The sequence below is a fragment of the Cryptomeria japonica genome, chromosome 11 (assembly GCF_030272615.1).
Source record: "Cryptomeria japonica chromosome 11, Sugi_1.0, whole genome shotgun sequence".
Classification (NCBI taxonomy): Eukaryota; Viridiplantae; Streptophyta; class Pinopsida; order Cupressales; family Cupressaceae; genus Cryptomeria; species Cryptomeria japonica.
The window spans coordinates 592696457-592763334 of record NC_081415.1 but is presented as its reverse complement, the minus strand read 5'-3'; the positions used below and the strand labels follow the sequence as shown (position 1 = coordinate 592763334).

The window sequence follows — 66878 nt, the reverse complement described above, 5'->3', positions numbered from 1 at the left end:
TCAATTAATAATTTGTCATTTATTAATTAATTCACAAAAAGAGGAATAATTAGTTAGCCAATTAAATAAACATTTAATTGTGACACGAAGACTTAGGATAAATAAATAATTTATTAATCCTAGAGGGGGAAATGACAAACAGGGTTAAATGAATAAAATCATGAAACCCTAAAAGATGAATTAGAAATGCAAGGATGACAATTAGGTCCTGACAAAAGATAATTGACATCGATTCGATTTGATCATGATTCTGACTTGATAAATAACCAATGCTGATAAGTGATTTGATTGATAAATGCGCCAATTGACGAGGAACAATGACTAATTGATCCAAATTGACATAATTGAGAAAGACAATGATCGATGACAAATCGATCGCAAAATGACAAAATTGACAAGAAGACAAGGATCGATGATAAATTAGATTGAAAAACAACAAGATTGAAAATGTCAACGATCGATGACAAATCGATCACAAGACAACAAGATTGATGACAAATTGATCAAAAGACAAGGATCGATGACAAATCGATCGCAACATAATAAGATTGAAAACGACAACGATCGATGACAAATCGATCGCATGATGACAAGATTGATAAGAGGACAAAACCCTAATTAGGATTGACGATGTCCAAAATGATGACAAATGAATACGCACATTGATGCGACAGGATAAGATTGACCAAAATCATGACAAATATTGTTATCAACAAGACCAAATTCGAAAGCGAGAAAAATGAGGAATACAGAAGAAGGACTCGATGCTCGCAAATGATAAAGACCAAGTGCGAATCATAGGAGAAATGTTAATGTGACGCAAAAACCCTAAAATAAGGCAATGCGCAAATGTTAAAGTATGATTCCGCAAGCATTGACCATTTTTAGACGTCTATAGTATGTGTGTATGTATGCATATGTATATATATATGTAGTATGTATATATGTATATATATGTGTGTGTATATGCATATATATGTATATATTTGTATGTGTGTGTGTGTGTGTCTATATATATATAATATTATTTATGAATCATTCATAAGGGATGAGAGATTGATCACCAACAATAATTAATTTTTACCATCAAGGTTTTCTTGGTATGTGTTGGTAAACAGATTTGTCACTGTGGTCGTTTACCTGAAACTGACCCTGTTTGCCCGATAAGCAGTTACAAACGTTCCAACAGTTGGAGAGATCGTTCTGTGAAACACGATCTTCCTCTGCATTTGAGAGGGGCATCTCCCTCGTATGATAGGGGTATTTAGGATTTTTATGTACTTTTAACTTGAAAGTACATAAAGGAGAAAACATAAAACTAAAAAGAAATAAAGATAGAAACCCCAACAATATACATACGACCATCAACTGAGATTTCTCAACATTAGCAACAAATTACAAGGGGAATTTATAAGTTAATATGCTTAGCCATGAGATGATGATAAAGAAGAATGACAAATCTCAACATATGGAGAGATAAGATACTTCAACACATTCAAATTGAGATACCAAAGGTTGCTTGTGAATCATCACATCAATTGTACAAATCACATATGCATAAAAAGACTACCAATTTGACATACGAGAAATCAGCAATGATAACACATGAATACATTTAGAACACATGAACTAAGATGTATTATTCATTATCCTTTTGGAAATATACAAGTCCAAAATCCTTTCTATACATAGTGCAAATCAAAATGTCATTAGAAGTTTCTCCTAGATTCCAGTAGAGTTTTCCCCTCTGTAAAAAGTCCCTCTCCTTACATTACAAATAGCCTTGTATTTATAGGCTTCCCAGAATAACCACCTTAGTAACTAACTTTAATCTTGGGTTAATAACTAACTCTTTTTTGCATGAATTTCAATGAGTTAATAACTTACCCACTTATGCATAGAAGAAGTCAATTTCCTAACCTTTGGTTACAATAAGCGACATAAGTCACTTTTTACAAAAAGAACAACTTGAAACTTTATAATTTTGATGAAAAACAAAGTAATAAGTTATGTTGGGGTACTTCTTTGTCTTCATCCACTTCATTTGGACTTTCAATATGCCTTTCCATTTGAAAGGAAAAGACAACCTTGAGGTTCTCTATAATAATTTAAGGGATTGATTGTTGCAATATGCCCATGCATTGATAAAATGATCATTGACACGAATAAATATTTGTCCACCAATAAATTGTCTTTGAGGAGATGCTCTCCAACCACCTCTACATCTACTAAGTATCTTCACTTGAATTTATTCAAATCCTCGCGAGTTGGTGTTTTCCATCATTGGAAGTCTTAAGTCTTATTTGGAACAAGTTTGATGTTCTTCACAATATAGAAAGTAGTGTTTCTTTAATGAATCCCTTTTCAAAGCATCCCACTTTGCCATTAAAGCTCAATTCTAATATATAAGCAATTCTGCCTGGGTTTTCTATCAAACAAACCAGGTACGTTGTCTATGCATTCATAGTCTACATTTCTACATACAGTTCACAACATCATCTTTGTCTCACGATTTGCAGTTTGCAAACACGGCATGAGTATTGTCTACTAGAGCCGCTGCAACTTCAACATCTAGCGAAATTCCTTTATTCTTTATGCTCTGCTAAATGTTCGTGATAGGTTCAAAAGCTTCGACATGGGTTTGCAAGAAGAGATAATACAATGCTAAGGTTCTAAAATATGGCTTTACACCTTCCAATTGCATTAGAATCCATTTTGTGTGTATCCTGCAATCATCGCATTTCTTGAGACCACATTTCTTTAAATCATTCTATCAAACACAACGCATGCCATGTCTGAGATTTCCACGTTTTACAATTTACAAACACGATGTGTTTTGCTTTGTTGTGGAATTCAGTCTTACACCTGTCGTTTACATCTCTTTGGAGCATTTTGTCAAACAGTTCACGTGCCATGTGAATGCTTCCACTATTGTATTTTGCCAAACAGTTCACATGCATTGATTTTTGATGGATGTAATACCCCATTCCATTTTGTGGATAGCCTGCAACCATCGCATTTCCTAAGACCACATTGTTGGGATTGACGCCTGCCAAATAGACATTTCTTTGAGAGATTATGTCAAATAGTTTACATGCATGTTTTAAATTTCAACTTATGGCATTCTACGTGGTATTATATCAAACACTTTGCATGCATTGTTTATGCATTCAACTCCCTGCACTTTACATGGTGTGAAATGTGACTAGTCGGTGGGGAGAATGGAGGTTACAGCAGAGTTATTTGGCGTTAATTCTACAGTGTCTGCATCACGTGGCAAGGTGATATCTCCTTATGGCATTTCATTGGACAATTCATAATATATGTTCTATGTAGGACTGGAACGAGTGGAACCACACTGCAAGAGTGGGCTTGTTGTGTGGGAAGTGTGTAGAATTTGACAACACTATACAAAAATTGATAGAGCACTCAACATCCATGTTGTTTGAGGTGGACACAACGTTGGTAGTGATTGCCCTCCCTTTACGCTTTGATAAGTGACTGAGACAAAGTGGTACACATCCTAAAATCATTTCAATTGTCACTCCTCCATTTGCTCTGCGATGTATGGCTTGTTTACACTTACCATATTCTTCACTGTGTGCAAACAATTCATGCAACCTGACTACACCTCTCACACTTTGTCATTCATATCCAAAATTCGCGACATGTTTGTGCTTCCATTCTGCAATTATAAGAGGTTAAGAATGCTCAAAAAGTGAGCATTTCTAACCTTCTTGACAAAGTGGGGCCCGCGAGGTTAAGAAATGAGGTTAGGAATGCTCACTTTTTGAGAATTCTTAACCTTTATTTTTTTGTGTTGTGAGAGGTTATACATATGGGTTAGAAATGCTCAAAAAGTGAGCATTTCTAACCTTCTTGACAAAAGGTTAAGAAATGAGGTTAGGAATGCTCAAAAAGTGAGCATTTCTAACCTCCTGCTTCACGAATTATCCTTTAGACCTTAGAAACCATTGGTCACAGAGAGGAAACAAGGAAGAGTGCAACCGATGCTTTTGAACAAATTTTTAATCGCAAACGACTAGGCATATTAAAATAATTTAAAATATTAAATTATTATTTAAGAAACAATTTAAATATTTTAAATATATTGCTTTGGTTGGAGAAAAATGGCATAACTTTCAAACGGTAGGGAGTTAGGTATTGAAATTAGAAACACGCGTCAATGAAAGGGAAAAAAGTCCACACAATTATTTACACCTCATGACAAATCCTTAAATGAGATATTTTAATCATTTGAGAGCAACAGACACCGAAAATTGAAAGTTTAAAATATGACAAAGTATGAACCTGGAAGTTAGACATGTGATACAAAATGATGTTTAGATCCTGACTATCAAGTGATTTCCCTCAATTTGTGATAATTTTCAAAATTCTTCCACCTTTCATATTTTGACTAGTAATGACCTTGGATGGCGTGTTCACTATTTATGCAAAAACACCTATTGGATCTTCATTCAACATTGAGATCGATTTGAAATTAAAATTTTAGGTATGCCAAATATGGGGGCAATAGTATGTTAATTAATTATTACTGGGTTGATAATTTAATATAAATGAACTATTATTTATTGAGTATGCATCTTGAAGGTTATGGTGGCGAGGTTGTTTTATCACCTTGTATGCTTATTATTAAAGTGAAAGAATCACGTGGTTAAAAATAATAACCATCTTGAAACTAACAACAAACCAGGTGCCCAATTTTGTTAGGTGAAAAAATTGGTATCAATGTGTTGGTAAACAAATTTTGTCACTGCGGTCATTGAAACCGACCCTGTTTGCCCGATGAGTAGTGACAAACGTCCCAACAGTTGGAGAGATTGGATTAAACCCACAATCTTCCTCTATGTTTGAGAGGGGAAGCTCCCTCGTATGATAAGGGTGTTTAGGATTTTCGTGTACTTTTAACCTAAAAGTACATAAAGGAGAAAACATAGAACTTAAACAAGATTAATAACAAAAACCGTACTAGAAGACATATGAACAACAAGTAGGATTCCATAAATGATAACAGTCACAAAAGGAATTACCACCAAAAAGGTTAGTCATGCAACAATGATGAAAGAAGTATAATAAACCTCGACACATGAAGAGATAGGATGTACTAGCACATGCAAGTCAAGATACCATGAAATGATGTGTTTCATCAATGGATTTCACCAATACATAAAGGGATTACTAATTCAACATACACAAAATTAGCAACAATAACTCATGAATACATTCAAGACACACAAACTCAATGCATTCTTCATTAGTCTTTTTGAAAATATACAAGGTCAAAAACCCCTTAGTCAAAGGTATGAATATCAAAAGATCTCACTTAGTTTCTCTACAAAATTCTGCAGAGTTTTCCCCCTCTGTCAGAGTCCCCCCCCCAACTTACATTACAAATAGCCTTCTCTTTATAGGCTTGTAGGATAACTACCTTATAACTAACTTCAATTCTGGGTTGATAACTAACTCTTTTCTGCGTAAATTTCAAAGAGTTAATAACTTACACACTTATGCGCAGAAAAAGTCAACTTCCTAACCTTTAGTTACAATGAGTAACATAAGTCACTTTTACAAAAATACAAATTCAAACTTGTGATATTGAAGAAGAACCAAGTCATAAGCTATGTTGAGGCACTTCTCCATCTTTATCTACTTCATCTGAAGTTGTCATCATCTAGCCATCTAACCATTTGAGATCACAACATGTCCATACATTAGTGCATTGCTTGTCGAAATAAAGTAGTCATTTGCCCTTAAAAACACACATTCCAACTACATTAGCTAGATATCCTTCATGGTCAACACCTACACTTCCTTGGGGTCACAGAGCCTAGCATTCCTAAACATAACATCTTTTCGATTCATTTTGTCTAAGATAACTTATTATTTCACTTCTATATGTGTGTCAACTAGCACATTCCCCAAGTATAATATCTGACCTTGATTTGACTTTGCTATGTTACAGCCAACATTGATCCATAAACCTTTATATTATGCACATTTTGTAATCATTACATCTCATCCTTCGAGATGACATCTCTTCAAGACATTTTATCAATGTCCATGATTCCACTTCTGGTGTGTGTGACCAGAGTACTTCTAAACAAACAAAATGATTTTGAGGTCGAGTATATACAAACTTCATCTAGGAAATTCATTTGTGCTCATTTTGCAATCATAAATAACTTGATCTTCAAGGAAAATCACTCCAACTCCAACTTGGAAAGTTGCTCCTTTGCATGCAATTAAATATCCATCTTTTGTAATTAAATGCATATCAGCACTATGGAAATTGAAAAATGTACATAAATCCATTCAAATTCTCATCATAATTCTCAAATCCATCATCCCAAAAGGATTTACAAGAGATGAGTCTTTAATAGAGGCTATTTTAAATTACTCCTCAAATTGAGATTTTAAATATCATCTCCCAAACACTTACTGGATGTCACATTTTCAATGTTTTAACCCGAGCACATGCATTGTCGATTTGTTTCAATTTTTTAATTTTAGGAACAATTGCATAAAAGTCGATATCAAGCCACTTGATGCAAAGTCTCTTGACACATCAAAATACGATCGAACATCCCTCCATGCATTGCAATCATCAGCAATAATATCTAAGAGAACCTTCTACATGAATAAAACCAGCCTACTGCCTTATTTTGCCAAGTCCACAATGCATGCATGTTTACTAAAGCAGTTGCGACTACAACATTTGACGCAATCCCTCTATCTTCTGTGCTTAAATGACTATCACCTTGGTTTGCTGACAACCTCTGATGAAATCACTCTATATCACGGTTTAATCTTCTGTATATCTTGTGATCATTGCATGAAATGAGACCATCTTCCTTAACGCATTTAGTCAGACAATTCCATTATTGCATGTTATGTGGTATACTGTCAAATACTCCACTTTTTGCCGAGTATTCTGTCAAACAAATCACGTGCAATGTCAAAAATTTCCATGATTTGCATTCAACGTGTTCCATATCTCCTTGAGGCAGTTTGTCAAACAGTTAAACACCTTGTCTATACATTTTAATATGCATCCATGAGTACCAGAGTGGCTGCAATTATAATCACATTTTAACAAATCATCATTCACTAATCGTGGAATTCGGGTTTACACCTGCCAATACATCTCTTTGGAGCATTTTGTCAAATAGTTCGCATGTTGTCTATGCCTTCACGATCTGCATATGGACTGGCAAAATTCCTTTATCCTCTGTGCCTTACTAAAAATCGTGACTAGCTTGATGGCTTCCTTGTTGGCTTGCGGTAGAAAGATTGCCATTTTTGGATTGTAATGCGTAGTTTTATCAGACCTTTTCAACTACAAATTCCTTATCTTTTTCTCTACGGACTCTCTTCTAAACCATACCACATTTCTTTCAAGGCATTCAGTCAAACAACTCACATGTCATTAGTATGTTTTCCTCATTGCATATTCAAACTTTAAACACAGTATCATCATGGTGTTGGATGACATAAGCCAATGAAGGAGAAGGGAGATTGCTTGTGAAGTTAATTGGGCGTTAATTCTGCAGTCTCTGCTCACCATGATGAGGTGACATCTCGTGAAGGCATTTTATTAGACAATTCACGTGCCATTAGTATGTTCCTCATTCTGCATACAAAGCTCCTAAAACATCATGTGGTGTACTTCTTTTTGCTCCCACGGTTTACATGCATATCAAATTCCAATATTTGACAGAAACAATTGTATCTTCAATCTGGTTCGAAGCTCCCATTGGCGAAGATGTGGATGAGTCTTCACTGAATATTTTCCACTTGCATCTGTTGTAATGTTTTAAAAAATGCTTCAACAAACTATCTTCTATGTTGTGATGAGTGTCCATGTCGTGTTCCAAAATTCCCTTTTTGCACAGGCTGGGATGATGGAGTCAAAAACCCGACCAATTACAAACATCTGCAAATTTCCAAAATCTAGTGAAATACATTATGTGTATATTCTTTCATCACTACAACCACCAGGCGAAAATCACTTTCTTTTCATTACATCCAAGCACATTCATAACCTAGAATTTGAAGCTCTTTCCTTTTTTCTATTCTTTCTTTTGTTAAAATTCATGAAAGAGGTTAAGAATGCTCTAGAATGGAGCATTTCTAACATTCTTGACAAAGTGGGGCCCGCGAGGTTAAGAAATGAGGTTAGAAATGCTCAATTTTGGAGCATTCCTAACCTTTTTGGGAGAGGTTAGAAATATGGGTTAAGAATGCTAAAAAACTAAGCATTTCTAACCTTTTTGGCAAAAGGTTAAGAAATGAGGTTAAGAATGCTAAAAAAGTGAGCATTTCTAACCTTCTGCTTCAAAGGTTGTGATTTTGACCTCAGAAACCATTAATCACAGAGAGGAATCAAGGAGGAATGCAATTGATGTTTTTAGAAAACTTTTTATCGCAAATGACCAGACATATTAAAATAATTTAAAATATTAAACTATTATTTGAGAAATAATTTAAATATTCTAAATTTATTGCTCTGGCTGGAGAAAAAAGACATAACTTTCAAACGGTAGGGAGTTAGGTCTTGAAATTTGAAACACGCATCAATAGAAGGGAAAAAGGTCCACACAATTATTTACACCTCATGATGAATCCTAGGATGAGATATTTTAATCATTTTGGGGCAACAAACACCAAAAATTAAAAGTTTAAAATATGATAAAGTATGAACTGGGTTCAGGTGACAGTTGGCCATGCGATACAAAATGACGCTTAGATCTTGATTGTCAATTGATCTCCCTCAATTCATGGTAATTCTAAAAAATATTCTATTTTTCATATTTTGACTAGTAATGACCTTGGACAACACACTCATTACTTACGCATAACTCCCATTGGACCTTCATTCAACCTTGGGATCAATTTGAAGTTCAAATTTTAGGTAGGCCAAATATGGGGGCAACACAATGTAATGCCCATTTCTTACCCAAGTGAACACCACTAAAAAGTAACAACAATTTTGTTTTAAACAACATATTGCAACATTACTAAAAAGGAATATGATCGTACACATTGTAACATTATGAATTCTAATTTAAACAACACACAACTAGTAAACCTATCACCTCATACCTAAGATTTCTCTTTCCGGTACAGTACATGACTTGACTCGCCGCACATTCCTACACACAAACCTACATCACTAGATGCACACATTAGATCTATCAAATGTTAGATATATGTTCAACATGATAAATCATACAATGACTTTAAATGGGTCAAACATCCACCATTGATCTCACAAGGGTAAACATATAACATAGGAAGAGTGACAAGACCAGACAATAAAAAAGAGCTAGACCTAAGGGCTAGCCCTACAGTCTCAGGGGCTCATCGCAGATGGCCTTGCCTACGTGAATGCGCAGAGACTTCATAATTCGACTTAAAAAAATTATAACAAAAGCGGGTACGCAACCCTTTCTAGGGTCTCCTACCCCAGACAATTCTCTTGTCGGTTGCCACCCACTAGGTGAAATAGAGACGAAGTCCTAGATAACGTTGATAAAAAATTCATTTGTACAAAAGTTCCCCTACAAATCTACACCAAGGCCACAAAACACACTAATGTAAACCAATAAGATACCAAGGAGCATTAAGAAAATATAAAGTGCTAGATATAATTTATATCTTACAATTTGAACTTAGATTAATACCAAGGAAATACATCACTAAAGCACTCACACCTAATTCTACCAAAAAATGAATCTTAATTTCAATCTAATATCTTCATGGAAGAGTTTATTGGTGATAGCTAATGCTTCTAAGGGATAGCCTCTAACATAAAGAATTAGTACTCTTCCTCTTCGTTCTTATCCACCCTTTGCCTCTTAAGTGTTGGCATTATGTGAACCGGTATGAGGACATAATGACATTGTGTGTTGTCATTGATGTCAATATGATGAAAAAAGAGAACCGGTATAACACCACTGATATAACACTGTGAACCGACATTTGTGCCAAAGTGAAGCGGTGTGCTTGTTCAAGGTGAACCGACATATGGTTATGGGAACCGGCACATGGAAGCACTATATGAATACCAGTTGCTAGTCTTAACTTAAGGGTTTCTGGTTGAAGTGCTTCAAGCCTGTGTGGCTCAATCGGTGACTTTGTGTGATGAGTTAGCATGATAACGAAGAACAGATCATGTTGCCACGTAAGCCTTGTGTGCGTGAAGTATCTTGCATGAAGGAGATTGTTCCTATCTACCTCGAGAATGTGCAAAGTCTGTAAACAGTGATAACATGTGATGAGTTATCAGTTGCTATGAAATCGGTGGAAAACGAACGATGGAGATTAATGCAATGTGCTCAATGGTCATGATTGAACCATTTAAATTCCTTAACCTAATAGGTTTAGGGTTTAGGGTTTATGCTACCGACCTATTTGTTTTCCTATAAGGTCGATGTTGTGACTCTTTCTAGGGTTGTTGGAAAAAGTTGTGTGTGTGTATCCAAGAGAAGAGATACGTGATTCTTGCCAGACCAAAGGAAAGAAGTGATACCTACAGAGTGTAAGTGCAGAAGGTGAAGAGGAGCTTAAGCGGATCTACATTGGTATTGAGTGCTATTACCAGATCATTGAAATACTTGTTAATCTCTAATCACTTCAACAGTTGAGAAATCCCTTAACAAGGTAGCTTTAATAGGCTTGCTGTAAATCCTTTAACAGGGTGACTCAAAACCATTGAGTTCTTGAAATCCTCTAAGAAGGTAACCTTTAACAGGGTTTAACCCTTAACTGGGTATTCTAGCCATCCCTTAACCGGGTGATCCCTAACAGGATCGGTTCCTAACAGAACCTATTGTATCAGTCTTTAACCGGACAAGGCTCCTAACCGAGCAGACTTGCAAAGAGTTCAAAAATAAGCTTGTGGGTATTCATCCCCACCGTGGTTTTTCCCAATTGGGTTTCCACGTGAAAAATATGTGTGTCATGTGTGATGTCTTTTTCATGTGATGCTATATTGTTTTTTAGTCTAGTAGTGAATCATGTTGATCTAGTTGCTTATATGTATATCTTTGATGGTAGATTACCTGTTCATGAATTAGGGTGAAATGGAAATGAAGTGTTAGATTGTATGAGAAGATAAGTATCAACCGATTTATGCTTGTCTCAGTTATTCTGGGTTTTGCTGGTTGTACTCTGTTTAAGGACCGGTGTCACTATTTGTCTATCAATGCATAGTGTCTACAGACAAACTAGTTAAAGAGTGTGTTTTTGTTTGTATTGATTCACCCCCTTCTCAGTACCGGTTGGGTACTATTCATTCATCATTGTGTTATCAATTGGTATCAGAGTGTCCTCCAGGTCCTCTGTGTTATAAGCTTAACCGCTTGAGGTAAAGATCCCAGTCTAATGATGAAGAGGGAAGGTCCAAAGTTTAACAGAGAAAATTTTAGTATATGGAAAGACAGAATGAAGATATTCATCAGAAGCATGGGTGCTCAACACTAGAGCTATGTTGAGAATGCCTATATTGCCCCTACCGGTACTCTCACCGATGACCAGAAGAGAGAGATGCAGGAGAATGGGCAAGTCATGGAAGCCCTAATTAGTAGTTTATCTGACATTGAGTTTATTGATGTCCAAGATAAGGTAAATCCCAAAGAGGTATGGGATACTCTTGAAAATATCTATGGCGGTGATGAGCATGTAAAACAAGCTAAGGAAGAAAGCCTTAGAGGGAAGTTTGAAGACATGCAGATGGTTGAAGGTGAGACCATTCAATAGTATGGAATAAGAATCAAAACCGTTGTTGGAGATATCAAGAGTGTAGGTGGTAAAATGGAAGATTCCACTGTGGTAAGAAAAGTCCTGAGATCCCTATTGCCGGTCTATGCAATAAGGGTTGCTGCTATTCAGGAGTTGAGATCAATAGACAAGACTAAGGTGTCCCTAGACTCCATCATTGCAAAATTGATAGCCTATGAGCTAAATAGCTTTGATGGTAGTGTTTCAAAGACTGAATGAACTTTTAAAGCTTCTATTGTACCATCCAGAAAAGGAAAAGAAGCTAGCACTAGTGGTGAACCAAGACAGAGTAGAGAAATGGATGATGAGGAGATTCTGATGGCATTTGAAGCTCTCCTTGCTAAGAAACTTCCTAAAGGAACCGACAAATATAGAGGTAAGCTTCCTTTGAAATGCTTTTCTTGTAACTAGATAGGACATATTGCTATAAATTCTCCTAATGGCGACAACAAGGACAAACCGGAAAGGTTCAAGAAATTCAAAGGAGGAAATTGGAGAAATTGTTTTGTGGCAGTTGATGAAGGTGTCACAGATGAGGAATCAGAGGATGAAGAAAATGAAGATATTGTGTTTGTTGATGTCAAGGAAGACGTCTCAGACAAGAAGGCTCTTGTCTCCTAGTTTGATAATTCCAATGAGTGGATCATTGACAGTGGCTATTCTTATCATATGACTGGTGACCGGAGCAAGTTTCTATCCTTGGAAGAATATGATGGTGGTGTGGTTTGCTTTGGTAATGATGCACCATGCATGGTCAAAGGAAGAGGGTCCATCTCTCTGAATGGAAAGAGTAGTGCTGACAATGTGTACTGGGTTGATGGTCTCAGACACAACCTTCTGAGTGTTGCCCAGCTGAATGATAGTGGTCTCACTCTGGAATTCAAGAATGTAGTGTGCAGAATCAAAGGAAAGAATAGAGAATTGGTGGCCACTGGCATGCAAACCAAAGGTAATCTATTTCAGCTGAATGCAAATATAAGTACATGTCTCATGGCTAAATTTGATGATAGCTAGATATGGCATAGGAGACTCTGCCATGTAAACTTTGATAACATTGTGAAGGCTAGTAAGATCAAGGCAGTTAGAGGATTGCTAGTGCTAAGCAAACCAGATAATACCTTGTGCAGAGAATGTCAATTGGGGAAAATGTCTTCCTCAACCTTTAAAGGTAAATCTTTCACTGCTGACAATCTGCTTGATCTTGTGCATACTGATTTGTGTGGTCCTATGAAAACTAGGAGTGTGCAGGGTGATAGGTATTTCATGATTCTCACTGATGACTTCTCAAGAATGATGTGGGTCACATTCTTGAAAGATAAGTCTGAAGCTTTTGTAAAGTTCAAACCTTTCAGAGCATTAGTGGAGAAGGAAAGTGGCAAAAGGATCAAGTGCCTGAGAACTGATCAAGGAGGGGAATTCACTTCCTATGAATTCAACAAGTACTGTGAAGAACATGGCATCAAGAGGCAACTGTCTGCTCCCCGAACTCCACAACAGAATTGCCTAGCAGAGAGGAATAAACAGACTATGGTTGAAGCAGCTAGAACCATGTTGATTCAAGGAAAGGTAGCTCACACATTTTGGAGAGAAGCGGTGAGCATTGCAGTCTATAAAATGAACCGGGTACTCATCAAGAAAGGTAAGGATAAAACTCCTTATTAGTATTGGACCGGCAAGACAACTGTGGTTAGCTACTTTAGAGTGTTTAGTAGCAAATGTTACATTAAGAGGAGTGAACACCAGAGCAAATTTGATGCTAAATGTGATGAGGAAATATGCTTAGGGTATTCCACCAAGAGTAAAGCTCTCAAGTGTTTCAACAATAGGACTCAGAGAATTATGGAAAGCATCAATGTAAGAGTTGATGAGACCTCTGAGAAAACTAAGAAAACCGGCTATGAGCAAGCGGTAAATGAACCGGTTGCAACCTTCTGGGAACCAGTTGCAACCTTCTGGGAATTGGTTGTTAGTCAACCAAGTACCAATAACAATGTTCCTACACCGGTAGACACAGATGCTGATACTGACGGAGATGAGGATGAAGAAGAAAAGCAAGAGGAATCTATCAAGACCATTCCTCGGTATGTCAAGCTGAATCATGATCCTAAGCAGATCATAGGAGATAAGGATGAATGAATCCTTACAAGAAGAAAGGTTAGAGAAAACTCATGTATGATCTCTGAATTTGAGCCTAAAACATTCAAAGAGGCACATAAAGATGAAGACTGGATCAAGGCAATGGAAGAGGAACTTGACCAGATAGAGAAAAATGGTACATGGTCTTTGGTACCCAGACCAGGGCATAAAAATGTCATTGGTACCAAATGGGTCTTCAGAAATAAGCTGAATGAGGATGGCATAGTGATTAGGAACAAAGCCAGATTGGTGTGCAAAGGATATGCTCAAAAAGAAGGAGAAGACTATGGAGAAACCTTTGCTCCTATAGCCAGATTGGAAGGAGTTCGTATGCTTCTTGCATATGCAACTTTTAAAAGTTTCAAAGTATATCAAATGGATGTAAAATCTGCATTCCTAAATGGTGTACTTGAAGAGGAGGTGTATATAGAGCAACCAGATGGGTTTGCCCTATCTGAAGACAGTGACATGGTATGTAGGCTACATAAAGTCGTATATGGTCTAAAGCAGGCATCTAGAGCATGGTATGAATGTTTACATTCCCACCTTGTGAAGATTGGATTTGAGAGAACACGTGAATATAGCAATATCTACTTGAAGTCTGAAGGAGATTAGATCCTGATCTGTGAGGTATTTGTTGATGACATTATCTTTGGTGGAGATGACAAGATGAGTCATGAGTTTGCAGATGAGATGAAGAAAGAGTTTGAGATGTCACTCATAGGGGAGATTAAGTTCTTCATTGGACTGCAGATCCAACAGATGAAAGATGGAATCTTTATCACTCAGTCCAAGTATGTCAAAGAGGTGTTGAAGACCTTTGGCATGGAAGATAGCAAACCAGTTGGTACACCGATGGTGACTAGTTGTAAACTATCCAAAGAGGATGACTCAACATTAGTTGATGAGAAGGAATACTGGTGAATGATTGGTAAATTGCATTATGTAGTGCATAGCAGACCGGATATTGCACATGCAGTATGCATTACGACAAGGTTCCAGAAAAGCCCAAGAGAATCCCACTTGGTTTCAGTCAAGTGGATTCTTAGGTATTTGAAGTGAACTGTTGACTATGGATTGTGGTATCCATATAGCAAGGATTTCAACTTGAAAGTATACATAGATGTTGATTGGGCAGGTAATGTGGAAGACCAGAAAAGCACAACCGGTGATGCATTCTTTCTCGGTGGTAGACTGGTCTCATGGATGAGTAAGAAGCAGAGTTGTATTTCTCAGTCTACAACGGAAGCAGAGTATGTTGTAACTTTCATGAACTGCACTCAGACAATTTGGATGAAGCATGTATTAAATGGCTTCAAAGTTCCTGTATTTGAACCGGTAAGTATATTTTGTGACAATACAAGTGCAATTAATATATCCAAGAATCCAGTTTTACATTCTAGAACCAAGCACTTTGAGCTTAAGTATTATTTATTGAGGGAAAAGGTTCAAAACAAAGAGATGGCACTAGAGCATGTTTCTAGTAAGGAGCAGTTAGCAGACATATTCACCAAGCCTCTCCCAAAGGCTACATTTATGTACTTAAGAGGTGAATTAGGGGTGTTGCACCTTCAGGAGGTAAACTAAAGGCATCTGCTCCACATTAGTCAGGTATTGCATAGTCAAATTTATTTTGGATTGATGTGATGAAGGATGCTACTCCTCAGGGGGAGCAACATAATGGAACAGGGAATCTTGTGCCTCCACTTTGACATTGTTGTCAAAGGGGGAGAAGATGTGAAGCGGAGAAGATATCTACAGAAATTGGGGGAGAAGATGTGAAGCAGAAAGATATCTTTGTATATTGCCATCAATGCCAAAGGGGGAGATTGTTGGCATTATGTGAACCGGTATGAGGACATAATGATATTGTGTGTTGTCATTGATGTCAATATGATGAAAAAAGAGAACCGGTATAACATTGTGAACCGACATTTGTGCCAAAGTGAAGCGGTGTGCTTGTTCAAGGTGAACCAACATATGGTTATGGGAACCGGCACATGGAAGCGCTGTATGACTACCGGTTACTAGTCTCAACTTTAGGGTTTTCAATTGAAGTGCTTCAAGCCTGTGTGGCTCAACCAGTGACTTTGTGTGATGAGTTAGCATGATAACAAAGAACAGATCTTGTTGCCATGTAAGCCTTATGTGCGTGAAGGATCTTGCATGAAGGAGATTGTTCCTATCTACCTCGGGAATGTGTGAAGTCTATAAACGGTGATAACGTGTGATGGGTTATCAGCTGCCATGAAATCGGTGGAAAACGAACGATGGAGATTAATGCAATGTGCTCAACGGTTAGGATTGAACCGTTTGAATTCCTTAACCTAATAGGTTTAGGGTTTAGGGTTTATGCTACCGACCTATCTATTTTCCTATAAGGTCGTTGTTGTGACTCTTTCTAGGGTTGTTGGCAAAAGTTGTGTGTGTATCCAAGAGAAGAGATACATGATTCTTGCTAGACCAAAGGAAAGAAGTGATACCTGCAGAGTGTAAGTGCAGAAGGTGAAGAGGAGCTTAAGCAAACCTGCATTGGCATTGAGTGCTGTTACCAGATCATTGAAATACCTGTTGATCTCTAACCACTTCAACAATTGAGAAATCCCTTAACAGGGTAGCTTTAACAGGCTTGCTATAAATCCTTTAACAGGGTGACTCAAAACCATTGAGTTCTTGAAATCCTCTAACAAGGTAACCTTTAACAGGGTTTAACCCTTAACCAAGTATTCTAGCCATCCCTTAACCGAGTGATCCCTAACAGGACCGGTTCCTTACAGAACCTATTGTATCAGTCTTTAACCAAACAAGGCTCCTAACAGAGCAGACTTCCAAAGAGTTCAAAAACAAGCTTGTGGGTATTCATTTCCACCGTGGTTTTTCCCAGTTGGGTTTCCACGTGAAAAATATGTGTGTCATGTGTGATGTCTTTTTCATGTGATGCTATATTATTTTATGTCTAGCATGTCTAGCAGTGAATCATGTTGATCTAGTTGCTTATATGTATATCTTTGATGGTAGATTACCTGTTCATGCATTAGGGTGAAATGGAAATGAAGTGTTAGATTGTATGAGAAGATAAGTGTCAACCGATTTATGCTTGTCTCAGTTATTCTGGGTTTTGCCGATTGTACTCTGTTTAAGGATCGATGTCACTGTTTGTCTGTCAATGCACAGTGTCTGCAGACAAACCGGTTCAAGAGTGTGTTTTTGTTTGTATTGATTCACCCCCCCTCTTAGTACCGGTTGGGTACTATTCATTCATCATTGTGTTATCATTAAGAACAAGTATAACTTAATGCTAAATTAAAGGTAACAAGACTATAATTAAAAGGTTTGCATACTCAACTAACTACCTCAACCAATTGAAATTCAAGTACAAGATTCACCTAAAATACAAAACACATTTCCATACTGGTCTCAGTTGGAAGAAGAAATAAATTCTAATTATTAAATCAAGCACCATAATCTAAAATTATGAATTATGCATCACCAATGTACTCCTCAAACATTAAATTTCATTTATAATTTCATAACACCTGCGATTTATATTCAATTATTTGAATCTATTATAATTCATAAAATTATATTTCATAACTAAAGAACTTAACCACATGATTAATTAATTATATGAGATAACATTTATACTAATCTAAATACATACATACATACATACATACATACATACATACATGCATACACATACATACATACATACATACATACATACATACATACATACATACATACATACATACATACATACATACATACATACATACATACACCATGAAATAAACTATATTTTAAGCATAAAATTCACACTTTCCCTATAAACATTATTCCCATAGTTTCCCCAAAACAGATTATATAACCAAATAATTCAATCATCTCTAACTTGCAAATTACACCCTTATTTCACAAATTACACTTTCAATAATGTTGTAATTTAAATACTTTTATTTTAATCATACATAATCTCATTTGTCAAAATATAACTATATTTATCCGAATACATCGGAAAACACCAAATCATAGCTATATTTATAAATACAATTATATATATATATATATATACAAAAAAAACCCATTGCAATCATGCTCTGTGGTAGTCTCACCACAACTGTAGGAGACTCCATGATTGTGGGTTTCCCAATACTTTAAGAAAATACAAAAAAAATGCCATTGCAATCACGCTTTGTGGTAGTCTCACCATAGCTGTGGGAGACTCCATGACCGTGGGTTTCCCACAACTGTGTTTGCCACGGTCTATGGTTCCCACAACCATGGACTTCCATGCCCTCTAAAATATATTTAATATATTTTTAAAAATAAAACAGAATGCAACATTAATTTAATAAATGAATTTCATTAACCTAGACAAATTAATAATTACAATATGATTTAAGATTCCAGTAATAAAATAATTTCCAGCCAAAACACAAACCAATAAATTAATAAATAAGAATTTTCTATTTGGTATCATGAATCAAAATTTACCAGGCACAAACATATTAATTTTGTAACTTTTAAAACTTAGCTGTTAAAATAACCTAGAAACACAGAAAACCCAAAACCTTGGTTGACTCCAGAATAATTTCTGGATTAAAATAACGAATCCTAAATTCCACAGACACAGACAAATCTCACCAATAATAATAGAAATTAATAACTTGAAATCTTGACAACAAATTTTAAATAAAGTATTAAAAATTTAAACCCCCGATTAAAACACCGAGAGATTTACCAATTACCAACCAAGATATTTCAATCAAATATTCCAGAAACCAAATACATAGGTTTGAAACAATCTTTCACAAACAACAACTAATTTTCCTTACAAAGTATACAAAGGAAAGACACAATCAACAAGGGATTTAAATCCCTATCTTAAATCGCCTTCTTGGTAATGAACCTACGACGAAGCTTCCAGATCCAGCTCTCAACAATGCACAACCCCATAAAACAAAACCCCCAAACTTCCATCTCTGCAAAAATCTTCCTTCTCGAGAACTTCCTCCAAATTCCAGAAAGAAACAACAAACAACCCACCCCTCATTCAGTATTTTTTTTTCCAAAATATAAAGGGTTTCCCTAAAAACACACGCACACAAGATCCAAAAAAAACAACCCCTTTTAAAAAACTCAATTAAAATAAAATTTAATTAAAAATCTTTAATTACTAATGCTCATGAAATTAATATTTTTAATTTATTAAATATTAAATAATAAAAGAAAGCTTTTATTTACTTTAATAAAACAAGACACATTTACTAAATAATTAATTCCAACTATGGTATTACTACTTTAGTACCTTATATATATATATATATATATATATATATATATATATATATATATATATCAATTATTTATTACCAATAAGTGATAATAATTAATTTAATTAACTTAAATATGCTCAACACTTAAAAACAAATTCATAATTAATTCTACCAGCACATTAAAACAATGAATAACTAGCATAAACCTGACATTACCATAGAAAATCAATAATATAAAATTTCCAAGCCAATAGTATAACTTCGGTCGCTGCAACGTGGGTCAGTACATAAATATCCCTTATAAAAATAATCATTTTTCATCCTATGAAAAACATTACAAAACCATAATCATTATAAGCATAAAGTCCTAAGCCAACCACACATCCTCAATTACCCATTTTTCTAATTATATTGATTAGCATTTAATATCGAATATATCTACTGATAACATTATAACAAAGGTTTAATGTCACAATACCTTCTTATTTGTAGCCGGCCTAGAGGGGCATTACATGCAGCTTACATTATCCTATGTCATAAATTCTTGATTTTTTTAAAGACGGTCATTAGCTTTTGATAATCGATTTGGATGCCCTATTTAGGGGGTGAAAATATTATATATGTAGTGCTTAAGGTGGTATAAAGGTAATGCAATTAGCAAGGGTGAAAAACTATATTTGCAAGTGTTGAAGGATTGGAGATAGAAGAGGAGGAAGGAAGGATTCCATGTAATCTCTAGTTGATATATATTTGGTCCTCTCTTCTTCATGAATTGTTTTCCCTAAAAAAGGTTTTCTCTATGTAAACATTGTATTATGCATTTTTTTCTTCTATTTCATATTTCTTTATGTTGCTAATTTATCTTATAATTTTAATTTGGTTTATTATTGGTTAAATAAGTTTAATAATTGAAATCAGATTTCTATTTTATAGTTGTTCATCTCCATTTCTAAAATTTAATGAGATTCTAGCCAACTTTACTTCTTGGATAGAAGTCCGAAAGTTTTTTGAGTTGTAATGAGAGTTCTAATTGAATTTATCTTACAAATTTTTATGTAGAAGCCACAACTATATCCTCATCTAGGTAGGAAATTGAAAATTTCAATGGAACCAACTATAAGATGTGGAAGAAGCATTGTAGCAACAAACGTTTACCAATATGTGATCGGTAAAAAGATGGCGACAGGGAGAGGATGGCCGCAGGGAGCAGTAGGGTTTCAAAGTAGGGATTCAGGAAATGGAAGATGGCAGCAAGGCTACAATGATTTTCAGCAAGCTCATCCAGGACAGACTAAAGGTGCCCATCAACTCGCTCAACATTCAGATTTTGATTTTAATCCCTTTACCAAAATCTTCAGAAATAAACCTTTTATCAAACCGGTTTCAGACTTAACTTCAGGGAAACAATGGTTGAATCATTTTGCATGTCTTGATAACATAAACAAGGAAACTAATCAAAGATTCCAAGATCATTCAGATATCCCTGACATTTTCTATAGTCGACCAATTGTTCAACCGGCTCACTCATTTCATAAAATATCTCGCAAAGAACAAGGAAATCTGCACAATTATTTGAATTCCAACAACTATGATAGGGGAGAAAACAACTATGATCGGGGAGCATCATACAAACAAGGGGCTCGAAATGATTTCAGAGGACACAAAGGTCATCGCCTGTTTATTCAAAAAAAATTGGGCGGGAATTTTTTTTTCAAAATCCTGTCAAACAGTTTCAACCCTTGAAAGCGTATCAGCCAAAGCAAAAAGAAGAACAACCTATTTTTGATATTGGTAAAGAAACTCCATCTACATCCCAACAATCCTTGCATAAGGGATGTTTAGTCGAAGGGGATAATGAAACAGATCTTTAGGGTGATCATGGAGGTCCCTTCAATCCAAAATTTGTGCACCTTGTGTGGAGAAGAAAACAGGCCAATCTCAAGGAGGTGGAAACTCCTTTTCCCAAACTGGCTCCGGTAGAGAACGCTTATGTCATCAAGATCACTTTTCCTGAGCATGTTCTCTCTCGGTCTATTTCATTTCTCAAAAAGTTGGCTCTCATTGGTAAGTTTAGTTCATTGATCCCCTTTCAAATTTTACTTTTATGGGCTAATAGTCAATGGTCGGGTTTTCGTGATTTTTTCTATATTGATGGCCATTCGGGGTTTTTTGTTGCTCTGTTTTCTTCACCCAAAGATAGAGACATAGTTCATAAATTCAAAGGCTGGTTTTGTCAAGGGGTTGGTCTTTTTACCTTGCCCTGGATTCCAAACTTTAAACCAGATGCTAATTTATGAGATTTTACCCATACTGGATTTCTTTCCCGAGCTTGCCTTTGGAATATAGAGATCCAGAAATTGTTGAGATCATGGCTAATCAACTAGGTATTTTTGTTTCTCATGATCTTATACCCTTTGAAGTAATTGAAAGAGATGTTAGAGTTTACCTACTTCTTGACTCAAATAAAATCCTTCCAAGGCAAATCTCTATCACATCAAAATTGGGTTTATGGTATCAAGACATTGTTATGGATAATGCAGAGGTCATTTGCAAATATCAGCATAAACTAGGGCATTTTACTAATGCCTGTAGTGGTCTCGAGTGTTTAGAGATTCTAGTTTGTAAAAATCATTGCTCAGACCCTTTACTGTGCACCATCCATCAACATGAGGTAGTTTTGCCCTCTAATTTTGTACAACCATGTAGTGTCACCTCTATGCCTCATGGAGACTTAAATTTTTAGTTATCTTATGTTCATTGGATTATTCAGTTGGCCAATTTCTTTAACATATATAGTTGGATTCTCTATAGCTATAAATCTTTCATCACACCCACAACGATTCTCCAAATATGTGACAAACCATCTGATGACAAAGAATTCATAGTTCGGGACCTAATGTTTAATGAATCTCCAATTGATATTTAGAGTTTAGTGCAAAATTTTTCAGATTTAGGGGTAGTTGTTTCAAGAAATGAAGGTCATATTCAGGGATTAGCAGATGATATTCTGTCTACATTAGCTACCACTATGATTGAGGAAATTGCCGAATTGGAAGGGGTTAGCATGACAAACGTAATGTGTCCTTTACGAAAGGCAATGTGTTGTTGCTCAACAATTGACTTTTCAGTGAAAGGGAAACTTCCCATGGTGAAAGAATCTCCTGTTTTGAGTAAACTTGTTGAATTAAGTCCTACAAATAAGATTCAACAAAATTTCTCTCTGATCTCTCCACACTCAGATATCCATTCGCACGAAATTATGCAGAAAGAAATGGAAGCCCCTCAACATGATGGTTAGTCAAAGATAAGTAATTTTGACTATTCACAGTCGCTATCGGTTGAGAAAAGTCCCAATATCAAATCAGATCTATTTAGAACTCCTAAAAAGAGAGGTAGAAAACCAAACTCAGTTAAGATTCAAGAAGAAATAGAGGCAGGTGTTCAGAGTACTTTAGATGAAAAAATTAAGGTATCAAAAAGAGTTACAAGGAGTGTGAAAGGCACTCCTTGTTCGCAATGAAAATGATTTCATGGAATGTTAGGGGCATTAATGCTCCTGACAAAAGAGGTAGAATCAAGTCTCATCTTGATTCTACAAAGGATGGCATCTACATACTTCAAGAAAAAAAGTTATCAGAGGAAATGTATCACAAAGCAGTGGCTAAATGGACACAATTTGGATCTGCTCATATGCAAGGTGTTGGGGCCTCAGGAGGATTGCTCACATTATGGAATCCTAAAAAAGTTCAAGTTCACCTATTAGATCAAGAACATAATTGGCAAATGTTGAAAGTAGTATGTTATGACATGACCTTTATGTTATTCAATGTGTATGGTCCTACCCCCTCTTAGGAAAAGAAATATTTATGGGATAAACTGACTCAATTGCTCCAACAAGACGAAGAACATAATTTTATCATAGGGGGAGATTTTAATGCAATTTTGTCTCACAAGGAGAAGCAAGGAGGAATCTACCTAGCCCCACAAACTATGCAGGATTTTCTAAACTTTACCACACAAAACAACTTATTGGATGTAATTCCCAATAATGGTCTCTTCACTTGGACTAATAGGAGGTCAGGCTTTCTTCAGATCGCGGAGAGACTTGATAGGTTTTTTATACCTTTGGAATGACGACTCAATCAGTTCAGTTATTGCTTAGAAGTTCTTCCTATTTCAAAATGAGGCTATTTTCCAGTTCAAATTGCACTTGAATGACAAAATCAGAATCCGATGTCATGTTTTGGTTTTTCTTTTAAATTCAAGCATACGTGGTTTAGACATCCACACTTTCAAGCTTTATCAAGGTAGTGGTGGGTATCTTCCCTTGCATGTAGTGGAACAAAGATGCACCAATTCTTTAAGAAACTTCAGTTTATTAAGGTTAAGGCAAAAGACGAAGGGAAAGGTCTTCAAGAACGTATTTGCACAAAAAAAAATCATTGAACAACAATTGGAAGAAGTCAACAAAAATATAATTTCCAAGGGATTGGATCGGCTTCTGCATTCTACACAGAAGGGTCTTCAAAGTGAGTGGGAAGAGGTTTGTAAGAGAGAAGAAGAATATTGGAGACAAAAATCAAGAGAGCTTTGGCTGAAGCAGGGAGATAAGAACACAAAAAAATTTCATGCATCCACAAAACAAAGAAAAGCATCAAATGTTATATTCTCAATCAAGCATGCAGACATAGGGGTATTGCTTAAAAAATTGGCAGGCATTCAAAATGAAGGAGTAAGATTTTTTAAGAATCTTTTAGCCCCTGTACCTTTTGTTGTAGAGCCTTCTTGGAATGATAAAGTTGAGCTCTTACTGCAGTCTATCCCTCCTCTAATCACTGATCATGATAATAGAGTCTTATTGGCCCCTTTCACTTTAGAGGAAATCCACAAGGTGGTGTAGCTAGGAAATCGAAAATCATCAAAGCAAATCAATATTAAACATTAATCATTAGCTCAATCACAAAAGCAAATTGCCATGATCAATCCTAACACACTCAATAGAGACATGAAAATTGAAACATTTAAAACTAAAGATTATGCAAACCAGATGTAAATCTAAATGCTTCCTTCATGCAGCTCCATTATCCTTCTTTCTTCTCCAAATAGTTTTGTTGTGGATCTCACCTACTAGTGCATGATCATGATATGAAAGCAAGTAAATAAGATGATTGCTCAAGAGTAATCGAAGTGTGATTTGACAAAGTGATTATAAATTCGATAATCTGATTAGGGATTAGATTGAAGGATTTCATCCAATTTATAGACAAATTGGATAGATTGATCAAATTAGCATGATTCAATTCAAATAGAAATTGCAAATCAAAAATGTCAATTATGACAAATTATGACAAATTATGCACCTTCTATGCAAAATTTGATTGATTGATAATTCATGACAATTTATGACAAATTTCTATGTCAAGAATTGATTGATTGTCAATTATGACAAATTATGATAAATTTCTATGCCATTCCCATGAAATTAGGAGAAAAATAGGAGAGAAATGAAATTAGGAATTTAGAAAATAGAAAATTGGAAAATTAGGAATTAGGAAATTAGAAAAAGAGGAAATTGATGAAAATTAGGAAATTAAGATAAATTAGGTGAATTAATTAATAATTTGTCATTTATTAATTAATTCACAAAAAGAGGAATAATTAGCCAATTAAATGAACATTTAATTGTGATGAGAAGACTTAGGATAAATAATTAATTTATTAATCCTAGAGAGAGAAATGACAAACAAGGCTAAATGATTAAATCACGAAACCCTAGAAGATGAATTAGCAATGCAAAGATGACAATTAGGTCTTGATGAAAGATAATTGACTCGATCATGATTCTGATTAACAAATTGGTCAATGTGATAAATGATTTGATTGATAAATGTGCCAATTGACGAGGAACAATGACTAATTGATCCAAATTGACATAATTGAGACAAACAACGATCGATGACAAATCGATCTCAAAATGACAAAATTGACAAGAGGACAAGAATCGATGACAAAATAGATTGCAAAACAACAATATTGAAAATGACCACGATCGATGACAAATCGATCGCAAAATGACAAGATCAAACATGACAACGATCGATGACAAATCGATTGTTAAAATGACAAGATTGAAAATGATAAGGATTGATGATAAATCGATCGCCAGATGATAAGATTGAAAAGAGGACAAAACCCTAATTAGGATTGACGATGTCCAAAATAATGACAAATGAGCACGTACATTGATGTGATAGGATAAAATCGATCAAAATCATGACTAGATAGTGTTGTCAACAAGACCAAATTTAAGAGCGAGACGAATGAAGAATACAGAAGAAGGACTCAATGATCGCAAATGATAAAGACCAAGTGCATAACATAGGAGAAAATGTTAATGCGACGCAAAAACCTAAAATGAGGCAATGCGCAAATGTTAAAGTATGATCCCGCAAGCGTTGACCATTTTTAGGTGTCTACAGGTGGTATTCTCTCTTTCCCCGGATAAAGCTCCAGGTCCTGATGGGTTCACTGCTATGTTTTTCCAAAAGTGTTGGGATGTGATAGGGATTGACCTTTTGGCAGTAATGGAAGAATCAAGGAAAAGGGGCACAATGCTAAAAAGTTTCAATGCAACAAATATTACTCTTATCCCAAAAACATCCTCTCCATCATCATTTGCAGAGTTTAGACCTATTTCACTCTATAACGCGATCTATAAGATAGTAACTAAGGCCATTTACCTCAGACTACATTATCTCATACCTAATATCATCTCACAAGAACAAGGGGGTTTTGGTCCAGGAAGGGAGACTATGGAAGGAGCTTTAGTAGCACATGAGGTTTTACATTCTATCCATGAAAATCAGCAAGAAAATTTTGTTGTCAAACTTGATATGATGAAATAATATGACAGGGTTAAGTGGGATTTTCTCTTCAAGGTAATATGACAGGGTTAAGTGGGATTTTCTCTTCAAGGTATGTTTCGTGGGAAGTCAATAATGGTTTCAATGATAACTTTTGGACAAACTCATGGTGTGGGCATCCTCCAATTGCTCGAATGGATAATATAGAAGATATTATGAATATAGCTATAGCTCATTGGGGTACAAAATTTAGTGACTATGTGTCCGTTGTAGAAATATTTTCAGGTAAAATAATTTGGAAAGACCCAGCGCTTCTCCCAATATCCACTCAACAATCTTCTTCCTTGGCAGATATCTTATTGAATAGGATAGTTCTCATGTCTAATAGGGAAGATGTGTTAATTTGGGAAGCTTCTAAATCAGGGCAATATTCAATTAAAGAAGGTTACAAAGCCATACAACAGGGTTGTAGCAGTAAGGTGAGTAGTCGGGCATACTCATTCTGTTGGAATGATATTGTTTTGCCAAAAGCAGGTTGTTTTGCATGGTTAACGTTGAACAAAAGAATCCTAACAACAGATAGACTAGTAAAATTGGGAATTTCACAAGCTTTTAATTGTGTGCTTTGTGGCTTGGAGGAAGAATCAGTTGATCACTTATTTTTACATTGCACTTTTGCCTCCCAATGTTGGTTCTTCATTATGAATAAACTCCAAGTTATGATGCCCTTCTCGAAATCACTTTGGGATATGTTTAACTCTTGGCCTCTTTTATTTTTATCATAATCTTTCTCAGGCATTTGGAAATGTGCTCCTGCTCTCATCATTTGGGCCATTTGGTGGGAGAGGAATAAAAGAATTTTCAGAAAAGCATCCTCTTCTCTGGATCGAGTTCTGGCCAAGTTGGAAAATTTGATTGCAGAAATTATAAATTATTCTCTCACTATTTCCAAGGACATTCAGTCATTCACCTAGTGGGACAAGGTAATTGTAAAATCATGGAATGGTATTATTATACCAATAGGGATTCCTCTGAATTGGTCTTCAACTCATGTTAGAGATAGGTCTTCCATAAAATGGTTACCCCTTGCACCTAATTTCTTTAAGATCAACTTCGATGGCTCTTCCCGTGGAAACCCAGGGAAGTCGGGATTTGGAGTTTGCATTCGAGATCATTTCGGCAAAATGTGTGCTTTCCAAGCATCTCCTATCCCTTCAGGTACCAATAACTTGGCAAAGGCAAATGCCTTACTAGCTCACCTGGTGTTAGCAAGGAAATGTGGTCTCTCCAACATACATTTAGAAGGGGATTCATTAGTTCTCATCAATGCAATTACTTCGAAAAGATCTAAGACTTGGCACCTATCGTATGTTTTGAAGCATATTTGGGATTTACTTGACACATTTCCAGATTACATTGTCAACCACACATTAAGGGAAGGCGATTCCGTAGATGAAAAATTAGAAAATATGGGTTGTGATGGCATTTCAGTTGAATCTGTTGCATCTCCCATCAAACTGTCTTCATACCCTGAATTGCTTGAATTGGTACAAAAGGAAAGTACAACATTTTAATTACAAATTATATCTCAATAAGTACTCGCATGTATGCACTTAGCCTAAAGCCTACGGATAGGATGACTGACAAGACACTCGCATATGTGAATTTAAATGTAGCTTGCGGATGGTATGAATGAAAGATAAGTGTGGGTACTCTGAGATTTTGATGATGTCATTTCACACGGGGTAAGCAAATTTTGGCCTCTCACATATCCTCTCGGTTGCATTACTATCACATGTTAATGCAAGAAATCTCGAGCTTAATTTTTAAAGACTGACTAATTATTGAATTAGGAAGATTGCCTTAATGCAATTTTTCCGGAACCTATTTTTGCATAGCAAACTAGGTTTTGTTTATAAAAGGAAACTTGCCTGCTTTAATTCACAATTTTCAGCGGAAGTTTTTGAAGTTTGAAGCATCTCAGTGTGTAGAAAAATGGAGAATGTCTCTTATGAAGGGTGCAGGCAAATGCATTGGGAGTACATGCCATGGAACGATCGAGTTCCAGTGCGTATTACAGAGCCCTTGACGACATTCCATGGGCACATTGCTGATGGGGACCTCGATCAACTGTTCCATCTGCAAAACCCACAACTAAGGAGAGCAGTCAAAGATTTCATTTGTGAGGAGATTTTGTCCCCTCAAGCCAAAAGAATTTTATTTCCCTATCAACCTCTCAGTTCTTTTTTGTCCAACACTCTTGATTTGTTGCAATCAATCCCTCTGCTCGGAATAGTGTTTTTTAAGTTGGTAAGGCAGAATGTGCTTGAGCCTGCCACGTTTCATGAAGCTTTGGCCAATTATAATCTATAGCAGGGGTCGACTCTCTTAGGGGGTCTGTTTCCATGAAATTTAATCCAATCCAATCATGCATACATGGTGCTTTATGACCGAATCAAGCATGCCCTCGAAAGGCAAAACTTTTGTCATGTACAGAATGGTCTACAACAATTTGGTAGACAATTGGATGAGCATATTGTGCACAGAGTCAGGATCAAATTTGGGGCTCTCATGGTGATTTTGGAACTAGAAAATGTTGATCCCAGATTGGCAATTTTGCAACTGGAGGAAAGGGGATGGACTTCAGATAGGGTGCTAGGCCTTAATGCATCTGTGTAGGATGGGGCCTCAGGATGGACTAATAGCTTCTCATAGCTCGAAGTGGCAGAGGAGTGGGAAAATATAACATCGACTCCTTCGAGGGAAGCAAGACTGCAACAACCCACAGAGGTCAATATCTAGGAGGTCATTCGTCGCCCTCAAGAAGAAGCAGAGCCAATGCGATGGGAGGAAGATATTTCAGCCTTCAATGCCCCCAAAAATAAAATCCTGGGTGACATAGCCATGGAAGAGTAAAAAGATAGCTCTGGCTCTCTGTTTTCTGCTCCTTAGAATAAGTTCTAGTTTTGATGTATAAGGAAATCCATTGGCAGCCGATATGGCTTATAATTTTTTACTATTTTTTGATAATTTTGTTATGTTGATAAACTATATCGAATTCTACACATCATAAACATGTATATTTTGATGAATCCTTTTTTGTAAGATTGGGTGATTTGTCCCCATATAGCGTAGATTTAGTTTTTTGTAATTGAGCCAGGATTCGGAGTTTTCTTCCTAGTTCTTTCTCTGATGAGCTCTCGAACTAGGTAGCACAAATCTGCCCTAGTCCTCCAAATTTTCTGTCATCGAAAGCTGACCTGTTCATCATTGTTGACTTTGCCAGATTTCTTGAGTACAACTTTGCACCGATTTCCTACACACAAAAGGAAAGGGAAAGATGTAAGGGATAGGGGTTTGCCTTAGGTCAAACTCCAGTTTTGGAATTAACCATGAATGATATAATGCAAATACTGAAATAAATATTAAGGATCTATATACATCATATATGTAATTATTGATGATGATGCAATGATATTTGAATGTAATCACAAATATTGAATGTAATAGCATGACAAACACATGGACGTAAAAATCCCTAATGACACACAAATGCTTGCATGAAGATTGATGTAACTTTGGTCCTCAATGCTTGAATGATGAATACGTAGCCTTGAATCTCTGAATATGCTTGATGATGAATGCTTCATGGATGCACAAATGCTAGGGATGGAGAATTAGATCTAAAATGAATTGATATGATGTCTTTATATAGGGTTCGCTAAGTAAATTACCGATTAGGCCGACCTCTAATGGTCATGTGTAGCTTGAAGAATCAAATGTTATTGGGGAGAAATAGATCCTAACCCATTTCAAATTGGGGCCCATTTGAGAGGGACCGATGCATTTTGGGACACCTTGGTCTAGACCAGGGCATTCCACTCCCTAGTCCTTCTACAAATAGGACCAAAATAAACAACCAGAGGGGAGGTTATCTGATTCATCCATAACTAGTGAAACCCTCAAAAGAGAATTGACCGGCTTATGTAGCAAGAGTAACACAACGAAAGCAACAAGAAAACATAGCAAGATTACATAAATAGATCATATTATTACCTTATAACTCTCGGCAACCATCTAGTTATCATCATATAATCATCATAGAATATTTGGTAGTTAACCGGTTACATGTAGGCTTCAAGTTAGATACAATCCAACCGGGACTCTAAGAATCAACTGGATCACTAAATGTGAATCTAAAATCCTTATTTTGATTTCTACTTCCTCTACCCTACAAATGATTACATATGCCATATATATACCCTCCAGAACATATTCAGGTCGGCCATAAAAGATTACATTTACCAATGCAGGAAAATGAAATGTGTAACTAAGTTGACCCTAAGAATGAAAGAAATCCTTCCGAAAAATAACAACCAAGAGGTGTGGTTTAGCAAGAAGGTCAGCCACATGCCAAAGAACATTGGAAAAGACCCAAAATAGATCCACATGCCAAGAAACACTCTAGTAATGAAGGAAAACCAATCGGTAAGCACAATAATTGTCCCAGAACCCAAAAACAGTCAACCAGAAGCAATAACTAGCTTGGAAACTAAAAATAAGATCTATAATGAAAAGCAAGCAACTACCAGTACCAACCGGTAAGAACACAGAGAACTGCACACTGAACTAAACAAGAACTAAACTAAAAGCAAATATTTTTGGTTGATGCAAGATTTCTCTTAGACCAGGGATGCTCTTGCATCATACACCCCAAGTAGAAAGAGATGTTCCATGAGAGTCAAATCATGAACATCTAAAAGGATTCAGAATAAAAACCCATGCTTGTTTCTGATCCAAACATCTTCCTTATCTACCAACCTCTTCTTTAGCTCCTCTGGAATCTCAACCTACTTCTCTAACCCCTGACTCTCTTTGTTTTTCTTCCTTTGCTTCAGATTTGCACATTGTCTCTGTTTATTGCTCTCTTTCTTCTGCAACTCAGATTTGTTTCTGCCACAAGAATTCATCTGGTTTGTCACCATAAGCTTCCTATCATGAAGTTCTATCTGTCCATCAGACTTATCTATCAGATCTTTCTGCAAACTCAGGTCACCTTCCGGTATAACCTTTGCAACCAATTTCTCAGTACAACAACTTTTCTCAAGACTTAGATTCTTCACCTCCTTCAAAGAAATCAATGTGAACTTTTGCCCATCTTTCTCAATAGTGATTAGGTTTCTTCCACAGTCATAAATAGCTCCTCTATCAAACTGCCAAGGTCTTCCCAACAAGACATGAAAAACACTCATAGATACAACATCACACAAAACCTCATCCCTAAAAGACCCAATATTAAAATTCACCAAACACTACTCCTTTACTTCTATCTTTTGATCATCTTGTAATCAACTTACCTCATAAGGACAAGGATGATAAGGCCTCTTCAATCCAAGCTTCACAACCATCTCCTAGATGCCAAATTGTCAGTACTTCCACTATCCACAATAACCTTGCAACACTTACCACCTGATTTACACATAGTTCAGAAAAGACTCCTTCTCTGAGTAGATCTGGTATCCTCACTGCTCCACTCCATCATGATTCTTCTGAATATAAGGGATTCTCCTTGCTTCGGTATACAATCAACTCTGGTAACTACACCTTCTGGTTCCTCATTTTCTACACAACTTCTTGCCATCCCCTTCTTACATTTATAAAATCTATGCTTGGTTTCCCCACACTTGAAACATTTGCCAGGAAATTCTCTACCAGTGCTGCCACTACCTTTCCTCTGTGTTTTATGTTCTGGTTCTTTACTCCACTTAGGTTTTGAATCTTCCTCAATATTATGCTTCTATGTACTCATCTACCTCTTGAATCTCTCCTTCCCTCTAGGGTTATTCAGTTGTCTTCTTCTCACCTTCTCTTTAGCCTTCAAAGCATACCGGTAAGCTTCTTCAACTATGGAAACCCTCAACATACTCATCTCATCCTGAATGTTAAATGTACCTCACCACCTTTTCTCTATCCACCTCTCTATGTCTAGATGTAATCATCACCTTGTAGAATTCCTCAGTATATTCTTTCACAGTCATGTTTCTATATTTCAGGTTCTGTAACTTCTTAAACAATACCAACTCATAGTCTCCTGGTATGAACTTGGCCTTCAATCTTGCAACCATCTGTCTCCACTGGGTGATCTTCATTTCACCATTCTCCACTCTGTCTTTCTACAATTCAATCCACCATAAGGCAACATGCCTTTTCAACTTAGTTTGTGCCAATCGAACTCTTTGCGGGTTCTTGACATCCTCAAACTCAAAGTAATCCTCCAACTCTATGATCCAATCAATCAAATCCTCTGGGTTTAGCGTTATGGTAAAGTTTGAAACTTCTACTTTATGAACTTTACTCGCTTGCGTCACTACTCTCAGAAATCTCTCCTCTCTTCCATCTTCCAGTTCTTCAGCCTCTTCTACTTCAAGTTCTTCACCGACTTCTTCATTCTCATCATCAGATTCAGGGTTCCTCCGCAAACCAGCCAAAGCATTTTGGATTTCGTTCCTCACCTCATTCTTGTAGTCCTCCATCATCTGCTCTATAGGATTTGAGAAATACAACCCCACAGTAGCCTGAAGATCTTTTGCAAGCCGAATAACATGTTACAAGGAGAAGCAATGAAGCAATAATATGAAGAACACACAAAACATAGGAAAAATATTCTCAAAATATGAGAGCTCCAATTCACCAAAAAAGTATTGTGGAAAGATAATACAATGAAAAGAAAAAATAACCTCTAATAGGTCAAGAAACCCTAAAAAAGGAAAACCCTAGGCTTGCACATAATAATTAATTAAAATAATTAATTATATGCACCTAATGTTAGCTTAAGTGTAAAAAGATAATTGGGAGCTTAAAGAATTAAACAAATATTGTTTAATTAATCAAGTAAAGACCCAATTACTCTAACACCCCCCCTTAAGCTAGACTTAGGGAGAAGCTAAAACCTAGAACAACTACAGAAAGCATGAAAGATGGGTCTTGGCAACAAGGCCTGATTAGGTACCCAAATACAATGAAATCTCTATGAAACGGAGACAAAAGAGAAAACCCAGTGGGAAAAAAAATCCTCTCCAAAAAGAGATAAAAGAACATGCTAAAAGAAGAAGAAGGAAGGAAGGCCTCATAAAGACCCCCCAAGGACAACTTCCTTCACCCCAAGCATAGAGTGCAACTGAAGATAGCGCGGCGATGCAAAAGGTTTCGTGAAGATGTCTGCAACCTGCTCAGAAGTGGGAATGTACTCCAGAATGAGAACACCATCCTGAATCAACTGACGGATGAAATGCATGTGAAGCTCAATGTGCTTCATCCACTGATGCTCTACTGGGTTGCAGGAAATATGAATAGCACTCTGATTGTCACACCAAAGAACAATGGGACTATCAGGAGGAAAACCAAACTCAGTCATCAACTGTCGAAGCCATAAGATCTCCTGACTAGTGAGCACAGCAACGCAGTACTCAGCCTCTGTAGATAATAATGCATGAGCAGTCTACTTCTTGCAAGACCATGTGATAGGACCAGAGCCAAGATAGTAAACAAGGCCAGAAGTAGACTTCCGATAAGCGACATCACCAGCCCAATCTGAGTCAGTGAAGCCAACAATGTGAGGTTCCCCTGACATATAGTGAATGCCATGAGAACTAGTGCCCTGAATGTACCTCAAAATACATTTGGCAGCTTGCTAATGACTCTCATGAGGATCATGAGAGAATCGAGAGACAAGACCAATGGCAAAGGAAATATCAGGATGGGTGTGAGTCAGGTACAACAAACTGCCAACCAACTGCCTGTAAAGTGTAGAATCTATTGAAGGAGTGGGACAAGTTGTAGTCAAAACAACCCCTGACTGAAATGGAGTAGGAGCAGGCTTGCAATCAAGCATGCTGAAGCACTAAAGCATGTCAAGAGCATACTTCTACTGGTAGAGAGAGATCACATATGAAGACTGAATCACCTGAAGACCAAGGAAATAGTGCAAAAGACTGAGATCTGTCATCTCAAACTGATCCATCAAGGCACACTGAATATGTTGAATCATAGAGGATGAGCTACCCGTGATGAGAAGATCATCAACATATAGCACAAGAATCAAGATGTCACCCTCAAGAAGTTGAATATAGACAGTGTGATTAGAATGATTGCGGGAGAACCCAATGGAGAGCAAGAAAGAGTCCATCTTCTCATACCAAGCCTAAGGGGCCTGTTTGAGACCATACAATGAACGCTGAAGTCTGCAAACCAAAGAACTATCCTGCACAAATCCATGAGGTTGTTCCATGTAGATTTCCTCCTATAGATCCCCGTTCAAGAAGGCACTCTTCACATCCATCTGAAAAATAGGCCAACGTTGAGAAGCTGCAAGAGATAGTACAAAGTGAATGGAATTCATCTTGGCAACAGGGGAAAATGTCTCAGAGTAATCAATACCCTCAACTTGTGAAAACCCCTTCGCAACAAGACGAGCTTTGTACTTATCAATGGAACCATCAGCAACATATTTAGTGCGAAACAACCAGCGACACCTAACCATCTTTCTGCCCTTAGGAAGAGGATAGAGATCCCAAGTATGATTCCTCATCAAAGAAGAATACTCCTCCTCCATAGCACAATCCCACTCAGGGTGACCTGTCGCCTCTGAAAACTTCTGAGGATCATCTGAAATAGCATGACTCAAAAGACTAGAACCCACAGTATGAGAATGAGTGTGACGAGTATCTGAAGGATCACCAGCCATAGGACCTCCCGCCTCAACAGTAAGGCGAGCCCACTTGGGCATCTGAGGTGGAGTAGGTGGAGGTGGGGATGGTGGATCATCAACACCATCATCAGAATCATCCTCAAAAAGATCCTGAAGGGGTGCAATGGCCGGAGTAGGCAGAGGAGTAGACACTGGAGTCGGGGTAGCCACTGTGGGAAGACGCTCATCAAACTGAACATCCCGTTGAAACAGGACCTCTCTAGAATCAGGATCAAACAACCTATATGCCTTAACATCTTCACAGTAGCCAACAAAAATGAGTGGTCGGCTCTTCCGCTCCATGGCTTTCCTCTGAGCATCAGGAATAAAGGCCCATGCCTCACTGCGAAACACTCGAAAAAAGGAAACATCTGGCTTGTCATGAGACAAAGCTTCCTCAGGAGTCATATGTCGAATAGACTTGTGAGGCATCCGATTCTGAATATAGTTGGCTGAATTGATTGCCTCAGCCCAAAAAGATGAATCCATGGACCTGGACTGAATCATACAATTCGCCATCTCTCGTAAAGTTTTGTTCTTGCATTCAGCGACACCATTCTGCTGAGGGGTGTAGGGAACAGTAAACTGATGCTACAAACCATGCTCAGTGCAAAAATCTTTGAAATCTAGATTCACATACTCCCCCCCATTATCTGTACATATCTGCCAAATAAAACAGCCAGACTGCTTCTCTACATATGTCTTGAAGATTTGAAATGAATCAAAGACATCAGACTTGTACTTAAGAAAGTACACCCATGTGCGTCTGGAGAAGTCATCAATAAACGTGAGTACATACTTGGCCCCTGAAAAAGAAGGAGTGGGAAATGACATGAGGTCACTATGAATCAACTCCAAGGGAGCCAAAGCACGAGAGGCTCTTCCCTTCGGAAAGGGATCTCTATGATGCTTGCCAAGCACACAACCATGACAAACACCATCAATGCAGGAAATCTGTGGGAGCCCAAGAACAAGTGCCTGTGTACTCATCTGCTGAAGATATCTGTAATTGACATGGCCCAATCGCTCATGCCAAAGCTTACTCACTAAATCTACATGTGCTATGAGAGATGAACCTGTACCCAAAGAGGGCTCAAATTCATCAAATCTGTAGAGACGAGATGCAGAATCCACACTACCAGTAGCCACAACCAAATCAGGGTCATAGAGGTCCCAAATAGCCACATCATGTGGTGAGAACTCAACTGTCTTACTAGAGCCAGAGTGGCAAATCTAATAAATGGACAGGAGGTTCATCGAGATGTCAGGGACAACCAGAACATCCTGTAGAGTACCCCCATCCAAAGAGACAGAACCTGAACCCAAGACAGAAAGTTGAACTGAGTCACCCACTGCAATCTGTGAAATACCACAAGAGGCAAGAGAAGTAACCAACTGCTGAGTGTGTGTCATATGAGGAGAAGCACCAGAATCTAGAATCTATGTGGACCCATAGGTCGAAGCTCTAGCAGTGAGAGCATGACCTTTCCCTATGGAAGGAGAAGACGCCCGAGGTGAGGAAATGTGATGTTGTTGCATGGCTTCCTCTAAAGCCTCTAATCATTTCCAACATCTGGAAACTAGATGTCCTTCCTTGCCACAAAAACTGCAAGTGTCTGATGATTTCTTCTTAGTCTTAGAGGAAGACTCACCAGACTGTGAAGATTTCCTTTGTTTGGGAGGAAATGGTTTTGAATCAAACTTAGGAGCAGGCTTGGAGGAATTCTCACTACCTGTAGAAGGCTTCTTTGGCTTCGATTTTTGTTTCTGTTTCTCCTTCTCCTTAGAGGACTGAGCAACCAATGCTTTGTTCTTGGAGCTTGAAAGCGTATCCAACTAAGAAAGATGAGACTGCTCACGAGACAATCGCTCACAAAAGACATCAAAGGTAGGTATGTTGAAATGAGTACCCAAGCCATCCATGGTGGAGTAGAAAGCAGAGGCAAAAAACTGAAAGTGACCCAGAAGCTTCGAAAGAATCAAATGAATGCACTCTGTATTAGTCTTGTTCTTTGCACATCCCTGAAGAACAGATCTAGTAGTCTTGAATTTGTTCAAAAAATCCTCAATAGTGGGAAAGGAATCAAGTAACAAAGAAGTCAACTCTGCCTCAATCTGTAATGCTTGAATCTCATTGACCCTCCTGAAGAGAGAATCAAACTTCAACCACATATCCCGAGGAGTAAGCAACTCGTCAAGGTGAAACAGAATACTATCGGAGACATGCAAAGAGATCAAACCCATGGCCTCATCCAGCTTGTTCTGGTGCATAAGAATCTCATAAGGACGCTGTAGGACTGGCTGAACCTCATCCAAAGAAGCCCACAACCCTCATGCCCTGAGAAGCCTCGTGATGCGGGGCTTCCAGGTGTGATAGTTGTCTGAAGTCAACAACTCAACTGAAGGACCTGCCATTAGAACAAAGAAAACTCTGCACCTGCACCTACTTGTTGGTTGTTTTTATTATGTGATCTTTCATAATAGACAAAAGATGCAAAAGGGTTTGTTTGTTTTGAGAGTTTAGGTGTTCTTGATTTTTGATATAAATGACAGAAAATGAGAAAAAAACACCCCCCCACAATAGAGAAACCCAAACCCTAGTACATAGTAATGAGAAGGAAGTAGTGCATAAGCAAAAAAAAATTCAAACTGATATCTCATGTACCTGGTGAAAATTCTGAGAAAAAATATCGCAAATTTGAATAGAGCATGATGAGAGCTTTCCAACACCTATTCTTTTTCGAAAAACAGAGTCTGTTTGCCCATTCTACGGCCCCGGAAGTGCAAAAAAGGAAGCCCGACTTTGACTGGTAAAAAATACAGTCAAACAGAAGATGTAGGAAAAAAATATCCGCCACGAGGTCCATCTCGGAATCACCTTTCCGATGCCTATTCGTTCGCCAAAATTTGACTTCGGATGCACAATCTAGGCCCAAAAAACCAACCCCCTCTCAAAAAGACTAGAGAGGAGGGGCTGGTGGTGGTCCGGGCGGAGGAGAAGCTCGAGCCGGGTAGAGGTGGTGCGGCACAGGCTGAGCAGAACGCTGGCCGGGTAGAGCAAAGCTCAGGCGGAGCTCGGGCTGAGCGGAGCTTGGTGGGGCGGAGGCGGCGCGACCTGGTCGGAACGGAGCTTGGCGGGGTTGCTAGAACGGACGGCCGGCGAGGGGGTTGCCGGAGCCAGCGGGAGGAGCCATCGCTGTCTGCAGTCGGTGGGGACAACTATGACCGGAGGGCCGGTGGGCCAGTGGGGTTGGCTTGACGGGTCCATAAGCATCGTACGACGCCGGACAGTCAGGTCCGATGCCCGAAACAAAAAAAACTTTTTTTTTGAAAACCTTTTTCGCCCTGCAATTTTTGTGATTTTTTTGTGAATTTTTTTTTTAAAATCAAAAAAATCTGGCCTGCATGCTGTAAAAAGGCAATTTCTTTTTCAAAATTTTTCTCGATTTGCGTGCCAGAGCCGTATGACCTGGATCTGAGAAAAAATTGCTCCTAGAGGCTCATGAACCAAAATAGGTCAAATTTTATATGACCATAGGGGTTTTGGGGCCTTCTGAGCATGATGGTGAGGTCTATTTAGGCCCGAAGTTCTCAAAAAAAGGTCAAACCCTAGGTACATAAAAAATCTTGAAACCCCAGATTTGCTTCCAATGCAAAAAATTCTCAAAAATAGGAACAGGTAGCTGCAGATCTGAGCTCTGATATCATATAGGAGTTGAGAAATACAACCCCATAGTAGCCTAAAGATCTTCTGCAAGCTAAATAACCTATTACAAGGAGAAGCAATGAAGCAATAATTTGAAGAACACACAAAACATAGGAAAAATATTCTCAAAATACGAGAGCTCCAATTCACCAAAAAGTATTGTGGAAAGATAATACAATGAAAAAAAAAATGTAGCGTCCTAAAATTGTGACACTTGTAATTTCGACTGCATTTGGGTCTTCACGATGGTGGTGCAACGTTGAACCTGAATGGAGACCCCGAAACCTGTTTGCGACACCAAAAACTGCATCTTTTTGCACCTTGGCATGATCCCTCCTTGCACCCTGCTGTCCCGGGAGGTGGGACCATGGCACCCAGCGCCCTGGTCCCTGGTCTTATTTTGGGCCCGATCTCTTGTTGGGCATCGGGTCTTTAAGTTTGCAATTTGGAAAATAATGCTTCTAGGTCGGCCTAAGGTCGGAAAAATCAGTCTCTCAACCCTAATTGACAAGTATATAAACTACTTTTCCTCTCCCAGAAAGGGAGGAAGGAAATAAGCAAGAGCAAGACGCGGAAGTGATATTCAAACATTCAAACATTCAAGCATTCAAGTATTCCTTCAAGCAATTGAGCATTCTAAGTCTCCATTCAAGGCTAGCTGTTGCATTCAAGACAAGGATTCAACTATTGAAGAGGAGATCACATACAACATACAACATACTACATACATTACACCTTCGCATGTAAGAATACAAACATTTACATTTACAGCATTCTCATTTCTTGGTTAATTCCAAAACCGGGGTTTGACCTAAAGGCAAACCCCTAATCCCTAACCCCCCAATCGTCCTCTCTTTTCTGTGTGTAGGTTGCAGGTACGTGGCTGTAATTGAAGATCTGGAATCCTTGTGCAGAGATGAACAGATCCCCCTTCATTTCGCGGATTTTTCGGAGGACCGTGTGCACTCCGGGCGCCATCGTCCCGTCAACTTTCGCTCAAATTTGCAGGGCAACACCATCTCGACATTTTACTGCTAATTCCAGGTCTGCAGCTTCATCCCGTATCCCTATCTCTGTTTATAAGTGAATCTTTCTTACTTTACATGCATTCCTAGTTCAATCGTTCTATCTACATTCTTTACAAAAGAGGGTATCCTTGATGTATTAACCCTTGAAACTCATTTAGAATCCAGTCTTGCATTGCGTGGGATTGGATCTTGTGGGTTTCAACCCCTCTTTTGAATGTAAAGTCTCTCCTAAGTGAAAACCATCAACCCTAGTGACCTCCCTTCTCTCTCCTTGGAGTTAGGGGGGGGAGAACAACTAGGGTTCGATTTTTCCGCTTTACATTTTGGTGAACCCAACGTGAACATCCTAATTCTGATTATTCATGATTAGATCTGAAAAATTTGCTTCCTTAATTACATTTCCATGTTTGATCTTTTGCAAATTTTAGAGGTTAATTGCATAAAAACCCTAAAATTTTCTTTTTACCAATTGAGCTTGTGAAATGTTTAATTGTTAATGCTTGTTTCAGATCTACCCTTCTATTGTAAATTGTCAATTCATATTTGCGCTTTAATTTTGAAAATTAAGTGGTTAAGTGCTAAAACCCTAATTTTTAAAACCTTCTTGATTCAACCTTTGACTGATAATTTCACTGATCAAAACACCTCCAAATCAGCTGTAACTTTGGATTCTGCAACAAAATCACAATATCTTTCATCCCTGAAAATTTGGAAAAAAGTTGCGAGGACTGAGTGCACCCCGAGCGCCATCGTCCCCGACATTTTTTCCGAAATTTCGGGAGCTAGATCTTATTGTATTTTTCTGCTAAAATCCAGAATTTTGGCTGATTTTATCAATTCTAACACTTTCAAAATTAAAGTCAAAGTTGGTCTAGTGATTGCTTGGATTAAGGCTTCTAATCATTCAAAAATTGTTGAAATTGAAATTTGTATCAAAATTGTGTTCCTTACTGTCCTAAATCTGAAAAGTGTGTTAGCATTCATTCGAAATTTCAGTGCTTTATTCAAATTTTTACAATTGTGACTTTTGAAATTAAGTGTTTAATTGCGGCAACTTTGATTTCCGCTTTCAAATTTGAATTTTGCATGAAATTGAGTCAACTTTTAAATTTCAAAGCCTGCATTGCTTTCAGTATTCCCTCTAAAATCATAAAATTCAAAATTTCAGTTTCCCTTTCTTTTTCAAAATTCAAATTTTGCATTTTTCAACAATCTTGGTAGGGTTCAATTTTGAGATTGCAACTTTAATTTGGCCTATCTACAGATCTTAAAATCACTCAATTTTTTCAGATTAGCTTTAAAATCATCATAACTTTCATCCCTGAAAATTTTGAAAAAAGTTGCGAGGACCGTGTGCACTCTGTTCGCCACGGTCCCTGACATTTTTTTTGAAATTTCGGGAGATTGTCCTGATTGTATTTAACAGCTTAAATCTAGGAGATTGGCTGATTTTATTGAAATTTGCTACCTATAAAATTCAAAATCTTCTCTCTCTCTTTAGTGCATGAGTTTTACAACAATAAGCCCTACTTACACTATTCCCATTAGACGAAGCCTTAGAATTAAGTCTTTCCAAGGTTTAATTACTGAGGAGATGGAACCTAATTTGAAAGGCCTTTTTAACGAGGACATGGGTAATTCCTTTAATCCTCTTAATGATGAAGAAGCTCTCCATCAGGTTTCTGTAGAACAACTTTCAAAATTGGATAACCAATTTGATGATTTTCGACAATGGATGTCTCAAGAATACCCTGATAGTGAAGCTCTTTCATTAATTGAGGGTCTAAAACGTATGGTTCAAAGTGATAAGAATGGAATTGATATTTTGCGTGGTATTGCACACATTGTGGATTCAAATGTGATGCCTATGAAGAGTTGTGCCGAAACTTTGGGTTATACACAACCTCCTACTCAAGTTAATCATTCTATTCCTTTGACAACTCCTATTGCTAGTATACCTACTTTTACATCAAACATAATGACTACTTCAATACAAGACATTCCACCTATGATCACCAGTCATGGGGGCAATCCGTCTTCTTCAATCAACCCTCTTCCTTCATTCAATCCAACTTCTTCATTCATTCCTTCAATGAGTGTTCCTATTACATCTCCACAAATGAACATGATGCAAGGGGGCAATTCGTTTAATCATTCCATTCCTCCTTGTAGTGTTCCTCCTTTCCAATCATCTCCTATGACTAACTATCATAGTGTCCCACCACCTTATTCTCAATCAATACCTTCTTTCAATAACATAATACCTCCATCACAATCTAACACGTCTAATATGAACTCTTCGACTGAAGCGACCATTAACAATCTTGCACAAACTGTCTCTTCTTTACAACAACAAATTGCCTCTATGAATCAATCTAAGTTTAGTGTGCCCACATTTGATGTTGCGAGCCCACTTTCTCTTGACATTGTTTGAGCTATCCCCCCTAAACATGTTGAAATTCCACATTTGGAGCTTTATAATGGTAAGGGTGATCCTCTAACACATGTTAAGACCTTTCAAACAATATGTACCGATTTTGCTTATGACCAAAGGTTGCTTGCAAAACTGTTTACTAGAACATTAAGAGATAAAGCCCTACAATGGTATTGCTCGTTGCCTTCTTATTCTATTACTTCTTTCGAACAACTTGCAAATGCTTTCATTCAACAATTTCAAAACAATATAAGTCCTAATGTTACTTTGATTGATTTAATGCATTGTAAACAAGGTGTTAAAGAAAAAGTGACTGATTTCATTGGTAGATATAAGCATTTGTATGCTCAAATTTCCTTTCCAGTACCTAACAATGATATTCAAAGAATCTTTATTTCTAATTTACAAAAAGATATTAGAGAAAAACTTCTGTTTTCTGAGTTTACTTCTTTCCAACAGTTGTGCGCAACTCTTCACAATTATCAACTGACTGTGAGTCAAATGGAACAAGCAAATCCTATGGCTCCGAGTGATAAGGGTGATAGTAGTCAACAACCATTTGGGAAGTTTAAACCGAACAGAGAGTCTATTAAATTCAATGAAAACATCATCAACAACAATGTGAATGCAGCATCAGGTGTGCCTCCTATTTCTAAGTTTTTCAAGAAAGAAAGAAAGTTTACTCCTTTGAATGAATCATTGCATAGTATTATGAATAATTTATTGGAACAAAATGTGCTTACTCTTCCTCCTATAAAGCAAATAGATCCTGCAAAGATTAACTCACCCTATTTTGATAACAAATCTTTTCGTCAATTTCATCGTCATCCTGGGCATGATACTAAAAAATGTTTTGCTTTAAAGGGTAAAATTCAAGATTTGATTGATAATATTACTATCTCTGTTTCTGGTGTGAATGATAAAGGCAACACATATGTAGCTCCTCCTAACCAAATCTTCAGATTTTTACTGATCCATTACCTTCTCATACCTCTAATGTGGTTGAGACTAATGATTCCTCTTTCTCACCTGATAGTCTTGTGTCTATGACTCCGAATGTGATTAACTTTGTGGAACAGCAGAAAATCCCTAAAGAACCTTCTATCACATTTGATTCCAGTGAAACTACCAGGGCACCTGATAGTCCTTTATATATAGTTGCAAAAGTCAAGAATACACCTTGCCATGGAGTGCTTATTGATCCTTCTTGTATGGTTAATATCATTACTGAAGAATTTCTTTTTACTTTGCAATTGAATCAAGTGATCTATGACGAAAAAAATGTGGTTGTGAAATTATTTGATGTATTTTCTTCTCCTGCAATTGGTTCTATTACGTTACCTATTGAGGTCCATAACAAACCCCTTGATGTGGACTTTGCTATTATTCCATCGTCCGAACAATTTCGTCTGAAGCTAGGCTATCCTTGGTTATCTTCCATGAAAGCTATTGCTTCTCCTATTCACAAGTGTTTAAAATTTCCTCATAATGGTGAAGTTGTTACTGTCAATCATAGTCTCTTTAAACCAGCTGAAAGAACTTCTAGTGTTCCTATTGATTATTTTTGGCCTAAACAATTCCAATCTCTTCCACCGCGGAGTGATCATCTTTTCAAATCTTATCAAAAGTAGAAAAAAGATATGATCCTGTCTCTAAGTGAACCTAGAACACCCAAACTTGATATTCCTATCGTTCTTGAGAAGGAAGTTCTTCCTTTGAAAGATAAAACTAATGTCTTTCCTCAAGAAGATTCCCAACCCATCCCTATGAATGTGACTATGCCTAAAAGTAGACCTATACCTCCTCGTCATGATGGACTTGGTCTCCTTCCTAAACCAAATATTCCTCCCTTATATGGAGTAGTTCCTCCTCCTTCCTCTTATGGAGAGAAGAGACCTTCTTCTTCTCCTATTATTCAACCTAAGAGACCACAACCTAAACACCCAAGTGATAAGGATGAGAACATTCCTCGTCCTCAATCTTCTCAACTTCCTACTAAGACTAGACGGAATCGTTCTGCATGTGAACACCGACGAAAGCGTCGTCTTAGAGCTCAGGTCGTTACTTCTCAAACTTTGCAATCCCCAAAAACACCTTCAACCAGTATTATTCCGTTTTCTCCTCAGCCAAAAATTGAGCCAAAATCTCCTAAACATAAGGTGCATGATGGTCTTGATCCTGTGCGAGTTAAAGATCCTATTTTTATAAATCTTGATGATGATATAGATGAAAATGTTATTCATGATGAAAATATTATTCATGATGAAAATACTACTCCTGTTCATTCTGATAGTGAATATGAATATGTTGATGTTGATAACCATTTATCTAACGAATTTTCTAAAGCACTTATCTCAGTCTTCTATTTGTTGTCCTTAGTGTTGTCTACTTGAGGATGATGCAAAGCATTGAGATCTCTTTTGGTCTCTCTCATGTTGACTCAAAAGACACATGTGTTCCCTTCTTCTAGGTGACCTTCCTTGATTGGGGAATGAAGAACAATTATGCATACATACATATGATATACATGAATTATCATACAACATACTGACCCCGAGGAAAGCGAAGTCACCTTGTGCTTTGTGTTTTGTTTCTATTATCCTTGGGCTTATCTCACACTTGGGGGCTAAATCCTTGTGATAACGTGCTCCTTTCCCTTCTCATTTCTTATATGTATCACTACCTTAAAGCAATCACCCCCGATGAGGCATGTGCAATCGCTTTAACATAGGGGGGCATACACCCCGTTCATATCTCTCCAAGATACTTGAAAATTTCTTGGCAAATTTAGCTTTGCCTTGAAAATTTTTGATATCTTTCTTGCATGACTCATTGTGAGGGAACCTTACTACTGACAGTCATGGTCCTCCCTCGTGATCTTCCCTTTTACTTTGTCAATCGAAGTCGTAAGATCCTCAGTCCACTGGGGGCTTGGTGTATCTTGCCTCCTTGACATGGTGAAAGTCTTTCAATGTTGTTTCCTTGTACTTTACCGGAAGTATGGGCGTACGCTTATACTCCCGCTAAAGTGGGGGCTAAATGTAGCGTCCTAAAATTGCGACACTTGCAATTTCGACTGTATTTGGGTCTTCACGATGGCGACGCAACGTTGAACCTGAATGGAGACCCTGAAACCTGTTTGCGACACCAAAAACTGCATCTTTTTGCACCTTGGCATGATCCCTCCTTGCACCCTGCTGTCCCGGGAGGTGGGACCATGGCACCCAGTGCCCTGGTCCCTGGTCCTATTTTGGGCCCGGTCTCTTGTTGGGCATCGGGTCTTTAAGTTTGCAATTCGGAAAATAATGCTTCTAGGTCGGCCTAAGGTCGGAAAAATCAGTCTCTCAACCCTAATTGACAAGTATATAAACTACTTTTCCTCTCCTAGAAAGGGAGGAAGGAAATAAGCAAGAGCAAGATGCGGAAGCGATATTCAAACATTCAAACATTCAAGCATTCAAGTATTCCTTCAAGCAATTGAGCATTCTAAGTCTCCATTCAAGGCTAGGTGTTGCATTCAAGACAAGGATTCAACTATTGAAGAGGAGATCACATACAACATACAACATACTACATACATTACACCTTCACATGTAAGAATACAAACATTCTTACAACAAGGTATCAGTATTTGTTTACATTACAAACATTTACATTTACAGCATTCTCATTTCTTGGTTAATTCCAAAACCGGGGTTTGACTTAAAGGCAAACCCCTAATCCATAACCCCCCAATCGTCCTCTCTTTTCTGTGTGTAGGTTGCAGGTACGCGGTTGTAATTGAAGATCTGGAATCCTTGTGCAGAGACGAACAGATCCCCCTTCGTTTCGCGGATTTTTCGGAGGACCGTGTGCACTCCGGGCGCCATCGTCCCGTCAACTTTCGCTCAAATTTGCAGGATAGCACCGTCTCAACATTTTACTGCTAATTCCGTCCGCAGCTTCATCCCGTATCCCTATCTCTGTTTATAAGTGAATCTTTCTTACTTTACATGCATTCCTAGTTCAATCGTTCTATCTACATTCTTTACAAAAGAGAGTATCCTTGATGTCTTAACCCTTGAAACTCATTTAGAATCCAGTCTTGCATTGCGTGGGATTGGATCTTGTGGGTTTCAACCCCTCTTTTGAATGTAAAGTCTCTCCTAAGTGAAAACCATCAACCCTAGTGACCTCCCTTCTCTCTCCTTGGAGTTAGGGGGGGAGAACAACTAGGGTTTGATTTTTCCGCTTTACAAAAAAAAAACCTCTAATAGGTCAAGAAACCCTAAAAAGGGAAAACCCTAGGCTTGCACATAATAATTAATTATATGCATCTAATGTTAGCTTAAGTGTAAAAAGATAATTGGGAACTTAAAGAATTAAACAAATATTGTTTAATTAATCAAGTAAAGACCTAATTACTCTAACATGCTCTACCCTCTGAGGGTTTGTCCTTCTAGGCAACGTCTCCTCTTCCGCTCCGGTGAACTGCCTCAACTCGACGATCTAACTACCGATTTCAATTGCCTCTCCTCGACGCTCTATTGAACACATGCACAACCTGCCTCCAATAGGTGATCTGTCCACCCAAAGGAATGCCTCAAGGTTCACAAACAACTCTTCCACTAGCCAGTTCATAACCAACTCTGATACCACTTGATGCAACCATAACCGATGAGAGACTCAAAAGAGAATTGACCGGCTTATGCAGGAAGAGTAACACAATGAAAGAAACAAGAAAACATAGCAAGAATGCATAAATAGATCATATTATTGCCTTAGAACTTCTGAAAACCATTCGGTTATCATCATATAATCATCATAGAACATCAGGTAGTTAACCGGTTACATGAAGGCTTCAAGCCAGATACAATCCAATCGAGACTCTGAGAATCATCTGGATCACTAAATGAGAATCTAAAATCCTTATTTTGATTTCTACTTCCTCTTCGCTACAAATGATTACATAGTCCCATATATATACCCTCCGGAACATATCTGGGTAAGCCACAAAAGATTACATTTACCAATGCAGGAAAATGAAACATGTAACTAGGTCAGCCCTAAGAATGAAAAAAATCCTTCTGAAAAATAACAACCAAGAGGTGCGGTTCAGCAGGAAGGTTGGCCACACACCAAAGAACCTCGAACAAGACCCAAAATAGATCCACATGCTAAGAAACGCTCTGGTAATGAAGGAAAACCAACCGGTAAGCACTAGAACTATCCCGAAACCCAAAAACAGTCAAACGAAAGCGATAACTAGCCAAAAAAGAATCCAATTAGACCGAAAATATGGAATTAAGCACAAGAACCAACCTGGAAACTGAAAATAGGATCTGAAATGAAAAGCAAGCAACTACTAGTACCAACTGGTAAGAACACAAAAAAGTGCACACTGAACTAAACAAGAACTAAACTGAAAGGAAATATTTTTGGTTGATGCAAAATTTCTCTTAGATCGAGGATGCTCCTGCATCATTATCCCATAGTAGGATGAGCACCAAAGGTTGTTCATGACATCAAAGTTGGATAATAGGGTGAAATCAAACCTAAAGAGGGGGTGAGGATAGGACATACTTAAGTAGGAGCACAAACATGAGGTGTAAATTGGACCGGTGACAATTTATGATGCTATAAGTTTATGTTTAATTTTGATAGAGAACATATGAATTATATAAAGAGTGTTAAAATATTTATGTGGTATTTTTTCTATTATTGTTTGGTTTATTTCAATACTAACAATATGGATAAGACATTAAAATACAAGATTTTATTGATGCAGATTAAATAGGCGACTTGGATAGTTGAAGGCCCACTATTGTGTATGCATTTATTTTTTTGGGAGGAGTAGTGAGTTGGATGAGTTTAAGAGGCAACCCATGATTACTTTATTCACAATTGAAGCAACGTATATAATTTCTACCTATGTCTCTAAGGAGGTAATTTGATTACAAAGATTGTCTACATTTATTAGTTTTAATTGTGCACATGACTGTTTATATTGGTTGTGATAGTTAGAGTGCAATTTTTTTGCCTAAGAATCCTATATATCACTCATGGAATAAGTTGTACAATACCATTTTGTTCATAAATTGATCACTAATGGCCAAATTGAGCTAAAGAAGGTGACACTCAAGAGAATGTTGTAGATTCACTTACTAAACCTATGAACACAACAAAGTTTACATGGTGTAGGGAGGTTGTGGGCCTTGTTCCTAATAATTAGTTGACTTGTACATTTTTATGGATGTGTTTTCAATGTATGATGTCAAGTGAGAGAATGTTAATATTAAGGTGTCATCGACCTTGTAAATCTTATGTATTTAATTGCTTATAATATTATTTATAATTATTACTAAGGGATGAGGGATCCACCATCAACAATTTTTAATTTTTACCAATTGAGTTTTATTGGTACAATACTTAATTTCTATCAAAAGCACATAACTAATTTTTATTGATAGCGAGTTACTATTTACAAAATAAGCATCTTGGAGGTAGTGGTGGTTTTGGGCATCCAATTATCTATGAGGCTAGTTTTTTATCTTGTGTATTTATTATTAAAGCTAAAGCATCTTATGGTAAAAATATAATAACCGATAAACTAATAGCAAATCAAGTTCTCAATTTTGATAGACAAGTAATTTAGTTGCAACTTATATTGTATCCTATGTTATAAATTCTTAAATGTTTTAAGGAGGGGCATTCAGATTGGTAACAAACTTGGATGCCTCATTTAGGGGGTGAAAATGCTATAGAAGTAGTGCTTAAGATGGTAGTAAGGTAATGCAATTAGCAAAGCTGAAGGATTGAAGATAGAAGAAGTGAAAGGAAAGATTGTATGTAAGCTTTTTTTTAAAGATATTATTGACTTGGGCCTCTCTTCTTGGTGCATTTTTTTTATTGAAAGGGTTTCTCCATGTTAACATTATCTTAATGTGTTTATTTCTTTTGTTCCATATTTATTTGTGTTGTTGATCTATTTTCTTATAATCTCTATTTGGTGTAATACTAGTTATATCAAATTAACAGTTAAAACCAAAATTTTATTTTATAGTTGTTCACCTTTATTTCTAACAAAGTATCATGTAGAAGGAAAAATGAAGATGTATAAAAATCACCTAGTTGCAAAGGGATTCTCTCATATAGCTCACGGATTGATTTTGGAATTTTTTTTTGTCTTGGTAGAAAAACTAAGTCAATCATATTTCCATTGACTATTATTGTTGCATTTTTATTTTGAAGTTAGAATAAATGAATTCATATAACAATATTTTTGCATAGTGATCTCTATAAATAAATACACATGACATAGCTAGAAATTTTTAATGTGAAAAATAAGAAGGATTGAGTGTGCAAGATAAAAAGACTTATTTACCATTTTTTTTATAGCTGATGCAGGGTGATCAATGGTATGCATATGGTTACTTTTGGTTTTTTGGTAGTTTTGAGTGTGTTTGGGTTCAATAAGGTCATTTGAGACCATTTGAAGTCGTTTTGATTCATTGCGGAATGTTTCATAACAAATTGTCAAGAAATGTAAAAGTTGCAAAAGTTGTCATGTCAAAAATTGTCAAAAAGTTGCAAATGTAAAAGTTGCAAAAGTTGTCATGTCAAAAATTGTCAAAAAGTTGCATTTTCAGTTATGGGCAGTTAATAGTTGCTTAGATAGTAGAGAATGGTTTTAAATGCATAAACATGTAATCAAAACTCTAATGGAGAGGTTGGAGAAGGATTGAATGAGAAGAAACATCATTTTGACACATTTTTACCTTGTTTTTCTATGTAAATAGTCTATATTTTGCTTGGTACAACCTAGTATGAAATGGTATGGGTTTGAAACTTAAATGGATGGAAAGATAATTGTATGGCAGATGTTTTTAGTTCTTACCAGTCCTAAATAAAATAAGGTTTGATTGGTCTAATATGTCACTCTTTCTAACAGCCTTGTTTGGAAACCTTAGTTTCCAGCAAGTGCAAAAAATTCATAACTTGACTTTCCACTGTTGGAAATCCATGAAAATTGATGGATTGTTTTGTTTTAATGTCATTTTCAATACCTTCAAAGGGGAGTTCCCAAGTCTTTGATTTGTGCAAGTTATTTAGGACTATTGGTCCCATTTTGCAGTGTAACTGTTACAAAGCCCTACTTGAAGGAGTATTTAACGAAATAATGCATTATTTGAATTGTTTGATGTAATGATGATTTGTATTCCATCACAATGCATGGTGAGAGGCCATAATCAGGCCAAGAATGTATGTTTTGGATTGTGTTTGAATCACGTGTACACTCACCAAGGCCTAAAAGTAATATGCCTAAGATGAACTAGGATGCACCTAGTTATTGAATGTAACAAATAATTGTATGAAATGTGTCAGGTAAGGTAGAATAAGTCCTTCTCTACATCAATAGCTTAAAGAAATTACCAGGGATGTGTAATAAAAGCCTTGATATGTATGTGTTGTGTCTTGGGCTAAATCATAGAAAAGTTGATTTACGTATATATTTCAAATAAGATGGTAATAATTTTGTTATCATTGTGTTTTACATGGATGACATGTTGTTAATTGGTAACAATAAGGAAATTATTAATTTAGTTAAATCTTAGTCATCATCTAAGTTGGGCATGAAAGATTTTGGATATTTATTTTAGACAAGAAAATTAAAAGAAAATATGTAAACATGAAATTATGATTATATCAAAGAAAATATGTTAAAATGCTATTGTAGAAATCTAAGCTGTAAAATAGAAAACATATAAATAATCTCTTTCTAAAGAACATAAATTATTTGTTAAATATTGTTGAAACATAAAAGAAGAAATCAAAGAAATATGTCAAATTCCTTATATATGAAATGATTTGCACCTAATTCTACACTTGCAATAGAAGTTGTGAGTAGACATACATGCCTACAATATGAAATAACCATTGGGCTACTATAAATAAATAGATATTTATGTGGCTCCTTAGATTATGCAAACTTCTAAGGAAGTGCTGATGAAAATAAAACTTTGCAAAAACTTTGAATTTGCAAGAATTTTTGGATTCTAAATGAACAAACCTGCTCCTTTGGGTCGATCTCTACTGCACCTGAAACTAAAGAGATCATATATTGGCGAAGAGTTTGTAGGTGTTAGCATCTAGGACGATTTGTCTGGCGGCTGCAAAGCAGCTCAGAATTCCCACAACAGAAAACAAGACACCAATCGAGCCATTCACCCAGAAAAGTAAGCTCCTTCGGGAAGGCTTGAATGTTATGTTGTAGAGCACCATTGGTAAAATAAAGTCCAATGGCATAATCCCAAAAGCACCCATCACCGCATTAATATCTCCAAAAAATGGCAGCATGGCAGCCACCAAAGTTACAATTGCCACCCAAAAAGATCTTACAATCAATCTGGGAATAACATTTCGCATAGAAAATCTCCCTTTCTCTACATCTGCAGATCTGCTTTCGAGAGCTGCAAATGCTGGTTGGAAATAAGTCTGCAAGGAAAATTTACATCGGGGAGACAGCTTTAGAAGTTGGCAGAGGTTCAAATATGTACTAAATGTTTCTATATAATTCCCAAGATTACACTTTTGGAGATTGTCAATGAAAATGTCATTTGTATATTGGGGTGCTCCAACTCTATAACAGAACTGCTGGTTCCCTTGCAAGAGGAGATTTTGTAACGGCCATAGCGAATTTGAATCTACCACAATGCTTTTGTAACCATTGCAGCAAAAACATAAAAACATAAAGGCGCAGTTTCATCTTGAGTGTTGACACACAAAGCACAGAACTTGAAATGGATGGTCTGGCTTTTATCCTTTCGATTCTACTTCTGGGTCCTCCTAGTAAACGATATGAACATTACAAATTCTATATAAAGACATGTCGAGTTTGGGGAGAGTTTGGGTAGCATCTTCAGAGGTTTGTGTGAGTTCTGTATTGATGAAATTAAGAATTCAGCTGTAGAAGTCATTGAGAGCTTGAAACACCTATCAGTTGCGTCTACTCTTTGTAGTTGCTCTTTTGTCTTTAGTTACTCCTAGATAGATAGTTGTTGCTACCAGGTAGTTTTCCTCCTTGAGGTTTTCTAGGACAAATTCCAAGTTTTAGGCCGGTGAATTCGTTTACTTTCTACACTAACTAAATTCTGTTTTAAAGAATATTCTATCCTCCAAGACTATCAAGTTGTTTGAGCAAAAAAGACAGTTGTTGAATTTGAAAGAGGAGTGCATGTTGTCCTCAAATATAATAGTAATATGATATTGATAATAGTTGAGTATGTACTATGAACTAAACTAACCAGAGTTACTGTGGATGTTTGCAGAAGGATAAAAATGTTGGCCATGAAGAGAAACCAGTTGGGAACATAAGCTGGCCTTCCTGCAGGCGCAAAGTTGCTATAAATTGTCCCTTGGGCATTGTTGCCGAAGGCCCAGTAGCCTGAAATTGCAGCAGAGAAGTAGGTGGACACAACCACTGTATAACACACACACAGTGCTTTGAACATTTTTCCTGAAACTGGGGGAGCTATAGTGGCCTGCAAAACCCTCCTTAAATATTAGTATTAAAGTTATAAATTTCTACTTAGTTTATCACTGGGATTTACAGGAAAGAATTGAAGGCAGGCAAGCATTTATTTATTTCTAAGATCAATGGGAAGTTCAATTTAAACATTCAATAACAACATTTCAGAAGCTTATTTCAGAAGGTTTGAAGAACAACAACATTACAATTTAATCATCATAATATGCCAATCTGAACATTAGAAAATTCAAGACAAAAAAAAAAAAGATTTTTTATTTTTTTAAACCTTATCAGCTTTTTAAAAAACTCTAATTGTTCTCCTAAAAAATACAACGTGAGCTCACTTGATCCAACTATGATACATGTTGAAAACGGAGGACTAATTAGAACTAAAACCTAGAAACCCTCACAAGCACCATCTCTCAACAATTAAAATATTTTGGGCTTAATTGACTCCCTAGTAAAATGCTTTTGATCAACTGTGAGTGTAATATAAAAAAGGTGTCAAAAACCAAATACATAATGCAGTGCTCTCCTATATAAAAGGATGAAAATTTGATTGGTGTAGGAAGTCTGGGGTAGCCCTACTGGACCTATCATTATAGAAACTGAAAGGATGAAAGTTTTAATACATAACTACTATCTTCTTTTAAATTATTAACCAATCTCACCTGAATTTCGGGAAGGATTCCATTGCCATAAGTTGTTGCAACTATTGAGAAAGAGTTAAAAGCCGCAAGTAATTTGCCTGTTTTACTGCCAACTAAACTGTAGTCCCTGTTCTCTGCATCACTTGAGATTCCTGGCATGTAAAACTAAGATAACAGTTAAGAACAAAGAAAAGTGGGCATCCAAATTCAAGCAAGGGCAAATCGATGAAGAGTCAAGAGAAACCTGCATGGATGGAACCTCCCACAGCGCATGCAGTAAAGGAAAAGCACAGCAGCAGAGATGCTAGATTTATATATCTCAGTGAATGAAAGGACGGCATTTGAGCCAGCAGAAGCATCAGCCCTCCAAAAAGAATTATAAATTGGTACAACTGCATCTCCCCATTTGGATGATAGATTTTATATAAGAACTGTAATATATATTTACAAAATCCATTAGGCAGTCAATGAAATTATTCAGTCTTTCACAAGCAAACATAATCTCTCTGTTTTCTTGTTTTGGAAAGGTACCTTCAAACTCTGACCTCCAAGAAGAGTGCATGAAACAACAGCTCCACTGCAGACTGCAAACTGCAGTGGTCCCACCACCAAACGACCCCATCTTGGGCCTGTAAGATAATTCATAAACTCCAAAGTTAAATATGAGATTAAATATGAGGATTTAGTAGTTGAGCATCTTAATTTCATGTTTCTCAAAATCTTATGTGGAAATTTCATATCATTCCCAATTTTTTAGAGCAGCTTACTTGACAAGTCCCCTACTTATAACTAAGATTTCAGGGCCACATCATCAAATATGATTCCACATTAGAATGCTTTTTGCCAAGGTGTCCAAAAAAGAGACCAATGGTTGTGCAAAAGGGAGACCCATACTTGTGCAGCTCATGTGATGCTGTGGCATCACATGATTGGTTTTTTTTAAGAAGAAAAGAACACATTTCATTCAATTATGGGTAGTCATCATCAGCAATAACAACTTTAAAGTCACAACTATTGGTGCAATGTTGTAAAAAAAAAAAGACATTAAATCAACGAGTGTGGGTATTAAATCAACAACTACTATCAAAACCATTGAAATGTGCTCAAATACAGAGTCATTTTCCCTAGATACCCAAATAGGCCTCCTTTTTGTGATTCAGCTCTAAACTACTAATACATGTTCTAGTCACGGCTTCTCAACAGTGACCTCTTTTAGTAGGTACCCTTAATAATTTAGATACCCAATAGTGGTCTCTTTTCCTATGTTACTCTTATTAAACCAAAAATAACTTAGATACCCAATTACTATATTCTTCTCATTTTTTCCTACAATTGACTATTAATCAATAAGATACGCATATCCTTAAAATGGTTTTAAAAACAAAATTTAGACATAAATAACAATAAACATTATAAAACATATCAAAATTTATGCCACAATTGCTAATAAGCCTTCCCAAATAAATGTTAAAAAGCAAGAGGTTAGCTTAGAACCACTGATCCACTGACCAACACCTTTAGTTTAACTCTCAAAATGTAAGATAAAATCTACATGAAAGATTCATAACTGATTAGCCTCGCAGTAATGAAATGTGATGAAGTTATAGAGAAAGGACTAATGAAGCTTAAATAATGTATACCCATAATCTCTGTGGTCATATCACTAAACCTTAGGTGTCTGTTGCCCTTAAACTCTAGATGTTCCAGCACCAGTGACAAGAGATTGTAGGAATAGAAGGTAACTGCTGCTCCAATGGCCAGTAATACTATTCCTGCACCCCATCCTAAGGATGCAAATGCAAATGGGAGGCTCAGAACTGGACCTCCAACTATGGAGGTTGTCAAATGATAGCCAGCATGGAGCCATGTACCTGCAACCATCAATTAACTTAATTAGTTATAATAACCCACATCACTCGTTCACTTACTTTGGACATAAGGTGGACACCAAAACGGAGTGTTGGGCAAAATACTTCCATGTTCATAGAAACAAAAACATTGAGACAGAAATATAAATGCATACCTTTGGATTCCAACACAAATATAGCACCTGCATCCAAGTGTTTTCCTGTGTTTGCATCTTGGTTATCTGAAGCTTTGCTATTGTCAGAATGATTAGCCATCATCTTGATTTCAGGGAGAAAGAAATTCTTTAGTCCATACAAATAGCAGGGTTGGTAGGTGGCTCAACTAAAGGTCAAATTAAAAAAGACATGGGAAAAGTTAAATTGAGTTCATTCTTTATCGCGAAATCAGTCCACTCGTTTGTTTTTTTATGGTCGCAGGGTTAAATTCCTCACGAGCGTCTTTCTCAGAATCAGGTGTTTCGTAAAACAAATGGTTCCCCAATCAAGCACACGATGGATAACGAGTCTTGTGAAGGATCTTTTTCTTTTTATTTTTTGGAATATTTTTTATTTACAAAATCGATTAGTTATCTGATATAGGCTCATTAAGAATCATTCAACTTTATCACAGACTAAAAGTATATTGACTTTTGAAGATTTTTTTTTTATATTAAAGACTCTGTACAAAAACATCATCACATTATCAGGAGCATCTGTTCAAACTAGATCAATCACTAAGTATCAAAAAATCAAAACATATGAAATGAGTTCGATCAACATCTATCAAAAAGGATAATAGAGGGCCATATTCACTCCCATGATCCAATTATGTTATTGCTACAGTCAGCCTGGTTGCACTCAAATGTGCCTAGTGGAGTCACAATCTCTGGGTCTACTGTTATGTTCCACTTGGCCTTGAGCTTATTCTTAGTTTCTTTGTTCTTAGCCTCAACATCCTTCTTGGTGATCTGATTTTCTTCTAAATACTTATTGAGTAAATCTAGTTTTTCTTTGTTCAAATTAATCTTTCCATGATGAAAGAAGTGGGCAGTTCTTGTACACCAGCATTACACCTTCTTTAAGCAGTATCATGAATCTTTCTTTGGGAATCTATATCGTAGTTGAGACTTGTAATGTGATAGTAATAGGTGAGTTCGCATTCAAACATGATTCAAGCTCTGTAAGGAGCCTTCTTTTGGACTGAAAAATCTCTTCATTTCTCCTTTTCCATAAAAATTAAAGGACTTCGCTCCTAAAAACAAGCCAACATCTGTTTAAGGCAACATCAAACTTATCATCATAACTAATAAGAATTTATGTCCAAGTAAAACCTTCACTATCATTCAATGCGATAGGCAAACCGAATATTAAAGACCTATGGCAATAGCAAATTTGCAATTAAAGAACAAATGCTCAAGGGTTTTAGGAACATTACAACATTCACAAATTCTAGTAGACAATCCATAACAGTGTAAAACATTATCAATTGCAAGCTTTTTTAATAGGAGAAGCCAATGAAAGCAAGTCTTCTTAGGTTCAAGAGGTTTGTGCCACAATTGGTTTAAAATTTTAAGCCATTTGGAGTCTAGATAATTTAAATTCCAAACTTTATTGAGCCAAGCATAAATATCTCCCCTACCTGCAAGCATGCAATATATCTTATGAACTGAAGCATCATTGAATTTTGTGCCACCTTGCCTTATGATTTTCTCAAGTAGTTTTGAATTAGTTATAATTTGCCTTGGGAACCCATCCCACAAGGCTTTACTAATCATAGTCAATGTCTTTTTATGAGAAGGAGGTAATCCAAACTTAGAACTTAGTTGCTTCCATGTCCCAAGCCATCCATCCATCAAGATATCTTGCAGAGCATTAATCCCCACTAAATTCCAACTTTTAGCAGAGTAGCCTTGTGTTAATGCCAAAGGATTCCAATTAAATACAAGACCCCACTAGACATATCCTTTGGCTACAGTATAGGGTGGAGAGTTGCACACTGTTGTCCCATTTTTTACAAGATACCTTACTTGTGCCCAAGCCTTCCACAATGAGGTAAAGACTAGAGCCATAGGTCTTAACCTCAAACTGGCCAAAGAGAATGTCCTACAAATTAATAGGAGACCACGTTTTGCCTCTTTTGGGTTTAGATAAACTCAGATTATTTCTTTCCAAAAATTTCCATGGTCATCCCCTTGGACGGCCTTACATATCCATTTTGAAGCTAAAGCCATATCTTGAGCTTTCAAATCTTTCAAGCCCAAACCCCCTTGGCTTTTAGGAATGCAACACCATGCCCAAGAGACATTGTGTCTCTTTTTGTTCCCCTTACCATCTGACCATAAGAACTCTCTTAGAATCTTTTGAAGTTTGTTAAGATACACATTAGCAAAGAGCCAACCAAAAGAGTGATAAATGGCATGGGATGAGAAGACCTTTAGAACCACTTGTACTCCCCTGGCCAAAGAGAGGAGGTGGGTCTACCATTTCTCATGCTTCCTTTCTATCTCTTAAAAGTCATTTCCACATTTCTCTTCAAGAAGGAGATACATAAATATGAATACCAAGATACCTTACCACTTTGAAGGGGTTTGACTACCCCCAACCTTTAGAAGAAATTCAGTTAGGAGGTTCATCCGACCATCCAATAACCATAGACTTGTGAGGAGCAATCTTTGACTTAGAGGCATTACAAAAGATTTGCAACTTCTCAACAATATTATCAAAGTTTAATTTAGAGAGCTTAATAAAAAGAGTATTATCATCTGCAAATTAGGCATTTACAAGTTGATATTTATTAGGAAGCTTGATACCTTTTAATGGGGGGAAATGAGATCTATTTTGAGAATGTAATAAAGTGCATACGTTTCTATTGCAAAAAAGGTAGGTGCAATAGGACAACCTTGCCTAATATACCTTTGTAAGGTTATTGGTTCAAATAGTTCACCATTGACATCAATGATTGTGGATAAATCCTTGAACATGATGCTAATCCAATTACAAACCTTAGAGGGGTCTCCAAAAGATTTTAGCATGTCTATCACAAATGACCACTCAATTCGGTCATAAGATTTCTCAAATTCCAAAAGAATCATGACCCATTCTACCCATCTTGTTTAGCCCAATGCATACCTTCCCAACTTATTATTATATTTTCAAGGATGTATCTCCCTTTAATGAATTCAGTCTAAGTCATAGATACAATTTTCGCAAGCACCTTCGTGAGTCTTTTGGCCAAAGTCTTTGCTAAAATTTTATAAGAGAGATTTAATAATGTAATAGGTCTCCAATTTCTAATCTAAGTTTTAGCCTCATCCTTGGGAATGAGATTAATTATACCTCTATTGATGTTCTCTCCCAAGGAGTTGTTATCATATGCAGCATTATAGAGCTCAAGGAGTTTTGAGCTAATCCAACTAATATTTTTCTTGTAGAACTAAATTGAGAATCCATCTAAGCCAAGGGATTTCCCATTGGTACTTTTGAGGATCTTTTGAATAATGACATATAGAGAATATGTGACTTAGTCTCTATTATGTCTAATGATCATACTAATGGATTCTTTGGCTAATGTCTAAATCTAAGTGGTGTGATAAAGTTTTTCTCATCATTAAATATTTTAAATATTTTTTTTCTATCATTTTTTTAAATTATAAAAATGCATATATTAATAATAGAAATAATGTATAGTAGGGGAAGCATACCAGTAGCCCTTATAGATAACTTTATGCACCCATAGATCCTACATGGTACATTTGGCTTATGGGTAGTAAAGATGCATGTTGTGGGACCAATATGCACGTAAGGGTCAAAAAGTGGTCATTTCAAAGTGTCGCTTGATACCTACTTAAAGATTCCTCAATAGCCATGCACTATAACCACCTCAAAAATGGTCAATACTTATGCACAAATTCCCCAATAGTCATGCGCTATGGGTACCAATAAAGTTGCACAACTCCTCCAATTAAAGTTCAAAAATTCTAACTACTAGGGGTAAAGTGAACAGTTATCGGTACATGTGAAATTTATTAATGCGATTTTAGTTATCATTTTTTTTTCTTTAAAGTTAGTGATTGGGAGGTTGGGTGAGAAAGGAGTGAATGGTAATTGGAAAATGGACGGTAACTAGTGCTCTTCCCCTAGAGAGACCTTTCAAAACATGCATCTTGAAAGAAGCAACTTATGTTTGACTACAACTACAACAAATCAAGTTACAAGGAGGATCATTTCAGACTAAAACATTTGAGTATCACTCTATAACAAGTGCAAATTGCAATTTACAATAAGATAACACTTTTCTCCAAGAGTATCAAGATTGTCTTTTAATCATATTGAAAGTGAACGTGATTTTCCTCCCACTTAGTTTGATGACTAAGATATATAATGATGAGGACTTTGAATGCTATTTTTAATTGAAATGATTGAAAGGTTTATTAAAAAATAATTTTAATCAATAATAAAAAAATATAATTGTATTACATTAGTTTTTAGTTAAATTAGATAAAAAAAAAAATTAGACCGTTGAATAAAAATTTACATAATTAAAATGTTGAAAAGATTATCTATAATAATGAGAAAATAAAATGACCTTATAAAAATATTGTAAGGTACTAATGAGTGAATAATTTTTTCAACATAAATTAATCAATAATGTAATATAATATAAATAATTTAATCTTAGATATATGGGAGTTGTGTATGATTATATGACACAACTTAAGTTAAATTCTAATTGAACATTTAATAGTTACTAATGGTATAGTGTGATGGTTAATTTGTGGCATTGTGGTTCTTGCCACCAAGGTTCAAACCACTTTTGGAGTGTTATTGTTGAGTGTTGATATTAGGAATGAGGTCCCCTGTTTGTGGCCTCACTAGTTGGTGGAGGAAATGTCTGATATGATTCCCCATCCTTAGTGATTTGAGAGGGAGGAGTCAAACCTTTGAATTTGAATTACTCTTTTTTTTTTCTAACACTCATTTAACCTACATGATAAATAAAATTTATTGGATTGTATTCATGGTTATTCATGGTTTTCCCTTATTAATTGCTTCTTTCTTCAATTATAGTTTGAAATTTGAAAGCCAACCTTAATTGGTTGAATCTCATGTTTTTTTTCAATTATGGTTAGGCTTCTCATGTTTTGGATGTTGAACTCAACTAGGGTTTCTTTGATTTTCATGGTCTATAGTTGTAATCTTAAGTTATCAACACTAGACATTTTACCTTTGTCTTAATCTCTAATTGAAATTCTAGAAGATATTGTAATTGAGACTAGGGTGTTTTCAAGTCCATACCTTTTCAAATGGAATTAAACTTTTAGAAAAATGTACAAAATGGGGTTCTCAAAATTTCAATGCTACTTTGCCTCTTTTGTCTCTCAATAATGATGGTGACCCTCTATAACTACTTGAAAACCTCTTCATGAATTTTTTCTCTAGAATTCTTATTGCCTCTTGCAATGCTCTCAATCACTTGGAATTATTTAGATGAAAATGAAATACGTGCAATCCTACTACTTAGTAAATTTTGCGAGGATTGGTCTAAAATTAATATGGATGAGGTTGGTGTGGAATTAATGCTTCAAGCAAGATAGCCATTTAGCAAGGAATTTGACTTGCAATTGGTCATCTTTTTTTAATTTGGTTCAAATGATCACTAGATCTTTACAATATGTTTTTTATTTATTTTACTATTCCAATTGCAAGTTTTTTCAAGTGAATTGATCTTTATCAATGCTTTAGGTATGTTATTCGGATGGGCTTAACTTCTCTACAACCAGACCTTTTTGTAGAAATTTCAATTGGAACTAGCCCTGCGATAAAATTCAAGTGCATCAAAAATATTGATTTCACTATGCTTTAAGAAACCTAGTTCAAATGAATTGTTTTTATGATGACACCATCAAAAGGACATGATGATGTCAACATGTCATGAGAATTCATATGAAAGGAAGATATCAATATGATTTCATCATATGTCAAGGGTTGAGTGGGATGATGCCAACATGATGCAATATTGATGTCATCATTGTATAGATAGTAGGGAACTTTAATTGAACATGTTATGTATATGATTCATATAGGTCATGTTCAATTGGTAGAGGAATTTTTGTGCTAAGACATTAACAATTAAGTTCAAAGAGGATTTAGACTTCCATAGTCACTCAATTTTGGTTTTTTAGGTGGTCACATATAGGAAAAGAAAAGTGAACCTAACCTATTCTTTTGTTTGGTGTAGTTGAAATGGGTACTATATTTTATGAAGATTCATATTTTGTGATATTTCCTAGCTGAAATGGGCATGCAAAACAAACTAATTCAACTAGACCTTGGTCTTGTTGGAGGGATAAACATCACAACTGAATTTATCCCTTGGCTTTACACGTTTCAAGAAACTTTTAAAAGAGGCATTATTTTGGATTTCCTTTACTAGTGGAAGAAAACTTAGAGGATGAAATAGTGTGTTTCTACATGGATTCTTCTAATGCATCTAGTCTCTTCCAACATCTAGTAATGACATGTCTTTCTTAACCAATAAATCGACAAGGTTCTTCATATTTCTTTTTTTCCTTAACAAAGACTCACCAAACTTAAAATATTTTTAAGAGTTGATTGGTGGGTAAGTGCACCAAGATGGAGCACAAAAAAGTGGCCACATTCCCAAAAAACCCCAAAACGAGCAAAACATGTACATGTTTTTAATAACTTCAAATACCACATACGTGTTATGGCTTGAAAAATTCAAGCCATAACACGTACATGCTTTTTGAATAAACAACATATTCTTTCTTTAGCATTCAAAACACATACATATTTTTATGAGAGCAAAATACATAACTATTTTTTGTAATAAGTAAAACATGTACGTGTTATGTTAAATATGTATAAGTGACATTTAAAATATGTCTTTTACCTTTCTTATACTTTAAGTTATATTTTATGCACATATACTAGCAAGATGTTTGAGAATGGTTTCAGATCTCTAGGTGTCATAATGTAGATTCTAGATTTTGGGAGATGTTATAATTTTTTAGACTTAGTCAAATTTTAGTAATCAGTGCGGGCTTCTATTATCATTTTCTTTTTATCTCTCCATCCCATGCCCTTTGTCTCCCCCAATCTCTAGACCTATCTATTTCCCTATCACTCTCCTCCTCCCTCACTACCTCTCTCTATCTCACTCTCTTCTCTCTCTCCCAAGCTCTAGATCTTATAATTTCTTAGACTAAGTCAAATTTCAATAATCACCAAGCTTTGATCATCAGTTTCTATCTATCTCTATTTCACTCTTTTTGTATCCCTTGATCTCTAGACCTATCTCTCTCCTCATTACTCCCCCTCTCCCCCCCTCTCCCCCTCTCTTTATCTCACTCTCTCCTCTCCATTCAATCTCTAAACCTATCTCTCACACCCTTCACTTACTCTCTATCTCCTCTCTCTTCTCTACCTACCTCACACACATTCTCTCCTCTCTATCTCACTTCTCTCTCCCCCTCCCCTTCTCTCTCTCTACTTATCTCTATCTCCTCTCTCCCTCTCCCTACATTAATCCTCTCACTACTTCCCCACCTCTATTTCTCTACATACATCTCCCTCTCTTCCTCCCTTTATTTGTGTCTCACCCTCCCATGCCACCTCTCCACTTCTCTCTCTCTCTCTCCCTCATTCCTCCCTTTCTCTACCCTTATATCTCTACTTATATCTATCTCCCTCTCTCTCTCTCTCTCTCTCTCTCTCTCTCTCTCTCTCTCTCTCTCTCTCTCTCTCTCTCTCTCTCTCTCTCTCTCTCTCTCTCTCTCTCTCTCACACACACACACACACACACACACACATTCCCCCCTTTTCTCACCTTCTATCTCTACTTATATCTATCTCCCCTCTCTCTCCTTCCCTACCTACCTCTATTTCTCTACATACATCTCCTTCCCACCCTCTCTCTTTATGCTTACCTTCCTCCCTTCTTCCCTCTCTCTAACTCTCTACCTATCCATATCTACTTCGTATTTCTCCTCTCCCTTTCTCTCTTTATCTCCTCTTTATATCTATCCATTTATCTCACCTCATGCTCTTTTTACCTCCCCTCTCCTTCTCTCTACCTACCTCTCTACTTGTATCTACCTCCTTCCTTCCATACTAATTGTTATCTCACCTCTCTCTCTCTCTCTCTCTACACATATATATATCCCCCCCTCTCATCTCCATCTCACCTCTCCCTCTCTCTTTCTCTTCATACATCTCCCTCCCTAAAAGACCTATATTTCTCTCCCTCCATCTCTCTCCCAAGCCTTCCCTTGCCACTTCTATCAATCTTACCTCTCTCTCAATCTTTCCTTTTCTCTCTACTTATCTCTATCTACCTACCTCTCCCTCACTTCCCAATACTCTATTCATATACATACCTCTCCCTCCCTCCATCTGGATATTTAGTTATCTACATCTCATCTCATCTCTCTCTCTCCCTCTCCTTCACTCTCTGCTTATTTTATAGAGATAGATAGATAGATAAATAAATAGAGAGAGAGAGAGAGAGAGAGATGTTTAATGAGACATGGAGGGAGAAACTTGGAGAGGAGAGAGATAAAGAGTTAAGGGATAGAGGAGAGGGAAGGGGAGAGGGGAGGATCAATAGAGAGGGATAGAGGTAGAGTGGTTAGAGACCTAGAGGGGGAAAGAGGGAGTTGAAAGAGATAGAGAAGTGGGAAATGAGACATGGATGGAGATGTAGAGGTAAAGAGTAAAGGAAGGAGATACCTAGAGAGGTGAGAGAGAAGAAGAGTGAGAGAGAGAGAGAGAGAGAGAGAGAGAGAGAGAGAGAGAGAGAGAGAGAGAGAGAGAGAGAGAGAGAGAGATGGGGTAAGGAGGGATGGGGAGGAGGATAAAGGGAGAGGGTAAGGAGGGAGTGGATGATAGGTAGAGAGGGAGAGGTCAAGACACCTAGAGAGGTTAGAGAGGGTAGAGAGAGGTGAGAGAGAGAGAGGTAGAGAGGGAGAGAGAGGTGAGAGATATAGAGATGAGAGAGAGGTGAGAGACCTATATGGAGAGAGAGGAAAATAGAGAGATATGGAGATAAAGAGATGGATAGAGGTAAGGATAGGGAGAGAGGGAGAGAGGTAGGGAAAGAGTTGTGGGAGAGAGAGATGAGATAGAGAGGATTAGAAAGGGAAGGAGGGAGGGATAGAGAGGGAAGGAGGAAGAGGAATGTAGTGAGAGAGGGAGGGAATGAGTGAGGGAGGGAGAGGAGGAGATAGATGTAAGTAGTAAAAAAATAGGAAATAGAGAGAGTGGGGGGAGGGAGGGAGAAAGAGAGAGGTAGTCAGAGAGATAGGGAAGGATGGAGAGAGAGGTAAGTAGAGAGAGGAAGAGAAATAGATATAGGAGAGGGAGGGAGACGTATGTAGAGAGAGATGAAAAGAGCTAGTGAGGGGAGAGAGAGGTGAAATAAAGAGAAGTGGTGAGGGAAGGAAGGATAGAGGCAATGATATGTAGAGAGAGGGAGAGGGGAGATAGATAGAGAGTATTATGGAGAGAGAAGGTGGGAGGAAGAGGTAGGGAGAGGGAGATGAGATAGAAATTAGTTTGGAGGGAAGGAGGTAGAGAGTAAGGGGAGATAAAAGTAGAGAGGGATGGAAGGAGAGGTAGGTAGAGAGAGACTGAGAGGGGAGATAGATGGATAGAGAGATATGAGATAAAGGTAGAAAGGGAGAGATAAGTTAAAGATGAGAGATAGATGAATAGGTTGAGAGGCAGAGACATGGAAGGAGGGAGGGAGGTAGGTATAAAGAGAGGGTGGGAGGGAGATGTATGTAGATAAATAGAGATAGGTAGGGATGGAGGGAGATGCATATATAGAGAGATGGAGAGGGGAGATATATAAGTAGAGATATAAGGGTGGAGGGAGAGAGGGGGGAATGAGGGAAGGAGAGGTATGGAGAAATAGATGTAGGGAGGGAGTGAGGAGGAGGCATGTAGAGAGAGGGAGGGAGGGGAGAGAGAAGGGGAAAGATAGTAGAGAGTGAAGGGTGAGAGAGAGAGGTAGAAAGATATGTCTATATCTTGAGAGAGAGAGGAGAGAGTGAGATAGATAGAGGTAGAGAGAGGGGAGAGTGATAGGGTGAGAAATAGGTACAAAACTCAAGGGACAAAGAGTGAGAGAGGGAAATAGAAAAGGGAAATATGGAGGGAGGGAGAAAAGGAGAGGGAGATTCATGTATATAAATAGAGGTAGGGAGGGAGGGAGGTATATGTATGGAGAGGGAGGGAGAGGGGAGATAGAACCAAGTAGAGAGGGAAAGGGTGAGAGAGATAAGTGGAGAGGGATCATGGGAGGGTGAAAGGGAGAGGTATGCAGAGAAATATAGGTGGGGAGAGAGTGAGGGGAGTTATGTAGGAAGAGGGGGATAAGAGATATAGATAAGTAGAGAGAGGGAGGGAGGAAGGTGGGGAGGGGTCAAGAGAAGCGAGATAGAGAGGACAAAATGTGTGTGAGGTAGGTAGAGAAGAGATGGGAGACATAGAGTAGAGTGAAGGGTGAGAGAGATAGTTTTATAGCTTGGGGAGAGAGTAGAGAGTGAGATAGAGAGAGAAAGAGAGAAAGAGAGAGGAGAAGAAGAATTATAGGGAGAGAGATAGGTCTAGAGTTCAAGGGAGACAAGAGAGTATTCAAAATGCTTATGTGTTTTGTGGAACTAAAAACACAAGGGTATTTTGTCTTTTACAAAACACAAACTTGTTTTGGTTTGCACAAAATACACATGTTTTGGCTTTTATTTATGCATTTTGGCTTGTACTTAGGCTTGGAAGGTTCATTTGTTTTATTTTGATGTGATTTTTACTTCCATTCTTGCTTCCCATCTTGTTTTTCATTAGGTTTACACATAATATATTGATTATTAGTAAAATTACCACCATAATTTCACACATCTTTTGAGCTTTCTAACCATATATTTTTTTTTAGATTTGAACTACATTAATGTGTTTATTTTAATTTATTTCACTAATGTTTCCATAGTTATTAGAGACATATGTGTTGTATTTTTTAAATAACTTTTGACTTGCTTGTCCAAATTTGAAAAAAAAAATATTGTTCTATAATTCATTCTTTACACATTGGATTTTTTCTTTGCTTTTTGCTTATTATGGTGCAAGTTATGTGATGCACACACTCAGTGATGTAGTTTTAAAGATGCACCCACTTTAAAAATTCATAAAAAATTACTCTACAAAAAATTACAAAAAGAGATACAACTTCTAGTACTCACTCTTAACTATATTTCTACCAGTGTGTTTTTCAAAATATTAATTGCACCTAAAATTATTGAGGGGCACACACTAGACACTATTTTATTGTAGCGTCATAAATTGTACACCCTTAATTGGGTGGTACAATTCTCCACTTTGGTTAGGTGCACCTGCCTTAGTGTGTTTGCATCTTGCATTTCAATTTCTCGTTAAGCATTTAATTAATTAATTTAATTAAATCTAAACTCCCATTTCATCCCTCTACACATCATAAAATTGGGCCCTTAACCCTAAGTGTGCCCCTTTTTATTTTTTTATTTCAATGAATTAATTTATCAAAAGCCCTAATTATGCTCTATTTCGACCTTCATGGCCCAATTTCACATATCTAAACATCTTGAATTGTCACATCCTTCTAGAATTGACTTTAGAACCACGATACCTTACTTCCCTAAAAAATTGGGAAAAAGTTGGTCGGATCGGGATGATGCCTCCTAGTCCCTAGTTTTTCTCCTCGAATTTTGGGAGCATGTTTTGGTGGTATTTTAATGTTTAAATCCAAAGAATTGTGAAATTATACCGATTCTAGGTTGGCCTATGATAAAAAATAAAGTTAGGGTTTCATACATATAGCCTTTTCTT

The 66878-nt window shown here is 36.9% G+C and overlaps 1 protein-coding gene across 4 annotated transcripts; it reads right to left on the bottom strand.

Annotated features, from left to right (window-relative positions):
• Window positions 1–18705: 18705 nt before the first annotated feature.
• LOC131076329 (GABA transporter 1) lies at window positions 18706–55462 on the bottom strand. 4 transcript variants are annotated; one of them, XM_058013467.2, is made up of 8 exons: window positions 55175–55462; window positions 54792–55022; window positions 53683–53780; window positions 53396–53582; window positions 53173–53303; window positions 52278–52514; window positions 51044–51468; window positions 18706–19029 (listed from the first exon to the last, which is right to left on the bottom strand). In XM_058013467.2, the coding sequence occupies exons 1-7, from the start codon at window positions 55275–55277 to the stop codon at window positions 51088–51090; spliced, it is 1368 nt and encodes a 455-aa protein (XP_057869450.1). In that variant the 5' UTR covers window positions 55278–55462; the 3' UTR covers window positions 18706–19029; window positions 51044–51087. The 4 variants fall into 4 exon arrangements, with proteins under 4 accessions (XP_057869450.1, XP_057869449.1, XP_059070174.1 ...); XM_058013466.2 differs by having other exon boundaries at window positions 18708–18948; XM_059214191.1 differs by lacking the exon at window positions 18706–19029 and adding an exon at window positions 29378–29396.
• Window positions 55463–66878: the final 11416 nt, after the last annotated feature.

Coding starts and splice junctions, on each gene's coding strand:
- LOC131076329 (XM_058013467.2), bottom strand. CDS start 55,277: ATGATGGCTAATCATTCTGACAATAGCAAAGCTTCAGATAACCAAGAT. Junction 53,781..54,791: donor TATGACCACAGAGATTATGG/GTATACATTATT, acceptor ATTATCTTACAG/GCCCAAGATGGGGTCGTTTG. Junction 53,583..53,682: donor TTGGAGGTCAGAGTTTGAAG/GTACCTTTCCAA, acceptor TATATATTACAG/TTCTTATATAAAATCTATCA.